The sequence below is a fragment of the Bufo bufo genome, chromosome 6 (genome assembly GCF_905171765.1).
Source record: "Bufo bufo chromosome 6, aBufBuf1.1, whole genome shotgun sequence".
NCBI lineage: Eukaryota > Metazoa > Chordata > Amphibia > Anura > Bufonidae > Bufo > Bufo bufo.
The window spans coordinates 264,386,592-264,458,680 of NC_053394.1; the positions used below are offsets into that span (position 1 = coordinate 264,386,592).

Genomic DNA, 72,089 nt, shown 5'->3' on the forward strand with positions numbered 1-72,089 from the left:
AAGAGTTCCCATATTGTGGGAATATATAGTGTTAGGTGCCTCCATAATGCTGATTATTCTCTTAGCAAAGATGCATATTGTTAATGGAAGATCTGACATTATTTGAAAAGAGGACAAAACCCTTGGAAAGTTATTTTCCCTAGTCTGATTGCCGAGTTGAATATTTTATCATATTAATATCATATATTTTTGATTGGTCATAGGAAAACAGAGTCAAGGGATAACAGTTATTTTCCTGTAAATCCGTATTTTATTGTTATAGCCTGTTTGATAACAGAAGATCCTAAGTTTCTCTTGGTATATGAGCCCGTTTGTTAAAATTATGACACTGGTTGTCATGAATCAATAAATCATACTGTGCTGATCAGATAGGGGTGTGTGAACACCACCGTGTGGTACATTTTGGATGTTACGTTGTAACTTCATCACTTGTTTTTCAGTTGTATTGTTTTTATATTCTTTGTTTTTATAATAAACGATTATATATTTTTGCATATACAATTGTTCCTTTGTTTCACTGCTTGCACAAATCAAATTAAGATACTTGATAAAAAGAACTTAGAGGCAATTTTTATGTCCGCCTGAAGGATAATATATTTTTATATTTTTTTATCCTCTCTTTTATATGAAGATTCTTTTTCATATAGAAGATATATGACACAACAACACATCACGGTATTAGAACTTATGACCGGAAGGGTGGCCCTTACAAGAAGATGGAAATCACAGGAGGCTGCAACAGCAAAGCATGACTGAAGCAACCTACTGAGCCATGCCAAAGTGAGAGGCTTTATAGGCCTAAGAGGCCACACCCAACGGTCAGACACACCCAGTGACATCACACACACTGGGAAGGGAGTTAACCCTTCCAGCACCACAGGAAAGGGAAAACACCAACTTAAAGGGAAAGTGTCCAACACAACAAACACACTGTGGTTGTTGCCGCAGGCAACGACATGGGTGACAGCCGTGTCCTGGGAATCAGCCCCAAAGGCCGGGACACTGTCACCACAAGTACACATCACCAAACGTTGCCACGGGCAACCACAGTGCAGGAAAGTTGTCCGTGCACACCACACAATACACAGAGTGCACACAGACTAACAACAGTGCATACATACACGCACACAAACTCCAAAGGGACCGCACACATACCTGTTGTCCGCGGCAACCGCACTTGAGGCAAACAACATCAAGCCTCAAGCTGCGGTTGAAACAACAACCCAAACCGCGGGCAACTGTATGCGGCTCCCAAGGAGTCACGGCCAAAACCGTGGCCGTGACACTTACACTCACAACCCACTGTTTTCACTGGACATACAGGGCCAGATTTATCATTACTCTGACAGCTCACTCCACTTTCACATATGGCTAAAGTCAGTTTTAGCCAAGTCAGATTTATGATCGGCCCTTTAAGACTGTAATAAATGTGGTTTGACGGTAGCAGTTTATCTGTCAGTAAGCAGCTTTACAAAAGTCGCACATCCTTACGAAAAAGTCGCATGTTCTATTAAAAAGTCTCATAAGATAAGCATGGTCCTCACTGGAGTGAAATTGTGACTTTTTTGCGACTTTTTAAATAGTCCCAATAGTAAATCTGTCTAGAGATTCATTAACATAAGAAAACACGCCCACTTTCAGAAAACTGGCGAGCATAGTGCAGAGCAGAAAAAAGTCGCAAATTTGTGCGCAGTTTTAGTGTTTGCGCATTTTTTTGCGACTTTTTCACTCCATTATTCTGACTTGAGCTAATGATAAATCTGGCCCACAGTGTTTTTCAACAAAAGTAAAAGATGAGACATTTGAGGGCCAGCCCCATTTTCCGGACTTAAAACTACCACCTGCAGAACATATACTGAACCTAGCACCTCGTTGGAGAGCATTGCGAACAAAAATCTGAAATTGTCATATACTTATCAAACAACTAGTAGACTCCATGTATCTGATAAAAGATGTTTGCGATTTAAATAAAGCAGGGGAGGACCCGGAAAAATTGGTCACCAGTGTAAAGAGTTTGGTGCCAAAAGGTTTACCATTGTTAGAGTCTCCAAAGAGAAAAAAGGATGCATTAGTGAATTTCGAACCACTGCCAAAACGTGCATATGGCCGGCCAAAACTCATTAAAGAGTTGGTACCAAAGCTGATATGCGTAGGGAAGATTTATGGTATATTGGAGAGGAAAGAACATCCATAAACCAGTTTAACGCTTTGGACGGTGGTATCAGACAAGATACCTGCAATGACACCTGGAAAATAATAAATGGCATCAAATGAACTTACCAGGATAAGTTAGATATTGAAGGGAACAAGTGGCTTGATGACAAAGTAATTCATGTTTGCCAATATCTCATTTCTGTTCAATTCCCTCATGTGCTCAGTCTACTTGACACATTGCTCTTGGCACATAATAAAGTTGGCCAAGCTACCCAAAAAGAAAACATTATTCAAATGCATCATTCAGGAGCACATTGGCTGGTATCACATGGATCTGCAGCTGATGTCACAGTGTGTGACTCACTAAAAACAACTGTCACAGACACTTTAACCTCTTGCCGCCACGCTAACGCCGAAAGGCGTCATTGCGGCGGCTCCCCCAGGCTACGCTAACGCCAATAGGCGTCATCTCGCGTGAGCCGAGATTTCCTGTGAACGCGCGCACACAGGCGCGCGCGCTCACAGGAACGGAAGGTAAGAGAGTTGATCTCCAGCCTGCCAGCGGCGATCGTTCGCTGGCAGGCTGGAGATGTGTTTTTTTTAACCCCAACAGGTATATTAGACGCTGTTTTGATAACAGCGTCTAATATACCTGCTACCTGGTCCTCTGGTGGTCCCCTTTGTTTGGATCGACCACCAGAGGACACAGGTAGCTCAGTAAAGTCCCACCAAGCACCACTACACTACACCCCCCCCCCCCCCCGTCACTTATTAACCCCTTATTAGCCCCTGATCACCCCATATAGACTCCCTGATCACCCCCCTGTCATTGATTACCCCCCTGTCATTGATTACCCCCCTGTAAAGCTCCATTCAGACGTCCGCATGATTTTTACGGATCCACTGATAGATGGATCGGATCCGCAAAACGCATCCGGACGTCTGAATGAAGCCTTACAGGGGCATGATCAATGACTGTGGTGATCACCCCATATAGACTCCCTGATCACCCCCCTGTCATTGATTACCCCCCTGTCATTGATTACCCCCCTGTAAAGCTCCATTCAGACGTCCGCATGATTTTTACGGATCCACTGATAGATGGATCGGATCCGCAAAACGCATCCGGACGTCTGAATGAAGCCTTACAGGGGCATGATCAATGACTGTGGTGATCACCCCCCTGTCATTGATTACCCCCCTGTAAAGCTCCATTCAGATGTCCGCATGATTTTTACGGATGCACTGATAGATGGATCGGATCCGCAAAACGCATCCGGACGTCTGAATGAAGCCTTACAGGGGCGTGATCAATGACTGTGGTTATCACCCCATATAGACTCCCTGATCATCCCCCTGTCATTGATCACCCCCCTGTAAAGCTCCATTCAGATGTCCGCATGATTTTTACGGATCCACTGATAGATGGATCGGATCCGCAAAACGCATCCGGACGTCTGAATGAAGCCTTACAGGGGCGTGATCAATGACTGTGGTGATCACCCCATATAGACTCCCTGATCACCCCCCTGTCATTAATTACCCCCCTGTCATTGATTACCCCCCTGTAAAGCTCCATTCAGATGTCCGCATGATTTTTACGGATGCACTGATAGATGGATCGGATCCGCAAAACGCATCCGGACGTCTGAATGAAGCCTTACAGGGGCATGATCAATGACTGTGGTTATCACCCCATATAGACTCCCTGATCACCCCCCTGTCATTGATCACCCCCCTGTCATTGATCACCCCCCTGTCATTGATCACCCCCCTGTCATTGATCAACCCCCCTGTCATTGATCAACCCCCCTGTCATTGATCAACCCCCCTGTCATTGATCACCCCCCTGTCATTGATCACCCCTCTGTAAGGCTCTATTCAGACATTTTTTTGGCCCAAGTTAGCGGAATTATTATTATTTTTTTCTTACAAAGTCTCATATTCCACTAACTTGTGTCAAAAAATAAAATCTCACATGAACTCACCATACCCCTCACGGAAACCAAATGCGTAAAATTTTTTAGACATTTATATTCCAGACTTCTTCTCACGCTTTAGGGCCCCTAGAATGCCAGGGCAGTATAAATACCCCACATGTGACCCCATTTCGGAAAGAAGACACCCCCAGGTATTCCGTGAGGGGCATATTGAGTCCATGAAAGATTGAAATTTTTGTCCCAAGTTAGCGGAACGGGAGACTTTGTGAGAAAAAAATTAAAAATATCAATTTCCGCTAACTTGTGCCAAAAAAAAAAAATTTCTATGAACTCGCCATGCCCCTCATTGAATACCTTGGGGTGTCTTCTTTCCAAAATGGGGTCACATGTGGGGTATTTATACTGCCCTGGCATTCTAGGGGCCCCAAAGCGTGAGAAGAAGTCTGGTATCCAAATGTCTAAAAATGCCCTCCTAAAAGGAATTTGGGCACCTTTGCGCATCTAGGCTGCAAAAAAGTGTCACACATCTGGTATCGCCGTACTCAGGAGAAGTTGGGGAATGTGTTTTGGGGTGTCATTTTACATATACCCATGCTGGGTGAGAGAAATATCTTGGTCAAATGCCAACTTTGTATAAAAAAATGGGAAAAGTTGTCTTTTGCCAAGATATTTCTCTCACCCAGCATGGGTATATGTAAAATGACACCCCAAAACACATTCCCCAACTTCTCCTGAATACGGCGATACCACATGTGTGACACTTTTTTGCAGCCTAGGTGGGCAAAGGGGCCCATGTTCCAAAGAGCACCTTTAGGATTTCACAGGTCATTTACCTACTTACCACACATTAGGGCCCCTGGAAAATGCCAGGGCAGTATAACTACCCCACAAGTGACCCCATTTTGGAAAGAAGACACCCCAAGGTATTCCGTGAGGGGCATGGCAAGTTCCTAGAATTTTTTATTTTTTGTCACAAATTAGTGGAAAATGCTGATTTTTTTTTTTGATTTTTTTTTTCATACAAAGTCTCATATTCCACTAACTTGTGACAAAAATAAAAACTTCCATGAACTCACTATGCCCATCAGCGAATACCTTGGGGTCTCTTCTTTCCAAAATGGGGTCACTTGTGGGGTAGTTATACTGCCCTGGCATTCTAGGGGCCCAAATGTGTGGTAAGGAGTTTGAAATCAAATTCTGTAAAAAATGACCTGTGAAATCCGAAAGGTGCTCTTTGGAATATGGGCCCCTTTGCCCACCTAGGCTGCAAAAAAGTGTCACACATCTGGTATCCCCGTACTCAGGAGAAGGTGGGGAATGTGTTTTGGGGTGTCATTTTACATATACCCCTGCTGGGTGAGAGAAATATCTTGGCAAAAGACAACTTTTCCCATTTTTTTATACAAAGTTGGCATTTGACCAAGATATTTATCTCACCCAGCATGGGTATATGTAAAATGACACCCCAAAACACATTCCTCAACTTCTCCTGAGTACGGAGATACCAGATGTGTGACACTTTTTTGCAGCCTAGGTGGGCAAAGGGGCCCACATTCCAAAGAGCACCTTTCGGATTTCACTGGTCATTTTTTACAGAATTTGATTTCAAACTCCTTACCACACATTTGGGCCCCTAGAATGCCAGGGCAGTATAACTACCCCACAAGTGACCCCATTTTGGAAAGAAGAGACCCCAAGGTATTTCGTGATGGGCATAGTGAGTTCATAGAAGTTTTTATTTTTTGTCACAAGTTAGTGGAATATGAGACTTTGTAAGAAAAAAAAATAAATTAAAAAAATCATCATTTTCCGCTAACTTGTGACAAAAAATAAAAAGTTCTATGAACTCACTATGCCCATCAGCGAATACCTTAGGGTGTGTACTTTCCGAAATGGGGTCATTTGTGGGGTGTTTGTACTGTCTGGCCATTGTAGAACCTCAGGAAACATGACAGGTGCTCAGAAAGTCAGAGCTGCTTCAAAAAGCGGAAATTCACATTTTTGTACCATAGTTTGTAAACGCTATAACTTTTACCCAAACCATTTTTTTTTTACCCAAACATTTTTTTTTTATCAAAGACATGTAGAACTATAAATTTAGAGCAAAATTTCTATATGGATCTCGTTTTTTTTGCAAAATTTTACAACTGAAAGTGAAAAATGTCATTTTTTTGCAAAAAAATCGTTAAATTTCGATTAATAACAGAAAAAGTAAAAATGTCAGCAGCAATGAAATACTACCAAATGAAAGCTCTATTAGTGAGAAGAAAAGGAGGTAAAATTCATTTGGGTGGTAAGTTGCATGACTGAGCAATAAACGGTGAAAGTAGTGTAGTGCCGATTTGTAAAAAAGGGCCTGGTCTTTAGGGGGGTATAAACCTGTGGTCCTTAAGTGGTTAAAAAAAATTTTTTTTACATTTGTATACATTTTTTTGAAGGTGAATATTCAATGCTTGACCTACATGGTTAAGGACGACCTTTCACCGATTATTGCACTATGAACTAAGTATACAGATATGTAGAGCGGCGCCCGGGGATCTCACTGCACTTACTATTATCCCTGGGCGCCGCTCCGTTCTCCCGTTATGCCCTCCGGTATCTCCGTTCACTAAGTTATGGTAGGCGGAGTCTGCCCTTGTTCTTCTGTAGTGCTGGCCAATCGCATTGCAGAGCTCACAGCCTGGGAGAAAATAACCTCCCAGGCTGTGAGCTCTGCGCTGCGATTGGCCAGCGCTAGAGCAGACGCCGCCTACCATAACTTTAGGGACTGAAATCTCCGCCTACTATAACTTAGTGAGCGGAGATACCGGAGGGCATAGCGGGAGAACGGAGCGGCGCCCAGGGATAATAGTAAGTGCAGTGAGATCCCTAGGCGCCGCTCTCCATGTCTGTATAGTTAGTTCATAGTGTAATAATCGGTGAAAGGTCCTCTTTAACATTCCAAAAACAAAAAGGCGCAAATGACTGTGGGCCATTTGCAATAGCAAATGCAGTTTATTTGGCATATGGAATGAGGTTGAGCGATGTGGTCTTGGACCAAAGTAAAGTGCGAGCTCATATTGTTTACTGCCTTGAGCCACAAGAAATTTCGATGTGTCCCATTCAATGCTGGCAAAATCGCGTGCGACAATTTATTTCAAAGAAATTACACTAAGTACCTATTGCTTATGTCAGCTTTAAACCCTAAATATCAAATGGTGGAATGCTCAGCATGTGAAATGTGGTACCACTTTCATTGTGTTGGAGTTAGCCAACTATCTTTTGCAATGAAACAAAAACTTATATTTGCAACAAATGTGGTACTTTCTAATTTGAGCATGTATGGTAAATCCATATGTTTAGTTATTACCCACAGAGGGATACCAAATGTTATTATATGTTAAGTCTGGTATGTCCTGCATAAGCTCAGGTTGATTTGTTAGAAGAAACAAAGGCCGAGTTCATAAAGTGTATTATCGGTGCATATAGGTGCTGATAGTTTGTCAGAGGAATCCCGGCCTAACCACCAGTAAAACAATCAAAAAGGAAAAGTTCCTTCTGGAGTCCGGGATATAGTCACTTCTATGTAAGCTAGCTACATCCCATCACTCAGAGGGACCTCTCCTACATGACACCTTCTCAGTATATAATAGATGGAGAAGGTCCTTCTGGAGTCTGGGAATGGACATTTTTTATATGAGCCGTCTAAATCCCATCACTCAGAGGGACCTCTCCTACATGACAGCTTCTCAGTATATAATAGATGGAGAAGGTCCTTCTGGAGTCCGGGAAATAGTCATTTCTATATAAGATGGCTAAATCCCATCACTCAGCGGGACCTCTCCTACATAACACCTTCTCAGTATGTAATAGATAGAAAAGGTCCTTCTGGAGTCCGGGAAATAGTCACTTCTATGTAAGCTAGCTATATCCCATCACTCAGAGGAACCTCTCCTACATGACACCTTCTCAGTATAAAATAGATGGAGAAGATCCTTCTGGAGTTGGGAAAATAGTCATTTCTATATGAGCTGGCTAAATCCCTTCACTCAGAGGGACCTCTCCTACATGACACCTTCTCAGTATATAATAGATGGAGAAGGTCCTTCTGGAGTCCGGGAAATAGTCATTTCTATATGAGCCAGCTAAATCCCATCACTCAGAGGGACCTCTCCTACATGACACATTCTCAGTATATAATAGATGCAGAAGGTCCTTCTGGAGTCTGGGAAATAGTCATTTCTGTATAAACTGGCTAAATCCCATCACTCAGAGGGACCTCTCCTACATGACTCCTTCTCAGTATATAATAGTCTGGGAAATAGTCATTTTTTATATGAGCCATCTAAATCCCATCACTCATGTAGGAGAGGTCCCTCTATGACAGCTTCTCAGTATATAATAGATGGAGAAGGTCCTTCTGAAGTCCGGGAAATAGTCATTTCTATATGAGATGGCTAAATCCCATCACTCAGCGGGACCTCTCCTACATAACACCTTCTCAGTATGTAATAGATAGAAAAGGTCCTTCTGGAGTCCGGGAAATAGTCACTTCTATGTAAGCTAGCTATATCCCATCACTCAGAGGGACCTCTCCTACATGACACCTTCTCAGTATATAATAGATGGAGAAGATCCTTCTGGAGTCTGGGAAATAGTCATTTCTGTATAAGCTGGCTAAATCCCATCACTCAGAGGGACCTCTCCTACATGACTCCTTCTCAGTATATAATAGAGGGAGAAGGTCCTTCTAGAGTCCAGGAAATAGAAAATAAATATAAAGACTTTATTATCCACCGTTCACCTGTGTTACTTTAGTCAATGCTACAAAGTGAAACAAATACAAATAATAATGTCACCGAAGCTTTACCAGAATGGTTCTTGTGCAGAGAATGGGATTTAGCTAATTCACTGTGAAGCTAAATAGTATGATAGATCAGGTCCAGGACAATATGGGAATAAATGATCCCTGCTATAGAGCTGGCTATTTTTCATTATTAGTGAGGACCAGGTCCTTCTGAGTCCTGGGAAATAGCCAATTCAGGCTACTTTCACACTTGCGGCAGATTGCCGAAACTGCCTGCCTGATCCGGTGTAACGTTATACTTCCCTACTTCGTGAGATTTCCCTACCCTCGTCACTTCCGGTCGCACCGGACATGACGTGAGGAGGTGTGAAGCGTCATGGGCCAGTACGGGCCAGTGCTTTTTCCCTACACTAACCGCTGGTGAGGCTCCCAGCGCATGCGCAGTTTCGGCCGGTGTCCAGCTGAGAACATCCATCCGATCACCGCGCCTGCGCACTGGCCCATAATTTTTCCCTACCCTAACCGCTGGCGAGGCTCCTGGCGCATGCACACTCTGCTGTGAAATTTCCCAACCCGGTGCGACCAGAAGTGACGAGGGTAGGGAAATCTCACAAAGTAGGGAAGTATAACGTTACACCGACAATCTGCATGCAAACGGACAGCATTTGTAGACGGATCCAGAAGCGGACACGTCTTACAAATGCATTGCAAGAACGGATCCGTCTCTCCAGATGTCTTTCGGAGAAACAGATCTGTTATATATATTTTTCACATTTTTACCGGTCTGCGCATGACAGATCCGGCATTGCTGTATTTTTAATGCCGGATCCGGCACTAATACATTTCAATGTAAATTAATGCCAACTGATCCGGAATTTTGGACAGAGATAATACCTCAGCATGCTGCGGTATTTCCTCAATCCAAAACGCCGTTCAGTGACTGAACTAAAGACATCCTGAACAGATTGCTCTCCATTCATAATGCATTAGGATAAAACTGAACAGTTCTTTTTCGGTATTGAGCCCCTATGACGGAACTCAGCGCCGGAAAAGAAAACCTCTAGTGTGAAAGTACCCTCACTCTGACATAGCTAAATACTGTATCTATGAAGGACCTCACCACTAGGGGGCAAAAAGGTCCTTACCAGTTATGGGAAATAGACAGCTGCTGTAGACCCGGCTATTTCTCATTAAAATAGCGCCTAGTCTTTTCTCCGCACAATGGTTTGTTTAGGCCGCTCTCTGCACGTGTCACTGCACTGACGTACATTCCGCGGGAAAAGGCCGCCTCGCCACGCCCACCTTCGTCCCAGTTCCGCTGACGTCATTGCTCTGCGCCCAGCAGCTAGCCGCTCTTTCCTGTTGTCCACGTGATCGCTGTGTGCTAGGTCGGAGCTGCGAGCATGGCGGATCAGCGCGTGGTGCCCAGCGATCTGTTCCCTCACGTGCTGCGTTTTCTGCAGGACAACCAGTTCATAAATGCGGCTAAAGAGTTTAAGAAGGCCACCGGGGCGGTGAGTGATAGCCGGGGGGAGCGCGACACCGCGTCGCTATTGGGGCAGGAGCTGGGGTCCCCATATTTTTTCCCAGCCACGTATTGCCCCCCCCCATTTCTTGGTCCAATATGGCTGTATGTTGTATAGATGTCATGATGTACATCACTATGCAGCACACAATTCCATCTAGAAGTTATGAATTACTAGCAATTTTACAATGAAGCTCCAGATGGGTGTAACACTGCACAGTCTGACATAATCCCATCAGTGCTGCCAGTGTCACTGCAGAGACTGGTAACACCCATTTGGACCTTCATTGCAAACAGCTAGTAATTCATTCATAACTTCTAGAAGGAATAATGGAGGAACGGCACAACGTGAAATCATAAGAATAGTAGCTTCAGAATTGTTTTTACAAATGGGATGCAAGTAGTTGCTAAAACAGACACGTTACAGCTCCTTTTTAAAGGGGTTGGTCCTCCCTGCTGACCTTTTGTACATGGGGGACCTGTGGTGGAAATCATACTTGCCTGATCCCTGCTGCTGGGTTACGGCTCATTTGCTCTGCCTCAGTCAACAAAAAGTTGAGGTGGGTCGCGTGGCTGACATGTCTCCCTGCATCAAACCAGATGTTGACGTGGAGAGACCCAGGAGCTATGGGACTGTGAAGGTGACAGAACCCAGGTGCAGGGATCATTTAAGTATGGTTCCCATGCTTGGGAGCGGGGCTTCAGAAAAGGTCGCCAGGGATGAACGACCCCTTTGAGAAATGTCATCCATTACTGCAGAGTAAATTGACCTGCGGTGTAGACATCAAATCCATATTCTGTCAATTTATCGGTTTCTTAGGAGTTTTCCGGGACTTTAATACTGATGGCCTTTCCTCAGGATAGGTCATCAGTATCAGATCGGCGGGGGGGGGGGGGGTCTGATGCCCGGGACCTCCACCAATCACTGTTTGAAGAGAAGGCAATACGCGTGGGAGCGCAGCCTTCCCTTCATTGTTTACCTGCTCGCCATCATAATCGCAGCAGTGAGTAGTGTAATTCGAGGCTGTCCCATTCACTTCAATGGGACGGCTCCTTTCTATTCAAGTGTGTAGGAACGAGCCGTCCAATTGAACACTACTTGCTGCTGTGATGTCGATGGCGAGCAGGTAAACAATGAAGGGAAGGCAGCGAGAGTGTGGAGCCGGACCTCTTCAAACTGCTGGGTGGCGGACCCCCACCGATCTAATATTGATGACCTATCCCGACGATGGTGGTTTTTAATGTTATGATTGATTGTGTAAGTGTGCAGTAAGGGCTCCTGGTCCGATGCCACAGAGGGTGATAGACAGCGCCCCCCATGGCTGTAGTATGGATCCCTTGGAGAGTTATTGATGATTTTTTATTTACCTTGCTTTTTTCTTTGACAGAAGGATCAGGACGCTAGCCCGGCCTCGCTTCTTGAGATTTACAGTGATTGGATTAAGTGAGTTATGTTTTTTCTACTTTTGTCAATTTTTTTTAGACTAAAAGCTCCTGCACCTTACTTGAGTAATGTTACCCAGAATAGGGACAGACAACATAGTCACTGATGTACTAAAGCAACATTGCTGTCAACTTTCAGCACACAGCGGGGAACAGTCTGGTTTTTTCATAAGCCCCAGATAACCCAACCACTTTCTGATGTTTGAGAAGAGAACAATCATCTGCGGGGAGATAGGGTGTAAGAAGTATATTATTTACAATTGGCCACTAGGACCATCAGTGTCCCTCGATTTACACGTGTTAGTGATTCTAAAATATAGCTTTTATTGCTTGTCCATAAAATAGCTAACTGGGAACTCTATCTTAACTCTATAGTTAAAATTATCAGCATAGCCTGCCTGTCTGTTGACAATTATAACAATGTGTTCTCTGATTATCAAGTCCGTCCACTAGGTGGCTCTGTGCATCTGCAGCTGCCTGTTTCATGCGTCCTTTATTATTCAGGTGCCTCTCTGCTTGTGTAATGCACGCTGTTCTTCCCACAGCGTGTAGGCTCCAGCCACTTTAGCGGACTAGACTCATGTATTAGTGACTCACTCAGACATGAATAACGGCCAGGCTATTGCTGGCTAAAACGCTAACTTCACTAGCTGCCCCCCGCTGTTCTTCCCACAGCGTGTAGGCTCCAGCCACTTTAGCGGACTAGACTCATGTATTAGTGACTCACTCAGACATGAATAACGGCCAGGCTATTGCTGGCTAAAACGCTAACTTCACTAGCTGCCCCCCGACATGTTTCGCCAACATGTCGGGGGGCAGCTAGTGAAGTTAGCGTTTTAGCCAGCAATAGCCTGGCCGTTATTCATGTCTGAGTGAGTCACTAATACATGAGTCTAGTCCGCTAAAGTGGCTGGAGCCTACACGCTGTGGGAAGAACAGCGTGCATTACACAAGCAGAGAGGCACCTGAATAATAAAGGACGTATGAAACAGGCAGCTTGCAGATGCACAGAGCCACCTAGTGGACGGACTTGATAATCAGAGAACACATTGTTATAATTGTCAACAGACAGGCAGGCTATGCTGATAATTTTAACTATAGAGTTAAGATAGAGTTCCCAGTTAGCTATTTTATGGACAAGCAATAAAAGCTATATTTTAGAATCACTAACACGTGTAAATCGAGGGACACTGATGGTCCTAGTGGCCAATTGTAAATAATATAAGTTAAGGTCCCAACACGTGCTAGGGGGATATGTATAAATCAATTCAGAAGGGTGTAAGAAGAGCCCATTCACACGACCGTATTTTCGGATCAGATGCTGACACATCCATTTCAATGTGGCCGCAAAAGATGCGAATAGCACACTGTGTGCTATCCATATCCATATGTCCGCTACGCGGCTCCTCAGGAAAGATAGAACATACAAGAATAGGACATGTTCTATCTTTTTTTTTTTTTTTTTTTTTTTTTGCGGAATATCCATGCAGATATATGGAAACAGAATGTACACGTCATTTCTGTGTTTTTTTTGCGCCGACCCATTGAAGTGAAAGGTTCCTCATACGGGCCGTAAAAAACAGGAACGGACACAGAAAAAAAATGCATTTGTGTGCTTGGGCCCTACTTGTGTGATAATTTGCTTCAATGATGTGAATCGGGCTGAGTGGCAACTGCAATACTGCACATAACCCCTGTAGAGGTGCGGCGCTGTATCTTGTAGACAACAGCCATAGTTTTCCTCTCTCCCATGTCGGCACGGTTTTTGGTACATAATTATCTTTTTGGTAATTCTGTGCATCCTCTAGGTCTTTTTACACTAGCTGTTTTCTGCTCCAACAGAAAAAGTCCAATAAATTCATTGGGGTTTTTCTGATGACTAGTGTTATCCGTTGGAATCTTTAAAGGAGTTCTTGGGGCTTTTTATAAAAACTGTCAAATCATACTTGCCCTCTCCGGTCCTACACGCTGGCTCCTGTGTGTCCATCTTCCTGTTTCCGTCTTGTTTACTACCTCCCAGGCATGGTCACCTACTTCACTGCCGCCAATCACAGGCTTCAGCAGCAATGAGTCCACTAGCATATAACCTGGGCTCCGACTCCATTTTCCGACTGTGGTACAATGATATGGCATGACCGCCTCCACGGATTGTCCTGCCCCTTAGATGGAATATGTAATGGCCTAGGTTCAGCAGCGTGGGTGCACACAACTCCCTGGGCACTGAACTGCTGGTCTAAATAAATCTCTTACTGAGACTGCCATGTTCTAAGAGTGGGGGCAGTCGTGAAGGAGGTCACATGATTGACAGACGGAACATCATGCCGCATCATTGTAACTTGGACAGCCAGTGCCATATGACCACAGGTCGGAAAGGGTGGTCAGAGCCCAAACTTATAGCTCATTATTAGTGCCTGGTTTTATACAAGTATATAAAAATGATTGTTTGTATAACACTGCAGACCTTTGAAATACATTTATTAGATTTGGAGGCCTTGACACTATTTTGAACTTAAATGGAATGTCTCGCTTCGGCAAGTGGCTTTTATCATTTAGGTAAAGTTAGTACAAGGCACTTACTAATGTACTGTGATTGTCCATATTGCTTCCTTTGCTGGCTGGATTCCTTTTTCCATCACATTATACACTGCTTGTATCCATGGTTACGACCACCTTGCAATCCAGCAGTGGTCGCCTAGCTTGCACACTATAGAAAAAAGTGTCCGCGCCTTTGGTGGCCAGGACAGCAGGCCAACACTTTTTCCTACAGTGTGCAAGCACGGCCACCACTGATGGATTGCAGGGTAGTCGTAACTAGGGTTGCACCAGGTATCGATACCCAGTCTATACTTTTTGACCCGTATCTATTCATTACCGGGATTTGCTATTTTCTTATACTAGGCAGTGCTCCTGTGTGGCTCCCAGCGTGCACCATATTCTCCTCAGCAGCACAGTGGAGAAGTAGGCAGTCCCTTCCTCCCCACTGTGCCGTGGCCACTGCGTCACCTATAAATGTAATTAAATCATTAATACAAATGTAAACGGTGGGTGTCGGCCATATCAGGGCACTGCAATCTACTGAACCGCGGAAATTGACCCCTCAGGTGCCAATACGGCTGGCACCCGCTGCTTACATTTGTATTAATGGTTTAATTACATTCATTGGTGGCACAGTGTTCAATCCCCTCCACCTCAGTCTATTCATTAGTGGCAGTGGCCACAGGGTCCCCACCTCTCCTCATTGGTGGTGCAGTGGCAGCTTCCCATCGGAGTCCCAGTAGTGAAATTGCGGGGCTCCTTTTGGTTACCATGGCAGCCAGGATGCTACTGAAGCCATCCATGGCTGCCACGGTAAGCTTCCTGCTTCTTTGTACACAAAGCACATGGCAGCAGGGACAGTGTCAGAATCCTATTCACCCTTATAGAGCTCTGTGAATTGGACAAGGGTTCTAGCCCCTAAAGAGGCTAATAGTTAATTACAGAAAAAGTAAAAAAAAATAAACAATATTAAAAGTTTAAATTAGCCCCTTTCCTAATTTTACATCTAAACTATATAAACTTAAAAATAAAACATATTTCGTATAGCCATGTCCGAAAAAGTCCAAACGATTAAAATATTTAAAAAAAATATCCTATGCAGTGGATGCTGTAACAGAAAAAAAATAAACGCTCAATTTGCCATTTATTTTTGTCACCTTGCTCCGCCGCCGCCCCCCTCTCCCCCCCCCAAAAAATAGGATAGGACTGTTCTATTATGGGCTGGACGTTCCATAAAATGCGGAATGCACACGGCTTCTTCTTTTTTTTTTTTTTTTTCACATGGTGTCGTGTGTTGCAATACTTTTTATGGTATCTAAATCGACTCAAAATTTTGGTATCGTGACAACCCTTGCCGTAACCATGGAAACGAGCAGTGTATAATGAAATGGAAAAAGGAATCAAGCCAACAAAGGAGGCAATACGGACAATTACATTACATTAGTAAGTGCCTGGTATTAACTTTGTCTACATGATGAACGCCATTTGCTGAAAGTAGGGGTGCACCGAAATGAAAATTCTGGTCCGAAACCGAAAATTCATGATGCCTTTGACCGAAAACCGAAACTGCCTTTTTGCCCAAATACTTTTAAAATACTTTTTTTTAATGATTTTATTAATAATTCTTTTTCATGAATGAAATTCATCTGTGGGTGGCGCTGTTATGGAGGGGGGGATATGTGCACTGTTATGGGCATAACAGTGCACAGATCCCTTTCCCCATAACAGTGCAAAGATCCCTTTCCCCATAACAGTGCACAGATCCCTTTCCCCATAACAGTGCACAGATCCCTTTCCCCATAACAGTGCACAGATCCCTTTCCCCATAACAGTGCACAGATCCCTTTCCCCATAACAGTGCACAGATCCCTTTCCCCATAACAGTGCACAGATCCCTTTCCCCATAGCAGTGCACAGATCCCTTTCCCCATAGCAGTGCACAGATCCCTTTCCCCATAGCAGTGCACAGATCCCTTTCCCCATAGCAGTGCACAGATCCCTTTCCCCATAGCAGTGCACAGATCCCTTTCCCCATAGCAGTGCACAGATCCCTTTCCCCATAGCAGTGCACAGATCCCTTTCCCCATAGCAGTGCACAGATCCCTTTCCCCATAGCAGTGCACAGATCCCTTTCCCCATAGCAGTGCACAGATCCCTTTCCCCATAGCAGTGCACAGATCCCTTTCCCCATAGCAGTGCACAGATCCCTTTCCCCATAGCAGTGCACAGATCCCTTTCCCCATAGCAGTGCACAGATCCCTTTCCCCATAGCAGTGCACAGATCCCTTTCCCCATAGCAGTGCACAGATCCCTTTCCCCATAGCAGTGCACAGATCCCTTTCCCCATAGCAGTGCACAGATCCCTTTCCCCATAGCAGTGCACAGATCCCTTTCCCCATAGCAGTGCACAGATCCCTTTCCCCATAGCAGTGCACAGATCCCTTTCCCCATAGCAGTGCACAGATCCCTTTCCCCATAGCAGTGCACAGATCCCTTTCCCCATAGCAGTGCACAGATCCCTTTCCCCATAGCAGTGCACAGATCCCTTTCCCCATAGCAGTGCACAGATCCCTTTCCCCATAGCAGTGCACAGATCCCTTTCCCCATAGCAGTGCACAGATCCCTTTCCCCATAGCAGTGCACAGATCCCTTTCCCCATAGCAGTGCACAGATCCCTTTCCCCATAGCAGTGCACAGATCCCTTTCCCCATAGCAGTGCACAGATCCCTTTCCCCATAGCAGTGCACAGATCCCTTTCCCCATAGCAGTGCACAGATCCCTTTCCCCATAGCAGTGCACAGATCCCTTTCCCCATAGCAGTGCACAGATCCCTTTCCCCATAGCAGTGCACAGATCCCTTTCCCCATAGCAGTGCACAGATCCCTTTCCCCATAGCAGTGCACAGATCCCTTTCCCCATAGCAGTGCACAGATCCCTTTCCCCATAGCAGTGCACAGATCCCTTTCCCCATAGCAGTGCACAGATCCCTTTCCCCATAGCAGTGCACAGATCCCTTTCCCCATAGCAGTGCACAGATCCCTTTCCCCATAGCAGTGCACAGATCCCTTTCCCCATAGCAGTGCACAGATCCCTTTCCCCATAGCAGTGCACAGATCCCTTTCCCCATAGCAGTGCACAGATCCCTTTCCCCATAGCAGTGCACAGATCCCTTTCCCCATAGCAGTGCACAGATCCCTTTCCCCATAGCAGTGCACAGATCCCTTTCCCCATAGCAGTGCACAGATCCCTTTCCCCATAGCAGTGCACAGATCCCTTTCCCCATAGCAGTGCACAGATCCCTTTCCCCATAGCAGTGCACAGATCCCTTTCCCCATAGCAGTGCACAGATCCCTTTCCCCATAGCAGTGCACAGATCCCTTTCCCCATAGCAGTGCACAGATCCCTTTCCCCATAGCAGTGCACAGATCCCTTTCCCCATAGCAGTGCACAGATCCCTTTCCCCATAGCAGTGCACAGATCCCTTTCCCCATAGCAGTGCACAGATCCCTTTCCCCATAGCAGTGCACAGATCCCTTTCCCCATAGCAGTGCACAGATCCCTTTCCCCATAGCAGTGCACAGATCCCTTTCCCCATAGCAGTGCACAGATCCCTTTCCCCATAGCAGTGCACAGATCCCTTTCCCCATAGCAGTGCACAGATCCCTTTCCCCATAGCAGTGCACAGATCCCTTTCCCCATAGCAGTGCACAGATCCCTTTCCCCATAGCAGTGCACAGATCCCTTTCCCCATAGCAGTGCACAGATCCCTTTCCCCATAGCAGTGCACAGATCCCTTTCCCCATAGCAGTGCACAGATCCCTTTCCCCATAGCAGTGCACAGATCCCTTTCCCCATAGCAGTGCACAGATCCCTTTCCCCATAGCAGTGCACAGATCCCTTTCCCCATAGCAGTGCACAGATCCCTTTCCCCATAGCAGTGCACAGATCCCTTTCCCCATAGCAGTGCACAGATCCCTTTCCCCATAGCAGTGCACAGATCCCTTTCCCCATAGCAGTGCACAGATCCCTTTCCCCATAGCAGTGCACAGATCCCTTTCCCCATAGCAGTGCACAGATCCCTTTCCCCATAGCAGTGCACAGATCCCTTTCCCCATAGCAGTGCACAGATCCCTTTCCCCATAGCAGTGCACAGATCCCTTTCCCCATAGCAGTGCACAGATCCCTTTCCCCATAGCAGTGCACAGATCCCTTTCCCCATAGCAGTGCACAGATCCCTTTCCCCATAGCAGTGCACAGATCCCTTTCCCCATAGCAGTGCACAGATCCCTTTCCCCATAGCAGTGCACAGATCCCTTTCCCCATAGCAGTGCACAGATCCCTTTCCCCATAACAGTGCACAGATCCCTTTCCCCATAGCAGTGCACAGATCCCTTTCCCCATAGCAGTGCACAGATCCCTTTCCCCATAGCAGTGCACAGATCCCTTTCCCCATAGCAGTGCACAGATCCCTTTCCCCATAGCAGTGCACAGATCCCTTTCCCCATAGCAGTGCACAGATCCCTTTCCCCATAGCAGTGCACAGATCCCTTTCCCCATAGCAGTGCACAGATCCCTTTCCCCATAGCAGTGCACAGATCCCTTTCCCCATAGCAGTGCACAGATCCCTTTCCCCATAGCAGTGCACAGATCCCTTTCCCCATAGCAGTGCACAGATCCCTTTCCCCATAGCAGTGCACAGATCCCTTTCCCCATAGCAGTGCACAGATCCCTTTCCCCATAGCAGTGCACAGATCCCTTTCCCCATAGCAGTGCACAGATCCCTTTCCCCATAGCAGTGCACAGATCCCTTTCCCCATAGCAGTGCACAGATCCCTTTCCCCATAGCAGTGCACAGATCCCTTTCCCCATAGCAGTGCACAGATCCCTTTCCCCATAGCAGTGCACAGATCCCTTTCCCCATAGCAGTGCACAGATCCCTTTCCCCATAGCAGTGCACAGATCCCTTTCCCCATAACAGTGCACAGATCCCTTTCCCCATAACAGTGCACAGATCCCTTTCCCCATAGCAGTGCACAGATCCCTTTCCCCATAGCAGTGCACAGATCCCTTTCCCCATAGCAGTGCACAGATCCCTTTCCCCATAGCAGTGCACAGATCCCTTTCCCCATAGCAGTGCACAGATCCCTTTCCCCATAGCAGTGCACAGATCCCTTTCCCCATAGCAGTGCACAGATCCCTTTCCCCATAGCAGTGCACAGATCCCTTTCCCCATAGCAGTGCACAGATCCCTTTCCCCATAGCAGTGCACAGATCCCTTTCCCCATAGCAGTGCACAGATCCCTTTCCCCATAGCAGTGCACAGATCCCTTTCCCCATAGCAGTGCACAGATCCCTTTCCCCATAGCAGTGCACAGATCCCTTTCCCCATAGCAGTGCACAGATCCCTTTCCCCATAGCAGTGCACAGATCCCTTTCCCCATAGCAGTGCACAGATCCCTTTCCCCATAGCAGTGCACAGATCCCTTTCCCCATAGCAGTGCACAGATCCCTTTCCCCATAGCAGTGCACAGATCCCTTTCCCCATAGCAGTGCACAGATCCCTTTCCCCATAGCAGTGCACAGATCCCTTTCCCCATAGCAGTGCACAGATCCCTTTCCCCATAGCAGTGCACAGATCCCTTTCCCCATAGCAGTGCACAGATCCCTTTCCCCATAGCAGTGCACAGATCCCTTTCCCCATAGCAGTGCACAGATCCCTTTCCCCATAGCAGTGCACAGATCCCTTTCCCCATAGCAGTGCACAGATCCCTTTCCCCATAGCAGTGCACAGATCCCTTTCCCCATAGCAGTGCACAGATCCCTTTCCCCATAGCAGTGCACAGATCCCCCCCCCCCCCCCCCCATAGCAGTGCACAGATCCCCCCCCCCCCCCCCCATAGCAGTGCACAGATCCCCCCCCCCCCTAGCCGTGCACAGAACCCCCCCCCCCCCCCATAGCAGTGCACAGATCCCCCCTCCCCATAACAGTGCACAGATCCCCCCTCCCCATAACAGTGCACAGATCCCCCCTCCCCATAACAGTGCACAGATCCCCCCTCCCCATAACAGTGCACAGATCCCCCCTCCCCATAACAGTGCACAGATCCCCCCTCCCCATAACAGTGCACAGATCCCCCCTCCCCATAACAGTGCACAGATCCCCCCTCCCCATAACAGTGCACAGATCCCCCCTCCCCATAACAGTGCCATAGACCGATCCCCCTACCCATAACAGCCCCGGCCCTGCTGCTCACAGCAGACTAATCACTCACTGCATCTTTATTTTACCTTACAATCGTGATGCTCCAGTAACAACTCTGCAGGCAGAGCGGAGGGCGGCGTGACGCACCTGCTCCGCCCACTTTATGAATGAAGGAGGCGGAGCAGGCGCGTCACGTGAGTAAGTGACGTTACGCCGCCCTCCGCTCTGCCTGCAGAGTTGTTACTGGAGCGTCACAATTGTAAGGTAAAATAAAGATGCAGTGACTTAAAGTAAACCGCCCGCCCGGCACGGGTGACAAATCCCAAACCCCATATTTTCTGCCGATATGTACCAATATCGGCCGAAATGGATTAGGCCCTTTTTCGGCCGCCGGAATTTCGGTGCACCCCTAGCTGAAAGGGAGACAAACCATTTAACCTCGGAAATTACTTGTATGTATTGAATCATTTATTTTCTAAACCATCACTAAAATAGACTCAGTATAGTATCCATCAGATACTTTTGGGACACGTCTAAGTAATGTGGATAGATAATACCGCCAACAACAGACGTGAATCCAGACTTAAAGGGGTTGTCTGCATTTTTTTTTTTTAGATTGATTAGCTATCCTCAAGAGAAAGCGGCACCTATACGAGCGCTGCCTTCTCCATTTACCTGCTTGCCGTCGCAAGTGAATGCGACCACATAGTTGCATTGACACCTGCTCACCATTGCATTTGTGCAGGTAAACAATGAAGAGAAGGCAGCGCTCGTATGAGGGGGGGGGGAAAGCTGACAACTCCTGAGTATCTGAGGAAAGGGATTTAGGGGTCACTATTTCAGAAGACTTAAAGGTAGGCAGACAATGTCATAGAGCAGCAGGAAATGCTAGCAGAATGCTTGGGTGTATAGGGAGAGGCATTACCAGTAGAAAGAGGGAGGTGCTCATGCCGCTCTACAGAGCACTAGTGAGACCTCATTTGGAGTATTGTGCTCAGTACTGGAGACCATATCTCCAGAAGGATATTGATACTTTGGAGAGAGTTCAGAGAAGTTTTATAACCTGCTTGAATCGTGTTCAATTTGCCCAAGGGGCGGTGTTTCATCTCAACTTGCGCCCAGCCAGCCTCGCCACAACTGCCGTTTGAAGCGCCGCCCAGCTCATCAATATTCACTTCGCTGGGCGGCTACTAGTGTCCCCGGCCATCTTCAGCGCATGCGCCCGGCACCCTCACTGGCCGGGATCGCATCGCGCCTGCGCACAGTCTGATTCTCAGAGGCCGATGCAGCCTCTGCTTTATGCGCTGCTCTGAACTGTGCCCGGCGCATGCGCATAAAGCAGAGGCCAGTGAGGGTGCCGGGCGCATGCGCTGAAGATGGCCGGGGACACTAGTAGCCGCCCAGCGAAGAGAATATTGATGAGCTGGGCGGCGCTTCAAACGGCAGTTGGGGAGAGGCTGGCTGGGCGCAAGTTGAGATGAAACGCCGCCCCTTGGGCAGATTGAAGACGATTCAAGCAGGTTATAAAACTTCATTTTACTGTATTTATAAGGTGGACAGGGGGGATACTTAGATGATTCTAATACACTTTATAAGACCTGTGTGTATATGTATATATGTATGTATATATATATCTATATACATACATACATACACTTTTTGGGCCTGTCAGTGTCCCTTTAAACAATATTATAGTTCTGTTTTTGGGCCTTTTGGTTGGTCAGTGGTCACAAAATACATGTGTGTATTTTATTGTTAAAATTGGTATCGGTGAGTACTTAAATAAAAGTATTGGTACTCGTACTCAGTCTTAAAAAAAAAAAAAAAATGGTATCGGGACATCCCTATTTCTAAGTTAATAAAATGCTGAAATGGAGATTTATCAAAAGTGTTGTAAAGGAAAACTGCCTTGGTTGCTATGGGCAAGGTGGCGGAATAGGGAAACTGGAGTAGCTTTTCTAGGACTCGAGCAAAACGGTCTTTAAATAGTCCCCTCATGATAAATTCTCCCCTCGACCAGTACTTATACAGGAGTTCTGTACATACGGAGCTTGATGGATTAAGCCACTTTTTTTTTTTTTTTTTCTTCGGATTTGTACAGAATGAAGGAGGAAAAAGTCTCTAATTGGAGACATGGTGGTTCTGGAACAGCCCTACAGTCTGTGTGTGCATGAGTCCTTAGAAGTCAACCTGTTAAGACATCCCCAATGCTGTGGTACCTCTAGTATTTTAAATGTAGGGTCCCATTATCTCACGCCATTAAAAGCAGTTCATATATATTTATTTTTTACTGTGTAAGTAAAGTTAGGGAATAGATTATTTTTATTTTTTTTAAAGATGCATGAAACATAATTTCAGGTCTCCAGATTCAAAGAAAAGGAAACACCCAGTCAATGGTCTGCCTGCTAAGAAATCTGCCAAGGAATCCAGCAGCGATGAGAGCTCTAGTGAAGATGAGGAGCCACCTGCAAAGAAACAGGGTAAAATATGAGTGATGTGGTGAATTTCTTAAAGGGTTATCCAATAACAAGTATTACCATGCCATCAATAGGGGATTTCAAGTAAAGTATTATTGCAATGTACTAGGGATCGACCGATTTATTGGTTTTACCGATATTCAGGATTTTGAAAGTTATCGGCATCTATTTTGCAGATATTCTGATAACGAATCGGGTACACGGATCGCGCTGCTTACAGCGCTCTCCGCGTTGCCTCAGCAGCACAGGGGAGAAGAAGCAGTGTCTCCCTCCCCCTGTGCTGCCGCTGCCAATGAGAGGGAGGACAAGAGGAGGGGAGGGGCTGTGGCCACTGCGCCACCAATGAAGATAACTCACTCATTAAATCATATACAGGAGGCGGGAGCTGGCTGCAGAATCACATACCCGGCTCCCGACCTCTGACAAGTAGCTGCGATCTGCGGTAGTTAACCCCTCAGGTGCAGCACCTGCAGGGTTATCTGCCGCTGATCGCAGCTACCGCTCATAGAGGTCGGGAGCCAGGTATGTGATTCTGCAGCCAGCTCCCGCCTTCTGTATATGAATTAATGAGATCGTTATCTTCATTGGTGGCTCAGTGCGCCCCCTCAGTATTAATCATTGGTGGTAGTGGCCACAGGGTCGCCTCCTCAGTGGCAGTTCCGATCGGAGCCCCAGCAGTGTAAGCCTGGGGCGCCGATTGCACAAAGCACAGAGCAGCAGGGACAGTGTGAAGTCTTATTCACCCTGATGGCTCTCTCAGTATGAATAGGACAAGGGTTCTAGTCCCTAAGGGGGCTAAAAGTTAGTAAAAAAATAATAAAAATAATAAAAATAAAAAAAACACCAAAATATTAAGTATAAATGAAAGAAAGATTTACAACAAAAAAAAACACTACACGTTAACAATAAACATGTTCATTTTCAGCAGATTTGTGTAGGATTTTTATTTATTTTCAAACAAGAAAATTCACAGAATATCGGTATAAATTATCGGTTATCGGCCTGACAGTTCCCAGATTATCTGTTATTAAAAAACAGACCAAAAGTTTGGACACACCTTCTCATTCAAAGAGTTTTCTTTATTTTCAGGACTATGAAAATTGTAGATTCACACTGAAGGCATCAAAACTATGAATTAACACATGTGGAATTATATACATAACAAACAAGTGTGAAACAACTGAAAATATGTCCTATTCTAGGTTCTTCAAAGTAGCCACCTTTTGCTTTGATTACTGCTTTGCACACTCTTGGCATTATCTTGATGAGCTTCAAGAGGTAGTCCCCTGAAATGGTTTTCACTTCACAGGTGTGCCTTGTCAGGTTTAATAAGTGGGATTTCTTGCCTTTATAAATGGGGTTGGGACCATCAGTTGTGTTGAGGAGAAGTCAGGTGGATACACAGCTGATAGTCCTACTGAATAGACTGTTAGAATTGGTATTATGGCAAGAATACTAAGTAAAGAAAAACGAGTGGCCATCATTACTTTAAGAAATGAAGGTCAGTCAGTCAGCCGAAAAATTGGGAAAACTTTGAAAGTAAGGGCTATTTAACCATGAAGGAGAGTGATGGGGTGCTGCGCCAGATGACCTGGCGTCCACAGTCACCGGACCTGAACCCAATCGAGATGGTTTGGGGTGAGCTGGACCGCAGAGTGAAGGCAAAAGGGCCAACAAGTGCTAAGCATATCTGGGAACTCCTTCAAGACTGTTGGAAGACCATTTCAGGGGACTACCTCTTGAAGCTCATCAAGAGAATGCCAAGAGTGTGCAAAGCAGTAATCAAAGCAAAAGGTGGCTACTTTGAAGAACCTAGAATATGACATATTTTCAGTTGTTTCACACTTGTTTGTTATGTATATAATTCCACATGTGTTAATTCATAGTTTCATAGTCTTAGATTAGAAGAAGATGACTGCTTTATTCCAAAAACAGCTCCACGCCTGTCCATGAGTTGTGCGCTGGTTATGAAGCTCAGATACAGTGGAGTGAATGGGGCTGAGCTGTAATACTACATAAACATGTGGTGCTTTTTTGTAGAAGGCAGCCATCTCTATCTAGTGCTGGACCACCCTTTTAATAAACACTTTATATTTTAGCTGTTACAGCAGGCAAAAAGCCCATACCCAAAGTGCCTCCACCAAAGAAAGCCAAAAGCAGCAGTGAAGACTCCAGTGATGATTCTGACTCTGAAGAAGACACTAAGAAAGCTCCTCCAGTATGTTTACTGTTTTATTACATTCATTTTTGTGTTTTGATAGAAGCCTTCTTGGGCCTTCATCAGACAGAGGTTTGGTCTGTAAGGCAAAACTGGAACAGAAACGCAGATAAAAGTAGAACGATTTGCACCCTTCTGTGTTTTTGACCTGTTCCTTGTTTTAACTTGAAAATGATGATTTTAAAATACATATCAAATTTGCATTGTGTTGCAAATCTCCTTCCTGAGCCTTTTCACTCTGGGTGTGCACTCTTAACTGCCTAATTTCTGCCCCCACACATTACCATACTTGTCTCCTTTCAGCAGAAAAAGACCACTCCTCAGGTGAAGGCAACAAATGTCAAAACGCCACCTCAGAAGAAAGCAAAGGACTCCAGCTCTGACTCTAGTAGTTCTGAAGATGAAGCGCCTAAGAAAAAACAGCTACCTGTCACTAAGTCCCCAGGTAGTAACCCTTGTCTCTATTTCAAAGTAGAAAAGCTGATATAAGGCCTGCCTAAGGGTGCCCATATGTTTGTTCGACTGATAGCTTGCACCCCTCCCCACCTTCCAAATTCTTGCTGGTCTTGATTAAGAGATAAACCCCTTCAGCTACCACGATTTACCCATATGTCAGTTGCTGAGGGAATGTATGGAGCAAGCTGTGAGGTAAGGCAGAGGAATGCAGCTCTCTCTGCCATCCAATCTGAATCCCCCTCAGTGAAATCGCGGGGCTCTTATCCGTAACCATGAGAGCCTGGTTATTGCTGAAGCTTCCTAGGTCTGTCATGCTAAGCTTTCTGCTAAGATGTGCAATAGATCTCTATTGACAAAACAATTAGCGCCGGACATTGTGTCCTTGTCATCAAGAGTGCAAACAGCGCTAAATAAGGAGGAGGTTGAGCTTCATGAGCATAGGCCATCAGAAGTGGAGCAGCGCATGGTGTGCCTGGAGGAGGACTCTGCTGAAGCCACAACCAAACTTGATGATCTGTTCCAGCTAGCTAACCGGCTAAGTGACCGGGTTGACGACCTGGAGAATAGGTCTTGTGGAAGCAACTTGAGATATGTAGGAGTGCCTGAATCAGTGCTGCAGAAAGATCTCAATCTGCCATTTGTTTGAATATGAACTGCCCCAGACCCTGGCTCTATTGGATAGGAGGAAAGTGGAGAGAGCACACAGTGGGGCCCCCGAGAACTACCTACAAAGGCCCCTACAAATATAAATGGCCAAGGCAAGTAATCTGCAAGTACTTGGACTAGTCAGATAAGGAAGACATACTAAGAGCTTATAGAGTGTGGCGGGAACCCCTGATCTTGAAAGGAGTCAGTGCTACTGTTTGCTGATGACTACTCGTCGGAGGTCACAAGAAAGCGCAGAGCTTATAGTGTTGTTTGCTTGGGATTGCATAAGAAAGGGATTAGATTTAAACTCTATTATCCTACCATATTGAAAATCTGGCAGCAGATTAAAATCCCCAAAAGGCTGTCAGTCACAGGGAAGGGGGCGTGGTTGCCATGACTTGGAACAAGGTGGCCGCTGCCTCCTTGACTTCAAGCATGTGTGGAGAAGCGCGCCGGGCAGGGATAAAACAAAGTTTTTAGTACTTTTGCTGCATCTGCCTTCAGGAAGAAAGGCATCATCCGAAACGCACTGCTGGCTACACGCAGGTACTGCTGGCGGCTTGGGGTGGTTTTGGGAGGTGACAGGTTCCCTTTAAAAATGTCAGAGAAAAGTGATATGAAGCTTGCCTGCGGCGTGGTTCTAGTAAACAGAGACTCTACTTGGAAGGTCACATGGACACTTTTTTTAGGTTCCGATTAAGGCGGTAACATTTGTCGCTTCACTACTGAGGCGAATACCAGAAAAGAGTCATGTCTAGAGATATGTCTTTGTTTTTTTGTTTTTCTTTAATCTAGTTATGAATGCGCAGGAAGATAGAAGGCATGACTGAACTAAGGGTAATCAGGATAATTTAGCAGACTTTGTAACTGCACTGTCCCTAAGAGATAGCTGTCGATTACATTCTCCCCAGGATGGGAATTTACACATTACTCGCATGCACATAATACTTGGTACCACATAAACTATTTATTCTTGTCTCCAGTGGCTCTCCAGAGTAGCAGCTATAGCTATTGGTGATATGGTCGTATCAGACCACGCTGCTCTGCTTCTTGACCTTGAAGTTCAGCACCCTAGAGGTGGAGATTTTATATGGAGATTCCCAAATTATCTGTTGCAGTATGAGGACTTTATAAAGATAATGCAGGGGTGGTGGATGGAATATGTAGATTGTAACAGGGAATATATTCACTCACTCGCACTGTTTTGAGAAACAGCAAAAGCTGTCCCAGGGCTCCAGATGGCGACCAAAACTGTCGACAATGCGCCTTAAAATGTGCACATGGCGACAAGACTTTTTAGTCTTGTCGCCATTTGCGACTGGACCGCCGGGTTGCTGCGCAGCTTAGTATCCGTTAAAGAACATGGCACGCGCCATGTTCTCTTCACTAGCACAGTGGAGAAGGAGGGAGTCCCTCCCTGCCCACTGTGACGTGGCCACCAATGGGGAGATAGCAGGGAGGAGCTGTGGCCACTGTGCCACCAATGAATGTAAAACATTAATACAAGTATAGGTAGCGGTATCACAGACCCGGCCTCAATAACGGGGCATGCGATACGCGGAAATTAACCCCTCAGGTGCCACATCTGAGGTGTTAATTGATGCAGATCACATGCCCTGTTATTGAGGCCGAGTCTGTGATACCGCTGCCTACACTTGTATAAATGAGTTGGAGAGGACCTTTCATGGGTCCAAATAATATGAACTAAGTAGCAGGCTACATAGAGTGGCGCCCAGGGATCTAAGTGCACTTACTATTATTTCTGGGCGCCGCTCCATTCGCCCGCTGTGGCCCCCGGTACTTTAAACATTCAGAGCAAGGAGGAGGAGACCCCAGTGTCTCTCCTTCTCCCTGACAGCAGCGCTGTCCAATCATAGCGCAGAGCTCAGACCCAGGGAGAAAAAAAAACCTCCCTGGCTCTGCGCTATGATTGGACAGCGCTGCTGTCAGGGAGAAGGAGAGACACTGGGGTCTCCTCCTCCTTGCTCTGAATGTTGAAAGTACCGGGGGCCACAGCGGGCGAATGGAGCGGCGCCCAGGAATAATAGTAAGTGCACTTAGATTCCTGGGCGCCGCTCTATGTAGCCTGCTACTTAGTTCATATTCTTTGGACCCATGAAAGGTTCTCTTTAATGACATTCATTGGTGGTGCAGTGCGCCCTCCCGCCCCCCATTATTACTATCATTGGTGGCGCAGTGGTCACAGCCCTCCCCCCCCCATTGTTATATGGGGGCCACAGGGTCCCCTCCATTAGTGGCAGATTACACTGCTGGGGCTCCGATCGGTTACCATGGCAGCCAGGACACCACTGAAGCCCTGGCTGCCATGGTAATCTTGTTGCTGTGTGTACTATGCACAGGGCAGCAGGGAGAGTGTGAGGTCCTAGTCACCCTAATACAGGTCTATCGGGGTGAATAGGACAAGTGATGAAAAGATCCAGGTTATAGCCCCTAAGGGGGGAAATGGTTATTAAATAAAAAGTTAAAAACACCATAATACTAAAAGTTTTAAATGTCTCCTTTCCCAATTTTACATATAAAATTTACAAACAATAAAAAATAAACATTACATATTGCCACATCCGAAAAAGTGTTTAATATTTATTAAAATATTTCCGCTCTGGTGAAGGCCGTAACAGAAAAAAATCAAAACTGCGCAATTTGCCATTTTTAGTCACCTTGTTCCCCAAAAGATGTTAATGGATGTGAGGCATGTGGTGCTGTGTTCTCCTATATATAGTGCTGACTCACTACTGTGACCTGCGTCTTATCTTCTCAGTCCTTTTTTTTATTTTTTTTATTATATGCATTTTTAATTTGGCGACTAAACAATTTAGTTTGGCTCCTAAATTTTTTAGTTTAGGAGCCGATGGCTCCTGGTTATTTATTTTTTAGTCTGGAGCATTGTCTTGAGAGGGCGCCTAATGGCATATGTTTAATCTATAAAGAAGCTAGCAAGAGCGAATTTTGTGATGGAGAGTAATGTTTTGAGAACGGCATATGTGGACTTTCTCCCGGCTCGGACCCAGATCACTAAAGAGAAATGGGTTTCGGCCCAGAGAGACTGACATATGGGCCGACAGGAAGGAAATTATAGGGAGGGCTAGACCTGAAGCTGAGTTACATAAGTTTGGACATAATTCAGAGAAATTACTGGCTTTGCCTAAGATTACCGATGAACAGCTTGCTTCTCCAAATGCCCTAATAACAGCAATGGAGATCCAGGCAACTAGAAGGGCTCCAGGTCCAGATGGATATTCTTCTGACTTTTATAAAGCAATGAGTGCTCAGTCCCAGTACTCACCACACTATTCATTTCCATTCAGGGAACTGACTATCTGACCACATAAATACAGCCTTCATTACCGTAATACACAAGGAGGGGAAGGATCCTGAAGACCCATCCTCGTATAGGCCAATCTCACTGATAAATCAGGATCTGAAAATACTTTCCAGATTACTAGCCAATAGGCTAGCAGATATTCTAACCACGCTGGTCTCCTCTAGACAGGTGGGTTTTGTTAAGGGTAGATCGGCAATCCCTAATATTCGCAAGGTACTGCTAGCGCTGTCGATCGCGAGATCAATGGGCTATCTAGGGAGAAACTCTGCTATTGTAACATTAGATGCCGAAAAGGCATTTGACAATGTCAGTTGGAAATGGCTAGCTCTGATCTTGGATGCCATGGGTTTTAAAGGTCTATTCCAAATCTTTCTTAAAGAATTATACATGAACCCTAAGGCTAGGATATGTACTGCGGGGTGTCTATCTTACCTTTTTCCCTTATAGAAGGGTACCAGACAAGGATGCCCTATGTCCCTATTGCTGTTTTGATCTGGCAGTAGAGCCGCTGGCCAGATACTGACTCGTCGGATATCTTTGAAGGACTGGCAGTGGGTAAGCGGACAATGAGGCTAGCACTATTTGCTGATACAGTATTCATGGCGGACCCTATTAAGGATATGGCAAAAGTGATGCACGCATTAAGGGCCTTTTGGGTCTTTTTCTGGATTCCGAATCAATTATACAAAAAGTAAAGTACTTTTCATGCAGAGTAAACACCTTGGGGGACAAGTCCCAGATGTGTAGGGAATACCGGTAGCTAGTTTGTATATCACTTATCTGGGAATAAAAATAGGAAATACCCTGGAGTCGATATATAGACTAAATTTTGCTCCATTAATTGCCAAAATTCTGCGAGAACTGCAACAGTGGCATGACCTCCATTAATGATGGTGCATTAATCAGGCGCAATCATCTACTCAAAATGATCTCCATGTCCAAATTGTCATAACCCCTACAGACTATTCCTTTATTGTTGAAGCATACTGATATCAATAAGTTAACAAAAGCCTTTACAGTGTTTCTTTGGCATTGGAAACATCCCAGAATTAAATTACACAAACTTTAGAGTTGTTGCGATACCAAATTTTTGATTCGGTTTCGATACCATGAAAAAGTATTGTGATACTCGATACCATTCGATACCACGCGAAAAAAATAAACAAAAAAAGCCACGTGCATTCCTCATTTTTAAAAATGGCGAATCGCGCAGTTTTTATTTTATTTTTTCTGTTCCGGCATTCACCACCTAGATTTTTTTTTTATATTTTAATAGTTTGGACTTTTCTGACGTGGCGATGTAATATGTTTATTTATATATTTTATATGTGAAATTGGGAAAAGGGGGGTGATTTATACTTCATATTTTAGTGTTTGTTTTTTTTCACTTTTTATTTAATAACTATTTCCCCCCTTAGGGGCGAGAACCTGGGATCTTTCATCCCTTTTCCTATTCACCCTGATAGATCTCTATCAGGGTGAATAGGACTCCACACTGTCCCTGCTGCTCTGTGCTTTGTGCACACAGCATCAGGGATGTTACCATGGCAACCAGGGCTTCTGTAGCGTCCTGGCTGCCATGGTAACCGATCGGAGCCCCAGGCTTACACAGCTGGGGCTCCGATCAGAAGCTGCCACTGCACCACCAATGAGGGGGAGTGGAGAGGTCCCTGTGGCCACTGCCACCAATGATTTTAATACTAGAGGGTTGAGAGGGGCCGGCGCACTGTGCCACCAATGATTTTAATGGGATGGGGGGATTGAGGGGGGGGGGGGGGGCACACTGCACCACCAATGATTTTGGACCACCGCTGATCGCAGCTCCCTGTCAGGGGCAGGGTGCCGGCAATGCGATTCTGCTGCCGGCACCCGCCTCCTGTATGTGTTAAAGACTGACTACTGTATATGAGTCCAGACTTTCACTATTAGGCCACACAGAGCGGCGCCCAGCGATGTCTCAGCACTCACCATTTAGTCCTGGGCGCCGCTCCGTTCGCCCGCAGTGCCTAGGGTTGCCACCTTTTCTTCAAGCCAAACCCGAACAGAAGGGAGGGAGGGCCCTTTCCAGGCCCCACCCATGTCCCACCTCCAGCCACGCCCATGCCCCGCCTCCAACCACGCCCATGTCCCACCTCCACCCCTGATTGCTGTCGCACCGCAATCGTTACGCCCCTGATCCCACGCCTGCGCCGTACTGTTTAGTATTCGACGCAGACGCAGGATTTACGGGACGAAGAGGAGAACTCGGACGTCAATCAACTAAACATGGGCGTGCCACTGCCAAAGGTGAATGGACGGAGCCTCTAGGTGCTGCAGCAACGCCCTCATAGCACCTAGAGGCTCATTAGCATATCATGTCTTTATTTTAAAGGGCTTCTGTCACCCCACTAAAGTGATTTTTTTTTTTGGGGCTAGTTAAATTAGTTATATTGCGATATATGAAAATATAATGGTGTTACTTACTTTGATCCAGCAGTTTATTAAAAAAATGAAGTTTTATAATATGTAAATTCGGTCTCTACCAGCAAGTAGGGCGGCTACTTGCTGGTAGCTGCTGCAGAAATCTGCCCCCTCGTCGTGTTGATTGACAGGGCCAGCCGGCATTTCAAAAATCGCGCGCCTGTGTGGATTCGGCGCAGGCGCTCTGAGATGAGGAGGCTCGTCTCCTCAGAACTCCCTCAGTGCGCCTGCGCCGATGACGTCTTCTATTTTGGTGATGTCATCGGCGCAAGCGCACTGAGGGAGTTCTGAGGAGACGAGCCTCCTCATCTCAGAGCGCCTGCGCCGAATCAACACAGGCGCGCGATTTTTGAAATGCCGACAGGGCCAGCCGGAGGAGGAGATCCCGGCTGGCCCTGTCAATCAACACGACGAGGGGGCGGTTTTCTGCAGCAGCTACCAGCAAGTAGCCGCCCTACTTGCTGGTAGAGACCGAATTTACATATGATAAAACTTCATTTTTTGAATAAACTGCTGGATCAAAGTAAGTAACACCATTATATTTTCATATATCGCAATATAACTAATTTAACTGGCCCCAAAAAAAAACAACACTTTAGTGGGGTGACAGAAGCCCTTTAAGAGAACGGCAGCAGGCAGGGAGTTATAAAACACACTGTTATGCTCTGCTGACATCAGCCCATCGCTAATGTCAATCAGCTACATAACATAAATGTTTTTTCTGATTGACAGATTCAGAAACCTGAGGCTGTTTAAACACTGTTACAAACATGCTTCAAATGTTTTATATTTATACCTTTTTAGAAGTAAAGTAAGTGATTACCTAGTGTCACAGTCAGACTCAGTCTTGGTCATGTTGAAAAACTAGCAGGGCACAGCGGGCACAGTCTGGGCTGGGCACTAGTTGGGCAGGCTGCTGGAGCCTGGAGCTGCTGGAAGAATGATTTCAAATCTCCCTCCCTGCCTCTCTCTCTGATGTCACTTCCTGTGGACTTGACTTAGTTCCTTATCAGAGAGAAGGAGGGAGGGACTGAGAGGCAGAGGAGGAGCGAGGAGACTGGAGACTACTAAACAGTGAGTGAGCTGCTGCGGCTGCGCTGCCTGCCTGGCAGCCGCATCACTGTAGTGATTGTAGACTGGAGGAGGAGGGGGACTGGAGGAGGAGGGGGACTGGAGGAGGAGGGGGACTGGGGGAGGGAGCGCTCCGCTCAGCTGATCATCAGTGACAGTGCAGTGCACTCAGACAGCAGCAGCTTAAATATGCGATCGGACGGACTCCACACTGACTGTCTGCAGTTTCAATGAATAGAATAGAATAATCCTGTGTCCGGGTCTAAGAAAGGCTTGTACCCGGGCACAGGATTGCAAACCCGGACTGTCCGGTTCAATCCCGGACGGGTGGCAACCCTAGCAGTGCCCCATTACTGTCTCCTCTCCTGCTCCACATGCTGCTGATTACTATCGGAGCGATGGGAGGAGACATCAGCTTCACTAGTGGGCGTTCCTTCTCCCTGGCTGTAGCGCTGTCCAATCGCAGCGCAGGGAAAAGGAACGCCCACTAGTGAAGCTGATGTCTCCTCCCATCGCTCCGATAGTAATCCTATCATTGGTGGCGCAGTGCGCCCGCCCCTCCTCCGCCCCTCTCTTCTCATTGCCGCCCCTCCTCCACCCCCTCTCTTCTCATTGCCGCCCCTCCTCCGCCCCTCTCTTCTCATTGCCGCCCCTCCTCCGCCCCTCTCTTCTCATTGGTGGCAGCGGCAGCAGCACAGGGGGAGGGAGGACAGCTTCCTTCTCCCCGTGCTGCTGAGAGAGAACATGAGCGCGCCGATAGCAGCGCGCTCATGTTCAGAGATACTAGACTGCGCAGCAGCGCAGCCCAGTATCGAAAAAACGGAAATCCCGGTATCGTATCGATACCGGGACAAAAGTATCGATTGGGTATCGAAATTTCGATACCCGCAACAACCCTAACAAACTTATGGCTTCAAGGGAGCAGTGTGGGATAGCCTTTCCAGACATTAGAGTGTACAACTTGGCGTGCATTGCTAGACATATAACAGATTGGATTAATGGGACTAGTCATTACTCGGTTTTGTCCTTGGAAAGAGGTTTCTGTGCTCCTTGGTCCTTAGTGGCGCTCTTACATGCTAGGTTGCAGTGCAGTCTATACTTATAAAAGATACTATAGGAACGTGGAGAATACTGAGGAGACTATACCGGTTATCTTGTAGAATATCTAAACATCTTCCGCTGTGGAATAATCCAGAGTTCAAGCAGTGTAAGTGACATTGTTTAGTGACTCTGTTTTGGATTCTGTATATCCTATTTCTCAGCGATAATGTTTTAGGGTCTGCGTACCCTGATATGTAATTAATAATACAATAAGAAATACAATTAAAATATTTTTCCTGCTCAGTGTAAACTGTAACACCCCCCCCCCCCTCAAAAAAAGAGAGGAATAAAATAACGGTCATCAAAAAGTTGTATGCACCCCAAAAATGGTACCAATAAACCATTGATGGCACCAGCATGCGCTATTCATTTCTGTGGAGTTCTGAGAACAGCCAAGGAAGTGTGCAATCTTGGCAGTTCTAGTTTTACCACAGCTGGAGTGCCAGAGGTTAGCCATCACAGGGATAGATCGGTTAGAAAGTCTTGGAAAATCCCTTTAAAATGAAACGGTTGTAGAATGTGATGGGCAGGTTGCTTCCAAAGGAAGGGCTGGTAAGATTGGTGAGGGGCAGAGTCTCACTACACACATTGCCGGCACATGCCTTCGAGCTTTGCTGTCGGGACGCTCAGCCATGACGGCATATCGTACACAGGATCACATCATTACTGTGCAAGTTCCTGCTTTACAATATATGGTAATGGAGCAATCGTGCATGGGATATGTGAAGGGTAGGCTCCTAGGTGCACTGCGTAGCGAGCACTCCCCCATACACACACTCGCAGCTCTGCAAGGGGAGGCATCTCCTAGTCACATTTTTAGTTTGTGTTGCGGAGTCCATTTTCAATCATTCCTGAAGAACTCCTTTAAGACCGACCCCTCTAGAAGACCATTCGTAAATTGTGTGGTCATCTCAAAGATACGTTTCACTGAATTTATCTTGTACTGAAGTTGGTTACAGCCTGCCTTAGTCACTCCTAACTGCTTTCTTCTGTTCTTATTATACAGTGGATTAATAAATTACTGACCATATGTTTTCATTTTTAGTAGCAGCAAAGACCACTCCAGTGGCAAAGCCTGCTGCAAAAGCTAGAAAATCTGACAGTAGCAGTAGCGAAGAGTCAGACGATAGCACACCAGCAAAGGTAAAGTGCTAGGAGTGAAATCGTATTACACATGACTGTAACTTACCTGTTATCAGCTATATTGAGGAGATTTTTTACTCTATACAGACAGCAGCTACCAAGACTCCGCCGGCCAAGTCCCCTGCAGCTGTCAAACCTCCAGTTAAGAAGGTAGCCAAGGGTAAGGATATCAGTGAGGACTCTTCTGACAGCTCTGAAGATGAAGCCCCAGCTGCAAAGGCTAAACCAAAGCCAGGTAAAAGATCTTCAGTTCCATGAGTCGAGGATTTTAATACCTTTGGCCTATCCTCGGGTTTCACCTCAGTGGAAGCAGTGCCGCAGTAACCAGCTCCGTCACTGGAAGTACTGCAGTATAGTTGATTGGCAGGGGTGCAGGGCGTCGGGCCCCTGCCGATCAGATATTGGTGGCTTATCCTGAGAATAGGCCATCATCATTAAAATCCTTTACAATTGGTCCAACCATGCTTGACTGTGCAGCACCCTCCAGCTGGCCTTTAGTTTTGTGATGTGTATCCAAAACTGTATGCAGTTATAATATTTCTAACTTTTTTCCTTTGCACTTGTTTTCTGTGGCCCAGCGGTTCTGGATGGACACAAAAATTAGGTTGCATGCTAACTATTGTTAGACCCACCGGCACTAAGCCCCCATAGTAGATTCTGTTATGTATTACAGGTAACATATCGCTGCTTGCAGCGCCTATGTACCTATCAAGACAACATACATCTTATTAGAACCCGTCAAACCTTATAATAAGTCAGTGAGATCAATCAAACAATGTATCCTCCATAACAGTTCTGTGAACAGAGACTTAGTTATGCATTTCAGGACACTGATACACGAAGGGGAATGCATAATTTTTGTGTACTGGTTCCCTGGCAAGCAAGTGTTCTGTTTTGCTTCAAATTTTTTTTACTCTTTGCACATTTGTATCACCTTCACCACATGTACGTTGGAAAAATTAGACCAGGAATCTACTCCAGTACTCCTGACGATACACCAGAGTTATTACCTCTTAATAATTATGACCCATCGTACTCTAGCGGGTTTGCAACTAAGACTAGTGAAAACTCCAGTCTTAGACGGGTTCTTCGGTTTTAGGAGGAAACTGAACAACACAGAGGTTCTTCCTGCAAGATAACAGTGAGAATTACTTACGTGGCAGATCCAGCGGCACTGCTCAACTGCTGTCTATATATATATATATATATATATATATATATATATATATATATATATATATATATATATATATATATACACACACATATACACTGCTCAAAAAAATAAAAGGAACACTTAAACAACACAATGTAACTCCAAGTCAATCACACTTCTGTGAAATCAAACTGTCCACTTAGGAAGCAACACTGAGTGACAATCAATTTCACATGCTGTTGTGCAAATGGAATAGACAACAGGTGGAAATTATAGGCAATTAGCAAGACACCCCCAATAAAGGAGTGATTCTGCAGGTGGTAACCACAGACCACTTCTCAGTTCCTATGCTTCCTAACTGATGTTTTGGTCACTTTTGAATGCTGGCGGTGCTTTCACTCTAGTGGTAGCATGAGACGGAGTCTACAACCCACACAAGTGGCTCAGGTAGTGCAGCTTATCCAGGATGGCACATCAATGCGAGCTGTGGCAAGAAGGTTTGCTGTGTCTGTCAGCGTAGTGTCCAGAGCATGGAGGCGCTACCAGGACACAGCCCAGTACATCAGGAGACGTGGAGGAGGCCGTAGGAGGGCAACAACCCAGCAGCAGGACTGCTACCTCCGCCTTTATGCAAGGAGGAACAGGAAGAGCACTGCCAGAGCCCTGCAAAATGACCTCCAGCAGGCCACAAATGTGCATGTGTCTGCTCAAACGGTCAGAAACAGACTCCATGAGGGTGATATGAGGGCCCGACGTCCACAGGTGGGGGTTGTGCTTACAGCCCAACACCGTGCATGACGTTTGGCATTTGCCAGAGAACACCAAGATTGGCAAATTCGCCATTGGCGCTCTGTGCTCTTCACAGATGAAAGCAGGTTCAGACTGAGCACGTGACAGAGTCTGGAGACGCCATGGAGAACGTTCTGCTGCCTGCAACATCCTCTAGCATGACCGGTTTGGCATTGGGTCAGTAATGGTGTGGGGTGGCATTTCTTTGGAGGGCCGCACAGCCCTCCATGTGCTCGCCAGAGGTAGCCTGACTGCCATTAGGTACCGAGATGAGATCCTCAGACCCCTTGTGAGACCATATGCTGGTGCGGTTGGCCCTGGGTTCCTCCTAATGCAAGACAATGCTAGACCTCATGTGGCTGGAGTGTGTCAGCAGTTCCTGCAAGACGAAGGCATTGATGCTATGGACTGGGCCGCCCGTTCCCCAGACCTGAATCCAATTGAGCACATCTGGGACATCATGTCTCGCTCTATCCACCAACGTCACGTTGCACCACAGACTGTCCAGGAGTTGGCAGATGCTTTAGTCCAGGTCTGGGAGGAGATCCCTCAGGAGACCGTCTGCCACCTCATCAGGAGCATGCACAGGCGTTGTAGGGAGGTCATACAGGCACGTGGAGGCCACACACACTACTGAGCCTCATTTTGACTTGTTTTAAGGACATTACATCAAAGTTGGATCAGCCTGTAGTGTGTTTTTCCACTTTAATTTTGAGTGTGACTCCAAATCCAGACCTCCATGGGTTAAAAAATTTGATTTCCATTTTTTTATTTTTGTGTGATTTTGCTGTCAGCACATTCAACTATGTAAAGAACAAAGTATTTCAGAAGAATATTTAATTAATTCAGATCTAGGATGTGTTATTTTTGTGTTCCCTTTATTTTTTTGAGCAGATATATATATATATATATATAATATATATATATATATATATATATATATATATATATATATATATATATATATATATAATATATATTAGTCTGATCCTCTGCGTTGTATGGTTGGCTACTAAAACCGGACACCCCCTTTAATGCATTCCCGCCAAGGTCTTCATTTACACCTGAATAAAACCTGACCAATACATTTTATCAGAATGTTTAAATTCTGGATCTCATGTCTCTACATATGGTTGGCACGTAATCTGTATATTTTAGTGCATTAGGTTGGATTATTTGGTGCCAGTGCTATACTTTATTACTTTACACTGACCTTATTTTTGCTCTATCGATTTAAGGTGTGTATAGTGCTGTCCCTCCCCCAACAGTAGGTGGAAAAGGTACGCCAAAGGCAAATGCTAAAAAAGCAGAAAGCAGCAGTGACTCTTCAGATAGTGATAAGAAGGAACCGCCAGCAAAAAAAGGTACTTTCTATTGGAATTGCTGATTAAATATAAAATGTAATTGCCAGCACTGTTATCAATTTTTTTTTTTTTTTTTTTTTTTTATATACGAATTATCTGACGTACCATTTAGACGTCAGACAGTGTTATCAAGGGCCAGGAAGCTGATTTCCCCCACTCCAATTGGATTTATTTTTATTTTTTGTGAACAGCTTTATACATAACTTGTTTGCCTGGAATGGCCCATATAAACACCTGTTGGTGTTAGTAGTGTAATAAACTTGCATGTTTATAATGGTCGGATTTCTAAAAGGTGGTTGGGGCTTGTTTTTGTGTTCATTAGTTTTGCATATCTTTTTTGTCTTGTAGGAAAGACCACTCCGAGTAAGTCTCCTGCGCAGCCTCCAAAACCTGTGGCAAAAAAGGCAAAAGAGTCATCCAGTGATACAGGTTAGTACTACACACTAATTGGGGTTTTCCAGAGCTTTAATGAAACGTTCTTTCAGAAGAGCGGTTCAGCTGTACTCAACCCTCCTTCACGCCACCGATTCCTCAATCTCAACTGTGCTCAAATGACCGATTCGACCGACTGACTGTGGGCGCTTCTGCTGAAGTCCTGACTAGATGTAATCCGGTTTATTTCTGTTCAGCTGCCTATTGTACATGAAGCTAAAAAGGAAGATGCAAGAGCACATCTGGTCAGGACCTCTGCAGCCAGTCAGATGGTGACGTGATCATAGTTGATGTCGCAGAAGAGTAAGTACAGCTGAAATTCCCTTCTTTCCACAGGTTGGCTGAAAGAAAAAACGTAGGTAAAGCCGCAGAGTTCCCCTTTTAAAGAATCTCTCACAAATGCACTTAACCCAGGACCTATGGGTTGTAGGGCTAGCTCAGCTGAATTTGATACCTTTGCACTTTGGCCTCTTTCACACACACCTTAAGGATTCACTCAGGATGCGTTTAGTAAAACTCACACAAACAGTTTTGTCTGCGATTGCGTTTAGTGTTTCAGTTTTTTATACGTGAGTGCAATCAGCGGAAAAACGGATTGCATCCAAGTTACATTCGGATGCAATGCGTTTTTCACTGAAGCCTCATTCAGAACCCATTCAACTCTACTCTCACATGCCCTAATAGAGTATATAGCTATGGATTGTCTTCCTGAAACAACCCCTTGCAAGTATTTGATAGCATAAAGAGACCTAGGTTACCGTATGGCCTTCATCTTTTAGAAAATCTGTTAGTATGCAAAACACTAAATTCACTGGGAAAGATATACTAAGACTGGTGTTACATATGCCAGACTTAGTGAAAAGCCTGTTAGTGCAATGTTTAAAGGGAACCTGTCACCGGGATTTTGTGTATAGAGCTGAGGACATGGGTTGCTAGATGGCCGCTTGCCCATCCGCAATACCCAGTCCCCATAGCTCTGTGTGCTTTTGTGTAAAAAAACGATTTGATACATATGCAAATTAAAGGGTTTCTACCACATCATTTGGACCTAATTAGCTGTCAGATACTAGCGATCTGCTAGTGTCTGATCTACCTAACCATGCTATTCTAAGACCTTTGTGTGCAGCTGTTACACTAAAAAAACAACTTTTATTGCTATGCAAATGAGCCTCTAGGTGCTATGGGGGCGTCTTTTCAGCACCTAGAGGCTCCGTCTACTCACCCTGTATTCCGCCCCGCTCGTCCGTCAAGCCCGCCCATCTCTAGATTTCCAGCCTCCATCATATCCATCGGCCGAATTCTCGCGCCTGTGCCGTGTGCGTCTGTATTCGGCGCAGGCGCAGTAACTCTGACCGCTCCCTGCCTCGGCATCTCCACTGCGCCGATTAAGTCAGAGGAACAGACGACGCCCGGCCGGTCAGACAGTCACTGCGCCGAATACAGACGCACACGGCACAGGCGCGAGAATTCGGCCGATGGACACAAAGGTCTTAGAATAGCATGGTTAGGTAGAGCAGACACTAGCAGATCGCTAGTGTCTGACAGCCAATTAGGTCCAAATGAGGTGGTAGAAACTCTTTAACCTGAGATGAGTCCTGTCCCTGACTCATCTCATGTACAGGACTCATCTCGGGTTAATTTCAATATGCATCAAATCGTTTTTTTTATACAATAAAAGCACACAGAGCTATGGGGACTGGGTATTGCGGATGTGCTAGCGGCCATCTAGCAACCAATGTCCTCAGCTCTATACCTCAAATCCTGGTGACAGGTTTCCTTTAAGGCACATCTACTGGCAGTCCGTGCACCAGAAATTCAAATCAACACTAGCTATGACCTGGTGTAGACGTGAGCTATAATTGACGCCATTTTCTGGTTTAATGTATGGCAACATTTTGTTTTGTAACGAAAACAAGCTAATACTTTGGGGAATATTTCCTCTGTTTATGGTGCTGATTGTGTAAAAGAAGCTATAATAGATCTATATGACTGCATACTTGACTGGCCCTGACTATTCAGATATTAATGTCATTAGCAGACGGTTGATTTGGGTGGTTATTCTTTGTGTACTTTTGTTTAGTTTCATATTTTTAATATAATCAAGTATTTAGGATTTTAATTTAATTTACTTTGCTTAGATTCAAGTGACGAAGATGAGAAAAAATCGACTAAACCAGTACCAAAAAATACTGCTGTTAAGAATTCCACCCCTTCATCCCAGAAAAGTACACCAGTAAAGCCTGCCCAGGCCAAGAAGGACTCCAGCTCTTCTGATAGCTCTGGTGATTGTTGAAAAAATGTATTTGGTTGTTAATATGTTGTGTATAATCGGTGTAGTTTTCTTTAAAGGGGTTATCCCATATTTAATGTAAAAAATTAAAAGCACACATACTCTAGTACATTACAAGATCTGTTTAAGAAAGCTAGAACCAGCCCTGGACCTCATGTGGATCCAGAGATCTCCACATTCATTGCTCCAGTTCTGCTAGATTTATTCCAAGATGTCGACTTAGGCGGCATGTCCTTTCTCTGAGGGCCTCTGCTGTGTGCTGCAGTTGAAGGATGGAACGGAGCATGTGCTTCTGTCTCGGAGCAGGACAAAGAAATTAGAAAAAGAGCAAGCAGCAGGTGGCGCTATACATATACAGATTTCATTAAATAACTTAGTAGCTATACAAAATTTTTGATGACATGGAATTACAAAAATATTCAGATCCAGGCGCTGGTTTATTTGTGGGACAACCCCTTTAAGCTACTCCCCTATATTTTAGGAATTTGTACATTCTTTTGAACTGGTTGTAGGAATTTGGCATGCTGCTTTGATTTTTTGTTGTATGAGCCACATGATTCTAATCGTGTAGAATTCTTTTGAAGGGGTTTTATTTGTTCTGGCCTAACTTGGTAACATGCTGCTGTTTTATTTCTAGCCTACATATGATTTGTAACATAAAAGCATTTACTTGCTCTAATGCTCCTTGCAGCGCCCCAATCGCGCAGCGCAAGGATTGTGCCGGTGACTTACCGGGCTTCTCATCACTATGGTAAGCTGAGACTGGGTGTTCTCTAGCACTGCAGAAGGCAGTTTTGGGGGCGCATACTATGAAAAGTAGCGCTAGAGAACACCTATCTGTGCCGGTGACTAGGAATGAGCGAATCTTCTTCGGATGAAACATCCGATGTCGATTTGCATAAAACTTCGTTTGAATACTCTGCGGAGCAAGCACACAGTATTAGAATGTTTTTTTTACAGTAGAAATTGATTTATGAAGATATTATGCAAAGTCTCACAAGCCTTTGAGAAGTAATAACCGGCTCATAGGAGCCAATACATTCTAATACTGTACGAAGTGCTTGCTCCGTACAGTATTCAGATGAAGTATTATGCGAATTGACTTTGGATGTTTCATTCGCTCTTCCCTACCGGTGAAGTTACTGGGCTCGGTGCTTGGTGGAAGTCTCAGCTTACCATGGTGATGAGAAGCCCGGTACGTCACCGGCACAATGAAAACACATCCTTGCACTGCACAACTGCTGCGTGACCAGGGGGAGCATTGGAGCAAGGAAATGCTCATATGCTCCTCTCATGTAGGCTAGAAATAAAGAGCAGCATATTACCAAGATCAGCCCTGAACCCAGAAAACCCCTTTTAACGTCTACCATGATTTCCTACTTTTATTAGTGAAATCTAGTCTGAGATATGTCTGTGCTGTGATGCAAACTTGACATACTATAAAGCCCTGGAGATTCTGCTCTGGTTCAGTGTTGTGTAGCAGCACTTATATTAATGCCCATAGCTGCACTAGAAAGATGAAAATAAAGACACTAAACACAGGGTAGGTTGTATGTCACATGTTTAACTCTTTATAAACAGACTCAAGTGATGAAGATAAGAAGGCAGCAGCTAAGCCTGCTGGGAAAACTCCACCTGCAAAGCCTGCTGGGAAAACTCCACCTGCAAAGCCTGCTGCAAAAGTGACCCCTGCAAAAGCGGCAGCAGCCAAAAAGGATGCAAGCTCCTCTGACAGCTCGGGTGAGATGGCTGCTATGGCAGTTTTAAAATGTCTCATGCACACAACCGTACAGAACCACACAGCATTCATGTATTGACATTGAGACCCTGTTGATGGATGTGCTTTATCCAGAAGCAATGCACCTAAGGGGGAGTACCTTCATGCACACAGTATTCGATGGTGCATGCAACTGTCTTTCCGTTTTTTTTTTTTGTTTGTTTTTTTAGATGTCTGTTAAATTGTAAAAAACAGGCATGGTGCGGGTACACAAAAATGGAAGCACAATTATTGCTCGGTTCAAGACAAAACCATGATGCATAGGTTTCTCACCACTGATTTTTTTTTTTTTTTTTTTAAAGGAATTCTGTCTACTCGTTTTAGCCTATAGAGATGCGGACATGCACGGCTAGATCGCCGCTAGCATGTCCGCAATATACTTGTCCCATATCTCTGTGTGGTTTTATTGTGTTTAAAAAAAGATTTTATAGATATGTAAATGAGCCTGCTAAGGAGCCCAAGGGGCTGTACTAACTGTTCTGGAGCCCAGCCACGCACCCTGTGAAGGAGCCCAGCACCACCTGTATCCAGGAATCTCCTCCTTGCTCACAGTTAGATCGCTGTAATCTTGCGATGCGCAGTGCTGGCATAGTGTTCCTTCCCTGTGCTGGCATCAGCCTCAGGGAAGGAACTGCGCATGTGCAAGCTCGCGCATTTCTAGATTACGGTGATCTAACTTTGTAGGCAAGGAGGAGATTCGGAGAACGCAGGCGGTGCTGGGCTCCTTCACAGGGGGCGTGGCTGGGCTCCAAGTAGGGTTAGTACAGCTCCTTACCAGGCTCATTTACATATCTATAAAATCTTTTTTTAAACACAATAAAAGCACACAGAGATACAGGAACGGTATATTGCGGATATACTAGCAGCGATCTAGCCATGCATGTCCGCAGCTCTATAGGCTAAAACGAGGTGACCGAATCCCTTTAAGTTAGGATTGCATTACAGCAAATCTGCAAGATTATTGTATTCAGCTGGATTACTGTGAAGTGTGCCTCGAAATATTTCTTTATGCTATCTCTGGGTTTTTTAAAATTCCTTTCATGATATGTTTTGGATTTTTAGTGTGGAAGCCACACCCCAATCTATCAGTGTTTATAAAGTAACAATTAGGGATCGACCGATTATCGGTTTTACCGATATCGGCCGATATTCAGGATTTTGAACGTTATCTGCATCTATTTTGCCGATATACAGATAACGTATCGGGAACAAGGATCGCGCTGCTGTCAGCGCTCTCCCTGTTCCCTCAGCAGCACAGGGGAGAAGGAAGCAGTGCCTCCCTCCCCCTGTGCTGCTGCCGCCACCAATGAGAGGGGGGAGGAGAAGAGGAGGGGCGGGGCTGTGGCAATTGTGCCACCAATGAAGATAACTCATTAATTCATATACAGGAGGCGGGAGCTGGCTGCAGAATCTCATAGCTGGCTCCCAACCTCTATGAGCGGTAGCTGTGATCTGCGGCAGTTAACCCCTCAGATGCGGCACCTGAAGGGTTAACTACCGCAGATCGCAGCTACCGCTCATGGAGGTCGGGAGCCGGCTATGTGATTCTGCAGCCAGCTCCCGCCTCCTGTATATGAATTAATGAGTTATCTTCATTGGTGGCTTAGTGCGCCACCCCCAACCCCAGTATCAGACATTGGTGGCTCAGTGCGCTCCCCCCCCCCCCCCCCCCAGTATTGATCGGAGCCCCAGCAGTGTAATCCTGGGGCTCCGATCGGTTACCATGGCAGCCAGGACGCTATTGAATCCCTGGCTGCCATAGTCAGCTTCCTGCTGCTGTGTGTACAGATCCACAGGGAGAGTGTGAAGTCCTATTCACCATGATAGAGCTCTATCAGGGTGAATAGGACAAGGGTTCTAGTCCCTAAGGGGGCTAATAGTAAAAAACCAAAAAAAACACCAAAATATTAAGTATAAATGAAAAAAATTTACAAAAAAAAACTACACGTTAACAATAACCATATTCATTCTCTGCACATTTGTGTAGCTTTTTTTTCAAAATTAAAATTCACTGAATATCCTGTATAAATTATCGGCCTCAAAGTTCACAGATCGGTATCGGCTCTAAAAAATTTATCGGTTGATCCCTAGTAATAATGGCCATACACGTTGTGTATCGGCCAAACGCACTAATTTTTGCTACCTTGGCTGGCCATCCAATGTTTACAGTGTAAGGGGGAGGTGAGGATTGGGCATATTGGATTCAGTTGCTGATGCTATTGTTAGCGGGAGAAAAGCTGCTACCAGAGTAGCTGAGCAAAGCATGCATATGTATTGCAGGATCGGGAGAGAGATGTCGGCCTAATGTGGGGAACAAGCCCTCTTGCATATGACCAACTTTAGAGTAATATTGATTCTATAAACTCAGGTTGCATATTACATGGTTAACTCTCTATAAGCAGACTCGAGTGATGAAGAAAAGAAGGCACCAGCAAAGCCTGCTGCAAAGGTGACCCCTGCAAAACCTGCTGCAAAGGTGACCCCTGCAAAACCTGCTGCAAAGGTGACCCCTGCAAAACCTGCTGCAAAGGTGACCCTTGCAAAAGCTTCAGCTGCCAAAAAGGATGCAAGCTCTTCTGACAGCTCAGGTAAGATCACTTTAATATTGCTACTGCAGATGATAGTGATATTGACCATTGAAATATCAGGACAGTGTCACACCAGATTTTTGTGGCAGTTTTTGATGCCAGAGCCAGCTAGAAGTAGAAGGCCTTCCTTTACATTTCTCACTCCTTTACAAAACACTTCTGGCTTTGGCTCCATTGGATCTACCTTTTGAATCCAATTCTGGCTTTAAGGTAAAAAGTTGCATAAACAAATCTGCTGGGGCCCCTGCTGATTTTTGAAGAAGGACCCATGGTCCCCATTTTTTTTAATCAAGTAGTTTTTATAAAATTATTTCGGATAAGAACATTTATAGATCCAGCATGTGTACATTTATGTAAATAAGTACAAATCCAATTTGGCACTATATTGGATAACTCCTTTAATATCAAAGGGCAATGTGAGTATTTAATTAAGATGACATGATTGGAGAGCAGTCATCTCCTTTTTTGCGTTTTTTTTTTTTTTTTTTTTTTTTGCATTTTTCTGTTACGTGTACTTTCGAGTGAATGATCCTGAAGGGTTGACTCGTGTCTGAAGGATCCAAGTAATCACATTGAGCACATTATCAATTGGCTCTTTATTAGAGGACACAAGAATGTATTAATATTTCGGTTTATTTATGCATCATATAGAAAATAGTATTTATCCTTATGCATCTGTATTTGACACGATTTCAAGCATCTGCTCACCTTACTCCATTTGTTAAGCAAATCTTGCTGCTTAGTATTTGATTGTTTTTGTTTTTCATTAAGATTCAAGTGATGAAGATAAGCAGCCGGCTAAGCCCCCAGTGAAGACCACTCCTGCCCAAAAGAAACCACCAGTGAAGACTACCCCTGCACAAAAGAAAAAAGATTCCAGTTCCGACAGCTCTGGTATGTGCTGTGCTGTACTATATGGATAAGCTAGAACCCGGCTATGTCAGACTGAAGCAAACACAGCATTTCATTTGAACAGGCAGGTCACATACTGCCTCCATACCACTGGACTGCGTGAGAGGCCCCTTTGTGGGCCGGTACATATGTCTTTACTCCACTTGTGTCTCTGCTTAGTGTTGAGCGAACTTGTGTGTTAAGTTCTGCGTCCAAAGTTCGGGTTATCGAAGAATCCCGTGATGGATTCCAAATTCCGTTATGGTCCGTGGTAGCGGAATCCATAACGGGATTCTTCGATAACCCAAACTTTGGACGCAGAACTTAAAACACAAGTTCGCTCAACACTATCTCTGCATCAAAGTGGCTGACATGCCTGAATTTATATGGTTTATCTTGTATGTATTGATGGTTGATTGTGACCTGGACAGTCCTCTTGATATTCTGACTGCGGTGACTGGGAGGTTATTGGCATATTTTACTGTAACATTGCTATTATTGGTCCCTTGACATTTTGTATTCATCCATCTGGTGATCACGAGTGAACCCAATGGGGAGAAATGCATTGGGACAGTGTAGGCTGAACTAGGGCAATCCAGAGTAGGTTCCTGTGCAGGGCTTGCCTACCATTAGAGCGATTCCCTATGGTCAGGGGGGTGGCTAGGGTAATCTAGGAAGAGTATCCCCTCCCTGGCATGTCTCTGCTAGAACCTCTGGCCAATTCCACTGTTTTTCTTTTTGTATTTTTTGTTTGTTTGTGGACCCTTCTCTTTTCAACCATGTTTCTTATTTATGACTATTTAAAATGTATGTTTTAATGCCATGCCCTCTGTGAATATAAATTGATAACTGGGGTGCTACCGGCTATCATTTAGGGTTGTCTCTACACATTCTGACCCTATCCTGGTATGTACTGTGCTCTACTATATGGATAAGCTGGAACCAGGTTATGGCATTTGAAGTCACGGACTGATAAAACGAACACAAAATTAGCTAGTCAAGATCTTCAGGATACATTCAGTGACAGAAATGTCAGATTGCAAAATTTTAAGGGGTTGTCCGCTTTTTACTATTGATGACCTATCCTGAGGATAGACTATCAGATCAGCTGTTTGAACAGAAGGCAGCGCTCCTACAAGCACGGCCTTCTCTGCTCTATTTACCTGCTCGCCGCAGCAATTGCATTGGTGAGAAGGTGTAATTACAAGTATAGCGCCTGTTTAAGTGAATACCACAGAGTGAATGGGGACTCCATACTTGTAATTACCCCTGTAAACCACTGCAATTGCAACGGCGAGCAGGTAAACAGAGCAGAGAGGCAGCGCTCGCTGCCTTTTCAAACAACTGATCGGCGGGGGTGCCAGGAGTCAGACCCCTGACAATCTGATATTGATGGCCTGAGGATAAGTAATCAGTAGTGAAAAAGCAGACAACCCCTTTAATCTTTGTTTCTGTGCTGCCCTGAGTAAGTCAACATCTGTCCAAAATCTTGCCTGTGGTTTAGCCTATAGTCTAGTTCAGCAATGCCCAACCTACGGCCCTCCAGCTGTTGCAAAACTACAACTCCCTGCATGTCCAGACAGCCTACAGCAGAGCATGGTGGGAGTTGTAGTTTTATAACAGCTCGAGGGCCGCAGGTTGAGCATCCCTGGTCTAGTTGGTTTTGTTTTTGTGCAGGAGACATGCTTGTGTAATATTTTTAGGATAACCGAATAGACGTAATCAATTTGTAAATGTTTATATAGTTTAGTGCAGTAGCGGTAGGTCTTAAAATAGTTGTCTGTAAGTCTGAAGCTTCATTTATTGCACCAACCCCGTCCTCCTTTTAAAAGAGAGATGAAAATCTAAAGCTAAGTGATACTGGTTTCTGTTTGAGGTTTCTGAATTTCTTTGGATTTGATCTGTTAGTCTTTCCGGTTTCCTATATTGATGACCTATCCTCAGAGTAGGTCATCAGTATCACATCAGCGGGGGTCCAAACAGCGGATCAGCGGGGATGCCAAGAGTCGAAGTGAATGCAGCGCTTCTGCGAACATGCGTTCTGTTCACTGTCTACCTGCTCGCCATTGACATTGCAGCGGCAAGCTGTGTAATTGCAGCTCTTCCATCCCATTCACCAGAAGTTGTAGTTACACTCTGTCCCATTCAAGTGAAGCTCTAAGTACATCTGTTCAGTGCTGCAATGCTGACTGCGAGCAAGTAAATAGTGAAGAGAATGCAGGAGTGCTGCTTTCTCTTCAAACAGCTGAACAGCAGGGGTACCAGGAGTTGGACCCCCACTGATCTGATACTGATGACCTATGCCAAGTCTAGGAAACGGGACAGCCCCTTTGATCCATGAGTTTTCTAAGAGTAAACCTTTTTAATTTTGTAGACTCCGACAGTGATGAAGAAGCTAGCAAAAAACCTGCTGCTAAACAGACTTCTACGGCAAAGACTCCTCCCACCAAAAAGAACAATGAGCTTGACAAAAAGACCCCTGTAAAAGCTGCTACCCCCAAGGCTGCAGAAAGCAGTTCAGACAGCTCAAGTAGTGAAGCGGAAAAAAAGACTGTAAAAGCTGTCAAATCCCCTGCTTCTGCAAAGAAGCCCATTGCTGTAAATAAGTCAAAGGCGAGTAGTAGCTCCTCAGACACTTCCAGTGATGAAGAGGAGAAGCCTAAAAAGCCTGCTGTGAAAAAGACATCCGTCCCAGTAAAGAAAGCAAGTAGCAGTTCTGAAGACAGTAGCTCAGAAGAGGATGATGTTAAGAAGCCAGCAGCTACCTCAAAGTCACCGGCATCTGCTAAACCAGCTACTCCTAAGACTGCTAACTCCACACCGAAAGCAGCTGTTAAGAAACCAGAGGAGAGCTCAGAGGACAGTTCCAGCGAAGACGAAGAGAATGGTACGTTTTTTTTTCTCAATTTTTTTAGGACCTTTTAGGTTCCTAACCTTGTTGTTCACTAAAACGTGTCAGAAAGGTGGGTAATGTCACGGTACTTCATTTTTGGCTTCCAGAGGTCACATTATAGTCTGACCATCTGTGCAGTCTCCACAAAAAAGTAAAGTGAAGACAAAATTGCTGCTTCCAGATGTTGCAATAATGCAGTTACGTGTCATAAATGCATGTGCAAGCAGTTTTATGTTTTGTGTATTTCTGTGCATGAATCTCTAACAGGACAAAGATATCATTGATATTGGCTGCTTAATCCTCTAGATTCCACTGTCAATTGCATCCATGGCAGTTAGAGGCAGGGGGGTCACGGTCAGCACTGCCCCCCCTTTCGTCTATATGCCAATGCCATGCCAGCCAGGTCCCTGACTTGACTAAATGCCTGTGAGGTTCTGCCCAGCCTAATAGGCAGTCTGTCACGGTTAGTGATGTAGTGCACTGGTATACAATGGATATACACACATTAGAAAAGCAATGTCCTGTAGTGGGACTACAAAATAATAAAAGTTAATTAAGTTTATTTAAAAATAACATTTTCCCATAAAAAGTAACTTTATTTTGTAAAAATGGTTTAAAAAAAAAACCACATATTTTTAACGTCATTTTAAACTGCCCCAAGAACAACATAAAAGAAAACTGTGGAATTTGCTCATTTCCTATTCATCCTCCCAAAAAATGTATGTTAACCGTGAAAACTACACTACGTCCCCCAAAAAAACAAGCTATTTACGTTGACGGAAATTGCAGGAATCACGCTTTGCGTGTGAGCATTATCCCCCTTTCTGGACTTGCAGGAGCGCTCAGCTACTGATTTATAATGCTTTATAATGCTATGTGCCTCTGACATGAGGTCAAGAAGAGGCACATGGCGTTATAAATCAGTATAATGCAGTGTGGTCCTGCAAGTCCAGAACGGATGATCACACTCGCACATAGCTTGTGATTCCCGCAATGGACTCACTTGTGTGAAACAGCCCTAAGAGGAAAAATGTAGTGCGACCTCTGACTGTATTTGTGATTGGTGGGGGTCCGTACAGTTGAACTGGTGCTAGTTGGGCGTTGTTGGCATATCCTAACTATGTCATCAATGTCAGTACTGGGCCAATACTGGGGAACTCCTTTCAACGCTTGTGTTTATTGGAATATGTTAAGGTTTCTGAGTCTGAATTCGACTTGACTTTGTTTTTTAGATAATTCTGTTAAGCAGAAAACAGCGGGAAAAACACCTGAGAATAAGAATATTAAAGTGTCAACTCCAAACACATTCCCCAAGGCAAACAAGAAGGTGAGGAAATAAGTGCGGTTGCAAAGAGTGGCTGCTGGCTGGGAAATCAATGTATGCCTTTATATTAAAGGTTTTATTTTACCATGTATCTAGAAACATTAAATAAAATCCTTTACATAGATGTTGTCATTGTGTTTTTTGGGCAGACATGACTCCTACAAGGATCTGAATAGAAGAACTCTGTTTTGGAATATTAAGGGGCTCACTTATTAGGACCACAGTTTTCCACGTCAGTCTTAAGTCTCTCTGTACTGCTGGGTGAAGCGCAGGCCTGTATATAACTTTGGTGCTTCCTCCAGCAGGCTGTGCTACAGACCTAAATCTATACCAGCTATCTTGCTGCCGTAGATTAAAGCCATTTTCTATGCCATACAGTGGCATAGAAAATGATGAATGAGACGTTCCTACCGCCCTACCCACTTCCCATGCCATGCCCCCTTGTCTCAACTTTTTCGGAAAAGTGGTTTGAGTGGGGGAAAAGCCTCCGATTTTGCAGCAAAATCTACGACTGATCATAAACCACTTTTGTGGCGTATATAAGTTGATAAATGTAAGTGTTTAATACCACTGTATAACCTATAAGCCTTTGCTTCCACTGTGTGTAGACACTTCAAATTGTTGCTACCCTTAAGGATTATGCTATTGGTGTTATGGGTCTTTTTTGCATTTGGGATGACTTTCTGTATACAACTTTCTATTGTTAAAATCTTGGTATAGAATTGGACTGTACCCACTGGAAGTGATGTTGGTTAAAGGGATATTTCACAGCCCCTAAATTGCATTGCATGGATTTCTGCTAAGCAGTCCAGCAAAGTGAGTGACTGCACAAATAACCAAGTGGAGAAAGTGACATAAAGTACATGCACACAGCAAATTCACGTGTATGAGCCCAGTATTGCAGCACCAGGGGTACCTACAGAATCCAGGAGAGACAGAGGGGTGTATTATAACCACCTAGAATTCTGCGGGCAGAAGTCCCTAAAGAAGGAAGATAGACTTTTAGGACTCTTCAAGAACAAATGACCTTTTTGCATATCTCATTAAAACATATGGGTGGGTACTGCTTTTTGAAGGCATCGGTCTGACCATGTATTACACAGTTGCCAATTTAATTTTTCTGGAACGCCAAGAAATGGCATGGTCGCCTGCAGCTTTCTCCAGTGAGAAGTCCTCATTTACATCAAGCAGAAGATGAAATGGCAGTCAAGTCTAAAGCCACTCATCTAAAAATGTGAGATGATCTGCTTCATAATCGGCACGGTTATGATGTCCTTGGTTGTAAAGCAACAGTCAATTATGGGACAATTCATGTTTGTTAAACAAAAAAAATATATATTGTATCTTCTAGGTTGTCTTTTCCCTTAAAAGTATTAGTCTGCCCAAACAGGCAACATACGGAAGATCAAATGTGCCCACACATCAATGCCGCATTCACAAATATGAACTGGTCTAATTTATGCAGCGTATGGCCTCATGCACACGACAGTTGTTTTCCTCGGCCTCCGTTCCGTTTTTTGGGGGTTTTTTTGCGGATAGGATGGGGACCCATTCATTTCAATGGGTCAGCAAAAAAAATGCTGATAGTTCATCCGTTTGTGTTCCGCGTCCGTTGTCCGTTTTTCCTTTCAGCAAAAAAAAATTGCGCATGTCCTACTTTTTTCACATTTTTCGGACAAGGATAGGCATTTATTACAAGGGATCTGTGGGAAAAAAACGGATGCAGCTTTTTTTTTTTTTTAGCGGACGCACAATTTGCGGACGCAAAAAAACAACTGTTGTGTGCATGAGGCCCATGTGGTACAAACGGACATAATCACTAACTACATGACCTCTTTAAATCAAACATTTACTATTCCATTGTCTTTATAACCTCTAGCATAGGGATGATATATAGGTTATTACTCCCCCATATATCCATAAATACAGTGGTTGAAAAGTGAAAAGTTGAGCTAAATGCTCCAGTACCAATGAAAAAACATCAGACTGCCATGTTTGCCATTTGTCTTGAAATTTCTACTTTTGGGTATGATGCAGGAAGGTGTCAAAAATGTCCCATTCCGAAGAGTAGTTGAAGAAGAAGTGGAAGTTGATCCTCGGGTTGCTAATAATTCATTTGAAGCAAAGGTATAGTACAGATAGATTTGCATTTTTGCAAGAATACCAGCATGTCTGCTTATTAAAGTGCTCCTTTGTACCCAGCCGCACTGGGCATATGCGCCTGTTTCCCTACAACAGCCCCCTTCATATGCTGTATTATACTCTGACATAATGAAGGGGGGGGCAACTCTGGTAGTGGAGCCTCATTCTTTGAAGGCTTCTTTCACATATGAAGCTGTGCTCTCCGGCAGGCTGATCCAGCATACAATACAAATGCTGTGGGACCTGTATTTCCTTCAAAGTAAACTTGCAGAGTCATAATGATTTGATGAATTCCCATCTCACTGTGGATCTACTGAACTGTAGTTATGGGATTATTACTACAGTTTAGCAGACCCGCATTGAGATTGGAATTCACAGCATCAAAAAGCATTATGATGCCATGCATTCACTTTAGATGAGCAGTGTTCAATATGCAATAAATAAAAATCATATATATATATATATATATATATATATATATATATATACACACACACAGTGGCGGAAATAATTATTTGACCCCTCACTGATTTTGTAAGTTTGTCCAATGACAAAGAAATGAAAAGTCTCAGAACAGTATCATTTCAATGGTAGGTTTATTGTAACAGTGGCAGATAGCACATCAAAAGGAAAATCGAAAAAATAACTTTAAATAAAAGATAGCAACTGATTTGCATTTCATTGAGTGAAATAAGTATTTGAACCCTCTAACAAAAAAAGACTTAATACTTGGTGGAAAAACCCTTGTTTGCAAGCACAGAGGTCAAACGTTTCTTGTAATTGATGACCAAGTTTGCGCACATTTTAGGAGGAATGTTGGTCCACTCCTCTTTGCAGATCATCTCTAAATCCCTAAGGTTTCGAGGCTGTCTCTGTGCAACTCTGAGCTTGAGCTCCCTCCATAGGTTTTCGATTGGATTAAGGTCCGGAGACTGACTAGGCCACTCCATGACCTTAATGTGCTTCTTCTTGAGCCACTCCTTTGTTGCCTTTGCTGTATGTTTTGGGTCATTGTCGTGCTGGAACACCCATCCACGACCCATTTTCAGTTTCCTGGCAGAGGGAAGGAGGTTGTCGCTCAGGATTTCACGATACATGGCTCCGTCCATTTTCCCGTTTATGCGAATAAGTTGTCCTGTGCCCTTAGCAGAAAAACACCCCCAAAGCAAAATGTTTCCACCCCCATGCTTGACGGTGGGGACGGTGTTTTGGGGGTCATAGGCAGCATTTTTCTTCCTCCAAACACAGCGAGTTGAGTTAATGCCAAAGAGCTCTATTTTGGTCTCATCAGACCACAGCACCTTCTCCCAGTCACTCTCTGAATCATTCAGGTGTTCATTGGTAAACTTCAGACGGGCCTGCACATGTGCCTTCCTGAGCAGGGGGACCTTGCGAGCCCTGCAGGATTTTAATCCATTGCGGTGTAATGTGTTTCCAATGGTTTTCTTGGTGACTGTGGTCCCTGCTAATTTGAGGTCATTAACTAACTCCTCCCGTGTAGTTCTAGGATGCTTTTTCACCTTTCTCAGAACCATTGACACCCCACGAGGTGAGATCTTGCGTGGAGCCCCAGAGCGAGGTCGATTGATGGTCATTTTGTGCTCCTTCCATTTTCGAACAATCGCACCAACAGTTGTCACCTTCTCTCCCAGCTTCTTGCTAATGGTTTTGTAGCCCATTCCAGCCTTGTGCAGGTCTACAATTTTGTCTCTGACATCCTTGGACAGCTCTTTGGTCTTTCCCATGTTGGAGAGTTTGGAGTCTGCTTGATTGATTGATTCTGTGGACAGGTGTCTTTTATACAGGTGACTAGTTAAGACAGGTGTCCTTAATGAGGGTGACTAATTGAGTAGAAGTGTCTAACCACTCTGTGGGAGCCAGAACTCTTAATGGTTGGTAGGGGTTCAAATACTTATTTCACTCAATGAAATGCAAATCAGTTGCTATCTTTTATTTAAAGTTATTTTTTTGATTTTCCTTTTGATGTGCTATCTGCCACTGTTACAATAAACCTACCATTGAAATGATACTGTTCTGAGACTTTTCATTTCTTTGTCATTGGACAAACTTACAAAATCAGTGAGGGGTCAAATAATTATTTCCGCCACTGTATGTGTGTATATATATATATATATATATATATATATATATATATATGTATGTATGTGTGTGTGTGTGCAGAAGCGACCTAATTGAAATGGCCCAAGCAGTTTTCATTCAAAGTCATACTACAGCAGCCTGTGTAATGCCTACGGTGCAGCAGACATGGGCTGTCATAAAAATGGTCTGATATTGCGGATGTCTGAATGGAGCCAGAGAATATTGCTATTCGCACATTGTTAAATTGTAGTTTTGCTGCAAGTTCTGTGAAACTACATATTGCAGTGGCTTTGCAAAAATCACAGCAAAAACATGCAGTGTGACTCTTTACTTGGATTATAATTTTGTTTATTACTTAAAAATATATAAATATTTTTTTTATTTTTTTTTTTTGTTACAGAGAGGGGCATTTGGAGACTGGGGGGAGAGAGCCAACAATGTCCTAAAATACACAAAGGGAAAGTCCTTCCGCCATGAGAAGACGAAGAAAAAGCGAGGCAGTTACTGTGGTGGTGCCATTTCCACAACTGTGAATTCTTTTAAGTTTGACAGTGAATGAATGAACTAAACTGACGGCTTCCAGTGGACTTAATTCTGACATTGTCCATAATTAATTTCTGGACTCGTGTTGCGTCCGTTCAAGAGTTTTTTTTTTTTTGTATGAAACAGATTTGGGGTTTGCTACAAAGTATCATTTCTGTATATTTATAAATTTGCAATTACCTCCTGCGACTTTTTTTTTTTTTTATTATTTTTAAGGGGTCATTCAGTTAGTGAAATAAATTTTTTAAATAAAGGTCAAAACGGCTTAAAAATAAAAGTAATAATTTTCTGATCCCCCAATTCTCTTCTCCCATTTGTGTCCCCCCGACCTTTCCTGGTTTCTCTTGACATGGAACTCACCAAATCACTGCAATCAATGGTCCAGCAGGGACTTTATTTTTACTAAAGCTACTTTCACACTAGCGGCAGGACAGATCCGACATGCTTTTCACCCTGTCGGATATCTCCTGCCGCTATTTCGCTGCTCCGACACCATTGACTATAATGGGGATGGGGGCGGAGCTCCAGCGCAGCACGGCGAGAGGCCGTCAGACTAAAAGTACTGCATGTCTGACTTTTTAGTCCGACTACTTCTCACCGCGCACTGCCGTGCTGCGCTGGAGCTCCGCCCCCATCCTCATTATAGTCAATGGGGACGGATCCGACAGGGTGAACAGTCTGTCGGATCCGTTTTGCCACTAGTGTGAAAGTACCCTAAGCCATTCTGACTTACTTTTTTTCTTTTTTAAATTTTTACCAGATGGGCAAACACTCTAACATAACAGTTTAACAAGTCCTCAAATTAAATGGTTGTATTCGATGTTTTATTGTTTTTCTGATTTTCTAGAATTTAAAAACAAATAAAACCTAATTTCAAATATTTAGTTTTTTTTGTGATTTAGCCCACTTGGTGGTTTGGCGGTTGTCATTTTTAAATTTTGCAATATATTTTACATGACACATTGATATTTTTATTATGTTTTTATTTGGGGGAAAACTTTTTTTTTTTTTTCACACTGTCCTTATTTAAGTATGCCAACTCAAAATAGCTTATTAAAATGGATTCCTTATTTTGTGTTTGCTGCTTTGATATAGAATATGTACCGTATACTTGTGTGAACAGGCGTGAATGATGACTGTTTTGGTTGGCATGGGCCTTATTTTCATTTTGTATTTTTTTTTTTAACTGTCATTTATTTTTACTACATATGTCCCCCCAAGACCTCTGGGAAACACTTGACTATTTTTATTTTTTTCATTTTCCACTATAACTGGGGTGTCCAAATGAAGCCCCAGTTACAGGAGAAAACAGGCCCCTGTGTTGGTTTTGTACACAGCAGAGTTGGTCAGGGTCTGCTAACCTGCAGTCTCTACTTCAGTAACATTGATGAGGAGGTCACACATGTTCAGTTCCATCCTTCAGCTGCCACCAGTTACAGGGAGAGAGCCGCAGCCAAAAGAATATGCTCACTTTGCTGCCAGCCTAAATAAGATCTTCTGGATCAATGACTGGAGAGCTATGGATTCATGTGAGGTACATGGCTGATTCTACATATTCCATATTTGTGTGGTTTTTAGATCTTGAAAATAGCATAGAACTGATGGAATTAGTATTTCAGTATGGTGGTTATTGGCTGCATAAATATTCACTGCAGTGCTGTTAATTTTCAGTTTTTTCTCTATTAAAAATAATGTCTAAGGCTGTTATCACACAAGGTTTTTTGTTTTGTTTTTTTTTTTTTTTGCCGGATGCTGCCCGAGTTTAGAATGTACTGGACCTGCACTGAACACTGACCAGGCAAATTACTGGCTGCATCGGTGACTTGCTGCTTGTGGCCTCATCACCACTGCAGCCAGTAATTAGCTGGCGCGATGCATATGACCATGCCTCATAGCCAGCTGCATGTAAATAGTGGTGTAGGAATCTTCTGTTTCAGGGGCCGAGCTGCAGGAACTTTTTGAAAACCTTTTTACCTGAAAACCCCTTTAAGGGGTTATAAGTCTAAACTTTCAGCATGCATATTTAGCTTCTATTGCTTCCAAATCTCTGCAGCCAAATAAGTATTGTTGGTGCAGACAAGTGAGCAGATAGCAATTTTTTTTTTATTGCTACATACTGGCTGATTTCCAAGCTACTTTTTCCTCCATAGAGTAAATTGAAAATATCTTGCTAATAAAATTGCTGCTTAAAGGGGTTGTTCACCTTTATGACCTTTTCTACTAACCCGCAGTAGTACTTATTACCTGGTCCCCACCACTAGATTGTGTCTCCATTGCTGTCTCACCAGCTCTGCAGGTTCCGGGTCTCCCTGCATCACAACATCTGGTATGACCCAGGGTATGTGACATGCATCAGTGGGTCATACTCTGCTCTGGGTGACACGTAGGGTTGAGCGAAGTACTCTTTGGATCATAGCTCTGAAGTCGCTTCATTTGAATGCTGTACGGAGACTCGTCAACATACAGCATGAAAATGTATGCGCTTCACGAAGGTGAAATTCGTTATGTCCGAAGTCTCGTGCGACTTCATTGAAGAACTTTGGACTTTTGATTATACAACTTGAAAACCATTTTAAAACTGCAATCCGAAGTCTGCTTAGGTACTGAGGTACCAGTCGGTACCGAAGCCAACGTCGTATTGCAGTTTTAAAATGGCTTTCAAGTTATATAATCGAATGCCGAAGTTCTTCACCGAATTCTCACGAGACTTTGGACATAACAAATTACTCCTCGGCACAGCCCACACATATCTGAATGCTTTATGGAGACGGGTCTCTGTAAAACATTCAAACAAAGTTTCGAACTAAGCAACTATCTAAAGCGTACTTCGCTCAACCCTAGCCCAGAGCAGAGCATGACCCAGTGATGCACCACCTAGGTGACATGTCACTCCTGCAGAAATCTATGATAACTACTGACTAGACAGTTTTGTACAGAAATGTATTCAGTACACAGTGAATATAAAGAAAATATGTCCATAGTGTCTCTTGCCTATGGTGATCAAACTAGTCTGAACTAGTTTTGCAGGGGAGCATAAAAATACGTTCCATACCTTTGCTCACATGTTGGCAGCATGAGACCACATTTAGAACCGACCTGTTTTTCGGGTGTCTATACAGTCGTGTGTGTGTGTGTGTGTGTGTGTGTGTGTATGTGTGTATATATATATATATATATATATATATATATTTATTTATTTCCTGGTTATCCTATGGCAGCACAGCATGGGTTAAAGTTTCTTCCCCTATCTAAAGCAGAAGAGAGATTAGCAATAAAAATTATCAATCTTTATGACTCAGAATACAAAAGCTGGAAGCATACATCACACCCTTTTAGTAGAAGACGAAGTGATATGCGGCTCCTGGCACAGTATACTAATGTTTAAATTGTGCTCCCATGCATGAGTGGGGTGTTTTAGCACTATCAGCAGCTTCTGGTAAGGCCTCTTGCATATGACCATATATGGAACCATTCATTTCAATGGATCCGGAAAAAAAACAGAAGGTACTCCGTATGCCTTCCGTTCCCGTTTATCCTTTCCGTTCAAAGATAGAACATGTCCTATTATTGTCGGCATAATGGGCAAGGATAGTACTGTTCTATCAGGGGTCACGTGTTCCGTTACGCTAAAAAACGGAATGCACACAGTCATCATCCGTATTTTTTGCGGACTGCAAAATACTGAAAAAGCCATATGGTTGTGTGCAAGAGGCCTAAGAGTGATCTTTGCAATGCTTCGGTTACGATTGTCTTCTGCAGCATCTGCAGACTTCTGCTCAAGTGTTGCATGCCACTCCTCCCCCTTGCCTCTTCTGGACTCCAGGAGTCTACTGTCACACCTCCTTTGTTGCTGGTCCCTTGTGTTCTGAGATGGGCACATGCACGTGACTTCAGTAACCTAACAGGACTTGGTGCCATCATCTGCCTTGTGCTATTTTCGATTTTGATGCCACATCCAGGCATTTTTTCCATGGGGAGCTGTTACTATTTCTAAGCCCTAAGTAGAGTTATTGTGCTGCTTCTGGGCTACCATTATCCTATTTTGTTTTGTTTTGTTTTTTAGGGATTTTATATCCAGTGTGTTATCTAATTTATGTTATTATTTTAATAGATGTTTTGTCCTGGTAATGCTGCTTCCTCAGGTGAAAGACAGCTTCCTCAGGTGAAACAAAGTAACCTGCATACTGTTCGCAGTCCAAATGTTCCAGGTCTTCCAAGAGGGTGGTGGTCATGGGTATCCTTTTGTAGGATCTCGTGTATCATCATAGATCCTTAAAAAAATTATAGCAAATGACACAGTTTTAAGGACAGCTTGCACGTTTGGTGGGGAGAACTGCATAGTGGTAAAGGAGAACTCGCCATTTGGAAGTTAAAATGCTGTGCTGAACAATTTATCGCGCTCTACTGAGGCAGCAGTTGAAGATGCACTTCCAGGTAGTTGTAGTTAAAGAACTGGGTCCCTGAATACGCCAGATTCTTCACATGAATATGTTTCCCGTCCATCAGCAATATTCAGCCATAGTTCAGGGGTAGGCTGAAGCATGATGGAGGCCTTTATCCGGTTCCAAATGTATCTCCCTCTCTATCTCTAATCTCTCTCAAATATCTTTAATAGCTGTTAAATGAACATTCAGCCAACAGCTATTCCTCCAGACCTCCCCATACACATGTGCACTCCGTTTTCAATAGGCAAAAGCCACTGCCAGCCACCTCTTGTGGAGCTTATAGGGTTGGTCACTTTAACATAACCTTTGCCAAAACAATAAGCCACTTGCAGATATATACCAATTACTGCTTCTGTCCCAATGTCTCCCACCTAGCAGCACTGGCCCTCAAGTTTATTGCAGTCTGCACTCCACTCACCATAATGGTGGGACACATGACCTGACCACCTATATCATTCCCTGATTACCACTGTGCATGGCATTGTGAATGCATGTCCCCCCCCCCCCCCCCCCCCCCCCCATGTCCTAGTATGCAGTCTTATTCATTTTTGGATGGATTGTTAACAAAAGGCACTTGTATACACTCATCTAAAGAATTATTAGGAACACCATACTAATACGGTGTTGGACCCCCTTTTGCCTTCAGAACTGCCTTAATTCTACGTGGCATTGATTCAACAAGGTGCTGATAGCATTCTTTAGAAATGTTGGCCCATATTGATAGGATAGCATCTTGCAGTTGATGGAGATTTGAGGGATGCACATCCAGGGCACGAAGCTCCCGTTCCACCACATCCCAAAGATGCTCTATTGGGTTGAGATCTGATGACTGTGGGGGCCATTTTAGTACAGTGAACTCATTGTCATGTTCAAGAAACCAATTTGAAATGATTCCAGCTTTGTGACATGGTGCATTATCCTGCTGGAAATAGCCATCAGAGGATGGATACATGTTCTCATTCTGCTTACGCCAAATTCGGACTCTACCATTTGAATGTCTCAACAGAAATCGACTCATCAGACCAGGGAACATTTTTCCAGTCTTCAACAGTCCAATTTTGGTGAGCTCGTGCAAATTGTAGCCTCTTTTTCCTATTTGTAGTGGAGATGAGTGGTACCCGGTGGGGTCTTCTGCTGTTGTAGCCCATCCGCCTCAAGGTTGTGCGTGTTGTGGCTTCACAAATGCTTTGCTGCATACCTCGGTTGTAACGAGTGGTTATTTCAGTCAACGTTGCTCTTCTATCAGCTTGAATCAGTCGGCCCATTCTCCTCTGACCTCTAGCATCCACAAGGCATTTTTGCCCACACAGGACTGCCGCATACTGGATGTTTTTCCCTTTTCACACCATTCTTTGTAAACCCTAGAAATGGTTGTGCGTGAAAATCCCAGTAACTGAGCAGATTGTGAAATACTCAGACCGGCCCGTCTGGCACCAACAACCATGCCACGCTCAAAATTGCTTAAATCACCTTTCTTTCCCATTCTGACATTCAGTTTGGAGTTCAGGAGATTGTCTTGACCAGGAGCACACCCCTAAATGCATTGAAGCAACTGCCATGTGATTGGTTGACTAGATAATTGCATTAATGAGAAATAGAACAGGTGTTCCTAATAATTCTTTAGGTGAGTGTATATGGTTGGCTTGGTTTAGAAAGGTGCTTTAGTGCTCATACTTCTATTTTTACTTTCAATTTTTTTTTAGGTCTCTCTTCCTACAGCATCCTCACCTGCAGTTCACAGAAGTTCTAGGGGTGGGTCCACATGTCTACCAGCACTATACATGCTGAGACTTCCTGAACTTACTGCCCATAGTGCACCCAGTCTAATCCGTTTCATATCCTAAAGAGAAAGGCCACCTCTGTCATGTCTGTATGTACTTTGCTATATTATGTCTAGGAAAAAAAAACAAGGACTTATAGCCAGTGGCGTAGCGTGGGTTGCCAGCACCCGGGGCAAGCCAATTATTACCATGAAAGAAATATGTGGATGGACATTACATATATAAGAGTAGAATACAGAAGCACATACCTCTTACATCCAGTCACGTCTCCTCTGAGGTACACTCTTTCTTCAACGTCTTCATTCGGAGTTAAGACTGCCATGATACCTTCTTTCAGCGGTGTCTTGTCTCTGCAGAGTTTATCACAGATTTTTTTTTTTTTGATTCCTCACTTTACTATCATCCTCCCCTCCTGGTGCCTCAATACTGTCTTCCTGCTGCTACCCCCAATACTGTCCGCCGCGTCACAGGGAGAGAGCCAGGCCTCGTTTTGGGATGGCGCTTAGGTGAGTTAGGCTTATCATCGCCTGTGCTATTAGGCCCCTAGTCAAGGCAGATTGTGACTACTATGATACGCCACAATACTGCCTGATTCTTGCTTTTTTGAGCTGGTTCCATATCTGGATCCAGCTCCATTACCATTTGGGATCCGGTGGTTGGGGACCAGTGTATCACGGCTTTCACCACGGATCCTTACTACACTTTGTGCTCAGCTCCCCATGTTTCCCATGGTGAGTCCTTCTTCTGAAGGTGAAACGTGCATGTAGGGATAGACTGGAGCAGGGCGTACTAGGGCTATTTATTTGAGGGAAAGGTTTCTGACAGGGTCGTCCTTATCAGGGCGGGTGCTCTGCTGTTAGGCTGCTACATTATATCTAGTAATCAGGGCCAGAACAGTACCCCCCACTTAGGGCGCAACTAGGGATATCTCTCCCCTTTACCTGTCTTTTGTTACCACGTTATTTCACACACGGATAGCTTCCATTTGTCATTTATAGCTTCCTTTTAGGGGATCGTGGAGCATTGGAACCTTCCGGGTTATGGTAGGACAACTGGTTACCTATAGGTGCCGCAGTGCACCCATTTTTTCCTACTATAATTTCTATGTAATGTATTGTATATTATTCATTTCCAGTGATACCTTATATTAGTAATATGTATTAAAAGTTATGTTTTAGTTCATACATACTTCATATGATAGCCTCCTTAGGCTCTTTTTTTCCCCAATACTGTGCTAGTACCATACAGATAGTGCACCATAATAATACACTCCCAAACTGTCCTCAATGGTAATAGTGTTCCCTGCATCACCCTCAATAGCAACCCTATTAGTAGTAATGTCCTCCATATTGTGATCAATAATTAAAAAAAAACTCAGCACCCCAGTATTAATATTGCCCCCATAGGGCTCTTATAGTGCCCCCAGCAGTAACAAGGCCCCTCTATAAGCTACACTTATAAGAGTTGGCAATAGTAATAAAGTCCCCTATAGTATCTGCAATAGTTATAATACCTCATACAGTGGTCCAAGTATTTATAAAGACCTGTTGCAGTGTCCCCTCTGTATTATTATATATGATGGCCCCCCTCTGTATTATTAGTATTATGAACCCCTCTGAATTAGTAGTATATTGTCCCCCTCTGTATTAGTAGTATATTGTCCCCCTCTGTATAAGTAGTATATTGACCCCCTCTGTATTAGTAGTATATTGGCCCCCTCTGTATTAGTAGTATGTTGGCCCCCTCTGTATTAGTAGTATGTTGGCTCCCTCTGTATTAGTAGTATATTGGCCCCCTCTGTATTAGTAGTATATTGGCCCCCTCAGTATTAATAGTATAATGACCCCCTCTGTATTAATAGTATAATGACCCCCTCTGTATTAGTAGCAGGGGCGTTGCTAGGGTCTCAACAGATCCGGGGGCCCAAGCACCAATGCATATGGCCCAATTCTCTAAGTTGAACAACCGCATCCCCCCCTCCCCCAGCAAACACTAGCACTGAATACATTTTGCTGTACTTGCTATACAGCAGCATATACCTCTCACATCCAGGGCCTCCCAGGTGACGTCTCCTCTGATGTAGATTTTCTCTGTCATCATCTTCTCCATTCGGTCCGGACACTTCTCTCAGCCGCCTCGTCTTTGCAGACTGTAACGGACAGACATTTTAGCTTCCTTACTTTTCTGTACCTCCAAATACTATCCTGAAGAAAAATGAGTGCCCCCCATAGTAACAGTACTCCTCTCCTCATAGTCCCACCAATAGTAATTCCCTTCTAGAATGCTCTCATTAGTAATACTTCCCCCTACTGGACCCAACAGTGATACTGCTCCACAAGAGTACTCTTATCAGTAATACTGCCCACTACAGTGCCCCCAACCGTGATAACGCTCCCCAAGAGTGCCCCCATTAGTAGAAGAGCCCTCCAGTATTAATAATACCCTCACAGAGCCCCCAGTAGAAATAAGGCCCCCCTATTGTACCCCCTCAGTGGTAATAAAGCTCTCTACAGACCTTCAGTAGTAATAAGGACCCCCATAGTGCTCTTAGTAGAAATAATGTGGATCTATAAGTCCCTCCTATAGAGCCCCCAGGAGTAATAAGAACGCCTAATGTACCCTTGATTTAAAATGCCCCCACAGTGCCCCCAGTATTTATACCGCCCCTACTGTTATAATGCTCGCCCTGAAGCGCCCCCAATATTTATAATGCCGCCTGCAGTGCCCCCTGTAGTTATATGTCTCCGTTTAGTGTCCTCAGGAATTATAATTCCTCAGCCCCTAACCATACAGTCCCATGTAAATAACACTATTTCCCTCCCTCTGCCATAGAGTCCCATATAAATACTATCACACATCTCTTCAGCCCCTCCAATATACAGTCCCATGTAATTAACATCCCTCTTTATCTACAGCCCCCTCTAAAATACAGTCCCATGTAAATAACATCACCTTTCGTATTCAGTCCCATATAAATAACATCACTCCATCCCCCAGACATCTTCAACATACAGTCCCATATAAATAAAATCACCCCCTCCCCAGCCACCTCCAACATTCAATCCCATGTAAATAATATCACTCCCTCCCACAGCTGCCTTCAACATGCAGTCCCATATAAATAACATTACCCCTCAACATACAGTCCCATGTAAATAACATTACCCTACCCTAGCCACTTCCAAATTTCAGTCCCATGTAGTTAACATCACTCCACCTCACTGTCCCATATAAATAACTTCCCTCCCTTCAGCCCTAACATACAGTCCCAGTTAAATAACTACAACTACCAACATTGCTCTGCCTCTCACACTGAGTAATCTTCACTTACCTCTCCTCATGTAGCAGACCTCACCTCAGCCTCTTCCCAGGGTTTCTCTTCACTGGTGAGCCCTCCTCTCCTGCACTGGTCACATGATGGTGACATCATCCCAGGTCCTTTTCAGCTACTGCATTTAGAACTGATCACATGACCTGTGATGTCATCACAGGTCCTTCAGCTCTTGCACTGCATTAGATTAAATTGTATTGCTGTCCTGAGGATGGCAATACAGTTATATCTAACAGGCAGGCAGTACATTCGGGGCCTGGGACAAAACATCAGGGGCCCAAGCCCTGAATGTTTTGACCTAGCAACACCCCTGATTAATAGTACAGTATATTGGCCCCCTCTGTATTAATAGTATAATGACCTGTCGGGTATATAAAGCAATTGCTTTATATAAAGATGAAAAAATTTAGCGGATCAAAAGAAAAATTATGCAAAGGATATTGATCCGGGAGATGGACATAATTCATCTCCACACGAGTTCGATCAAGAACCTGATTATTTTGTGCAATCAGTAAAACAGGGTACAAGCGTCTATGCAAAAATATAAATGGTTTATTATACAATAGTTTAATATATAATCAAAAATGAATCAACATAAATTTCAATAATATACAATGATATGCAGTACCCAGAATTCACCACTATATGATGCCAACAAAACAATACTCAACCAACACAAGAATATTATGCGATACAGTTTTAAATTTGTGAGAGATATACAATCAATGGATTATGCGGAAAACTCAATCAAGAAGATGACAGATACGAGCCCTTGCTCCGCCCAAAAATGATGACCAATCTCAGATACGGGGTAGTATGGTAGTATTGCACAAAACTTATAAATTATTGGCTTGATGTCAAACTAGGGAATACTAAGATTCCCAACAGAGAGTTTCTCCAATATTATCCCCTTTATTCAGTTATATGCATTGTAACTGAAATCAGAGAAAATACTGATGTAGCAACTAACGTTACACGTCCGCAAATGAGCGGGTATCTGACTAAGTATCAAGCCAATTAATTTAGATCAATACTACATAAAACAAAAATATACATTACCCAAGGGTCAAGTGGTGTGCAGAGTCTTGGGGCAGCCAGCTCTCGAGAGTTTTTCCCGATAATCCCAATGATTCTCCAGAGATCTATAATCCCAATGTTTCTTTGTTTTTTTTGTTTTTTTTCTTTCCCTTTTTTTCTTTTCTTTCTGGCAACTGGTTTCTTAACCCAAAACTTATCAGATGAACACACCCTCCGAGTTGGAACTTCCAATCATTGTTGGATGGGTGTGGGCATTGATAAGGAGCATGACGTCATAATACTACCCAGAATGCACTTTTGCTACTGATGTCGTATCAACTGCTCATATCTAGGTGGCACTGTTGTGTAAGCAATAGGCATCATACCATTAAGGGTTAACTCATACATGCCTGATATTTTCACTACTACACCTCTGACGTCTAGAGGCCTTGTCTCAGGGCCGAGGGACAAACTTGGATACATGAATGTATACTTTGAGGAACATCTAGACAATTCTCACACTGTGAAATTCATGTTCAGATATGAAAAACAATGAAGTCTCAGAATCTGCAGGTGCGGTGTATCTTCTAACTTTCTAAATGTATAATATATTGTTACTATAACACTAGCTTTTGAACAGCACAGTAATCTTCTCATGGACTTACTTTGGCCTACATGAAAATCCATACAAAACAGTGAATATAAATCAACATTGCTCTTAAAGGCAATGAATACCCATTATAACAAAAATAAGTAGATATAACTGTTTACACTTATGAAAAAGCACAACAGACCTCCTCTGTATTAGGAGTATTGCCCCCCTCTGTATTTATAGTATAATGACCCCCTCTGTATATGAAGTATTGGCCCTCGCTGTATATGAAGTATTGGCCCCCTTTGTATATGATGTATTGGCCCCCACTGTATATGACTTATTGGCCCCCACTGTATATGACTTATTGGCCCCCCACTGTATATGACATATTGGCCCCCTCTTTATCATTATGGGGCACTCTCTCTATATATATGTATAGTATCCTCCTCCGTCCTCCCCACCTCAATAGTGTCCCCAGTACACCCTGCCTTAGGTTGCATACATGAAAAAAAAATACTCACCTCTCTTCTTCACTCTGTCACGGCTTGTGGCCTGTGTTCGGGCATCCCGGCGCAGGCGGTCACAAACACATCACCTTGCCCTCCTGCGCCACGTCATCTCAAGAGACCCGGCGCAGGAGGTCACAGTAAGGTAATCGTGATCTCCTGCACTGGTCAGCTGCCTCATAGGCAGAAGAACAGAAAAATGGAGCTCAAAGTACCAAAGAATAAAAATATTTTATTAAAACATTATTAAAATATGATGCCGTAAACAGGACAAATGAGAGCAATGGAAAGAAAAGATAGGCCACCCTGGGAGGGCACACAGGTCGCAAATACATAAATATATATGACAATCATAGAGAAATACTCGGTACACAGACCGATCTATGAGTGGAGTACATACAAGAAATAAATAATAAAGATGAAGCGGTGAGTAAAAGGTCAATAAGGAAACAACCACGGCCTGCAACAAGGTATGTTGAACAAAAGGCTGCAAAGTAATAGATAGAAAATAAATGGACAGCCAGACTAGAATTGTTAAAGACCAGGTGAAGTAGAACACCAGGGTCCAAAAACTCGTGGAGGTATGCCCTAGAACCAGAATTCACCTAAAGCGGACCGTGTATGAAACAACCCAGGGTGGCGCTACCCCAACGTGCGTTTCGGTGTGCCTTCGTCAGGGGATAGCGCCATTACTGTGGATCTGATATTTAAGGCCTCTCTAAACCAATAAGCGGTCAGTACTTACTCGTCCCCAGGTGTGCATGGTAATTGGCGCACGAAAATCCCGCACAACCACGTCCGGCTACCCCGCGCCCGGCATCCCGCCGGCATGCCCACCTCACGTGACAAAGTCACCTGATCGGGCAGCCAGGCGTGAGGACGCTCAGGCGCGAGGTGCCGGAGGCGGTGCCAGGAGGACGTGCGCACACATCACAAGAGGGGAGGAGACACAGGGCGCCAGCACAAAATAGCATACAATACATGCCTGTAAGCATAATTATCTCCACCGGGAGCCATAATATATAAAAAGCAAGAAGAGCATCTGCATACATTTCTGGATTGGGAACATCAGTGTAAATGTGCATCATGTGATATAATAAGATATAGGATCAATATAGTGTAGCACGAAAGAATATATACAATGCGCCGTGAGAATAATGGTGTGTGAAATGAGATGAGAATGTGGTGGAAAGAATGACATAAGTGGGTATCCGAAAAATAATAATAGTACTTGAGAATGTGGATAAAAAATGCGTGAAAATTACATACAGTTTCAATGCAAGCAGTGATACAATAAAAAACAAAAATAATAATAATAATAATGATAATAAATCCATAATGGTGATAAAGGACATACAGTGATTGATACAAGGACAACAAAATGCAGTGCTGTATTAAAGCCAGAATTCCATGATTAGCGTATCCATAAATAATTAGGTAAATGATTATACTCCATAATTGGCACAACCATACATAATTGGATGCATAGTTATGAAAATAGAGGCGTATAGTGGTGAAAAAATTAAATTAATTGAAAAAGTTGAAAATAAAAAAATGATGAATAAAAATACATAGGTAAAATACTACATTGAGAACAATAATGCATGATGCTTATAAAGTGCAACGTGCAAGGGAAATTTATAAATTATATGAAATATGCATGGTATATATGAATCAAATAGCAGCCAGCTGAAACATCATAAAATAAACTTATGAAGTCACCTAAAGTGACTAGAGGATTTAGAGATGACACCCAAGGAAAGGGAGGGGTGGGGTAGGGGGGGAGGAAGTGGAAGGGGGGAGGTTAATGGAAGGGGGGGGGGACGGGAAAAGGGGGGATGGGGAGGGGACAAGAGAAAGGGAAAGGGGAGGGGAAAAGGAAGGAAGCAAAAAATTGTATGCAAAGCACATAATGCAATTATATCTGCGTTGACAACAAATACAGTAAAATAAAAGCTCCAAAAAACGGGAGCAAAGACGGACAGGGGAAATGCAGTCCAATAATGAGTCAGATGGAAGAGAGGAAAAGGGAAGGAAATGCTGGAAAGAGAGGAAAAATTACAAAGAATTAATAAAAATGTAAATAAATGACAAACAAGCTGTTAAAAGAAAGGTAGGATCCACAGTCGTGGGCCCAGCGGCTACAGAAAAGAAGAGAATCCCAAATTATCATTGAGACCCCTGGGATGTAAAGTCCCGAGGGTCCAGATCCAACGGCTCTCCCTTTGGGCTAGCCTCTTGGATACATTGCCCGCTTGTAAGTCAACCTGGATACAGTCAATTCCCCTAACCCTGAGGAGTCTCGGATTGCATGAATGAACTTCTTTAAAATGCCTTTGCAATTGGTTTGAGGACCTCATCCTCCTTTAGTTCCTGTGCATTCAAAATGTCCCTCACATGCTCCCGCACGCGGACCCTCAATTCTCGTGTTGTCAAGCCCACATACAGTACAGACCAAAAATTTGGACACACCTTCTCATTCAAAGAGTTTTCTTTATTTTCATGACTATGAAGGCATCAAAACTATGAATTAACACATGTGGAATTATATACATAACAAACAAGTGTGAAACAACTGAAAATATGTCATATTCTAGGTTCTTCAAAGTAGCCACCTTTTGCTTTGAATACTGCTTTGCACACTCTTGGCATTCTCTTGATGAGCTTCAAGAGGTAGTCCCCTGAAATGGTCTTCCAACAGTCTTGAAGGAGTTCCCAGAGATGCTTAGCACTTGTTAGCCCTTTTGCCTTCACTCTGCGGTCCAGCTCACCCCAAACCATCTCGATTGGGTTCAGGTCCGGTGACTGTGGAGGCCAGGTCATCTGGCGCAGCACCCCATCACTCTCCTTCATGGTCAAATAGCCCTTACTTTCAAAGTTTTTCCAATTTTTCGGCTGACTGACTGACCTTCATTTCTTAAAGTAATGATGGCCACTCGTTTTTCTTTACTTAGCAGCTTTTTTCTTGCCATAATACAAATTCTAACAGTCTATTCAGTAGGACTATCAGCTGTGTATACACCTGACTTCTCCTCAACGCAACTGATGGTTCCAACCCCATTTATAAGGCAAGAAATCCCACTTATTAAACCTGACAGGGCACACCTGTGAAGTGAAAACCATTTCAGGGGACTAGCTCTTGAAGCTCATCAAGAGAATGCCAAGAGTGTGCAAAGCAGTAATCAAAGCAAAAGGTGGCTACTTTGAAGAACCTAGAATATGACATATTTTCAGTTGTTTCACACTTGTTTGTTATGTATATAATTCCACATGTGTTAATTCATAGTTTTGATGCCTTCAGTGTGAATCTACAATTTTCATAGTCATGAAAATAAAGAAAACTCTTTGAATGAGAAGGTGTGTCCAAACTTTTGGTCTGTACTGTATATCTTGGGGCATGGGCATTGGGCATTGGGCATTGGGCATTGGGCATAATATACTACCCGCATGCTGGAGCATGTGAGGGACTGATTGATCCTGAAGGACCTGGTTCCAGATGAGTCCACAAATTCAAAGGATCGCTCCATATTGGGACATGCGGCGCATCTGCCACAGGGTCTAAACCCAATCTTTGGGCTGCCCTGTCCAATACAGAGCTGAGGGGATGTAGGTTGTAGGTACCCTCTCACCAAATTGTCTCGCAGGGTGTTAGCCCTGCGTTGCCCACACAAGGGGTCGTGTGGACAAAAGTTTTTCCAGAACTGGGTCGGTTAGTAGGATGGGCCAATGTGAGGCCAAACATTCCCTCATTTTGTCCCAGTGTGAGTGATACGTGCTTATAAATCAGATTTTTTTTATCAGATACCCTATCTCTTTTGACTTGTAAAAGCTGGAGCTGGCTCCGGGTCTTAGCCCGCCAGTATGCCTTTTTGATGGACCGATGGCTATAGCCTCTCCTGAGGAACCGGTCCCTCAGATCACAGGCCTGTCTTTCAAAAGTTGTATCGTCGGAACATATCTGACGAATGCGTAGGAATTGGCCAACAGGGATGGCAGAAATGGTACTTTTGGGATGTAAAAAGGTTGCATGCAGATAAGCATTGACAGCCGTCTCCTTACGGAAGACATCAGTCCTAAGATGGCCGTCAACGCCCCTGAACACGGATACATCCAGAAAGTCAACCTTATGTTTGTGATACGTATAGGTCAGTTTGATATTTCTGGAGTTCGTGTTGAGTAGCTTGAAAAAGCCATGCAGTTGTTCCTCAGTACCCTGCCAGATCAAGAAAACGTCATCTATGTACCGCGCCCATAAAATGGCGCGGTCCATGATGACGTGTCTGTCTGACAGGAAAAGGTCCCTCTCCCACAGCCCCAGGAACAGATTTGCGTACGCGGGCGCGCATGCCGCCCCCATTGCTGTCCCCTGGAGCTGCAGGAAAAAGGACCCATTAAAGGAAAATAAATTCCTCGTAAGTACAAATCTGAGGAGTTGTAATAAGAATGAGGAAAAATCCCTGGGTAGGCTGCTGGTAGAGAGAAAAAACTCTACTGCCAGCAGACCATCCACATGTTGGATACTGGTGTAAAGGGATTCTACATCACAAGTTACCATGATGTTATCCTCCTTAAGGGTAATCCCATGTATCCTCTGGCCTGGCCTGAAGCTTATGAGGCATAACA

General features: G+C 44.3%; 1 protein-coding gene across 4 annotated transcripts; it reads left to right on the top strand.

Annotated features, from left to right (window-relative positions):
- The first annotated feature begins 10,231 nt into the window (after window positions 1-10,231).
- NOLC1 (nucleolar and coiled-body phosphoprotein 1) lies at window positions 10,232-56,258 on the top strand. 4 transcript variants are annotated; one of them, XM_040436977.1, is made up of 18 exons: window positions 10,232-10,394; window positions 11,794-11,849; window positions 22,944-23,065; window positions 25,162-25,280; window positions 25,584-25,725; window positions 35,405-35,502; window positions 35,590-35,737; window positions 38,686-38,811; window positions 39,160-39,240; window positions 41,382-41,525; window positions 43,115-43,137; window positions 43,171-43,273; window positions 45,713-45,898; window positions 46,670-46,792; window positions 49,164-49,676; window positions 50,915-51,009; window positions 53,044-53,133; window positions 55,649-56,258. In XM_040436977.1, the coding sequence occupies exons 1-18, from the start codon at window positions 10,284-10,286 to the stop codon at window positions 55,805-55,807; spliced, it is 2,439 nt and encodes an 812-aa protein (XP_040292911.1). In that variant the 5' UTR covers window positions 10,232-10,283; the 3' UTR covers window positions 55,808-56,258. The 4 variants fall into 4 exon arrangements, with proteins under 4 accessions (XP_040292911.1, XP_040292909.1, XP_040292913.1 ...); XM_040436975.1 differs by having other exon boundaries at window positions 43,115-43,273; XM_040436979.1 differs by having other exon boundaries at window positions 43,115-43,230; window positions 45,748-45,898.
- Window positions 56,259-72,089: the final 15,831 nt, after the last annotated feature.

What these genes read in the sequence shown, in the direction of transcription:
- NOLC1 (XM_040436975.1), top strand. Translation starts at nt 10,284, where the DNA reads ATGGCGGATCAGCGCGTGGTGCCCAGCGATCTGTTCCCTCACGTGCTG. An exon ending in ATTTACAGTGATTGGATTAA is followed by an intron (nt 11,850 to 22,943) that starts GTGAGTTATGTT and finishes ACATAATTTCAG; the next exon opens with GTCTCCAGATTCAAAGAAAA. An exon ending in CAGCTCTTCTGATAGCTCTG is followed by an intron (nt 41,526 to 43,114) that starts GTGATTGTTGAA and finishes CTTTATAAACAG; the next exon opens with ACTCAAGTGATGAAGATAAG.